The 72,089-nt window shown below is 42.4% G+C and overlaps 1 protein-coding gene across 1 annotated transcript; it reads right to left on the bottom strand.

Moving 5' to 3' along the window:
* Nucleotides 1-27,087: 27,087 nt before the first annotated feature.
* Lpl (lipoprotein lipase) lies at nt 27,088-52,435 on the bottom strand. Its single transcript, XM_034520043.2, has 10 exons — nt 52,205-52,435; nt 45,201-45,361; nt 40,810-40,989; nt 38,594-38,705; nt 37,419-37,652; nt 36,474-36,716; nt 33,803-33,923; nt 32,230-32,412; nt 31,049-31,150; nt 27,088-29,108 (listed from the first exon to the last, which is right to left on the bottom strand). Coding segments are annotated over exons 1-10 (1,425 nt in total). The 5' UTR covers nt 52,293-52,435; the 3' UTR covers nt 27,088-29,107.
* Between the last annotated feature and the right edge of the window lie 19,654 nt (nt 52,436-72,089).

The following is a 72,089-nucleotide window of genomic DNA, read 5'->3' as shown; positions in this document are numbered from 1 at the left end:
TATCTCCTTCTCCTTGCAACTATCAAGAGTTTCAGCTTTGCTGTCATGTTGTTTTTATTTCAAACTTTAACACAAACATCCACAAGCTTTCTTCTGAGTTTATAAATTCTTTTATCAGTGCAGCTCAGAATCAAAAGGAAATCTGTTTCTCTGATAACATCAGTCCTCACAGAGTTTGTTTGCTGACACCAGAGCATCACTTCATGTCTTCATGGTTGCTTGGTTACTCCCAAACGGCTGTCTTCACCAATACCGGACTAACACAAATGTAGATCTGTCAGTCAATACTCGGATTTAAATCCTAATTCTTTCTCATGAAATGTATCCAGGAAAAATGAATAAAACTCCAAGAAGTGATGGAGACTTCGGGCTTAAATATGATTTTCAAGGGATCAAGGAAAAAAGAAGGAGAAAGAGAAACAAAGAAAAAGAAGAGTTCAGCAAAGGCCAGCTACAAGGAGAAGCCCAGGGAAGTGTCCCAGATAAGGGAAAAGTTTGTTTACAGAGGCAGATTCAAATCCCTGTCTTTGTTTTGATGGAAGCTTCTGGTTACTCATGGTTTATGCTTCTATTACAAAGGAGTAACTTCTGTTTTCAGAGCTACTTCTGTATCTTTGATTTCTCAAATCAGTCAGCTCAAAAGAATCTTTATACCAAAGAAGCACATTTGGAATTAGCATAGTCTGTCTCTTGGAGAAGTTGAGCTCAGAGTTGGGAGCTAATGTTTTTCTTTAATGCTTGTCTTTGTTGGGGACTCACTTACCTACCCCTCCCACTACCAAATAGGCATAAAACTTATTTAAAGCTGGAAATACCTAACTTAAAATACAGAAAGATATGAGCATGGTGGCATACTATGCACATCACACACACACACACACACACACACACACACACACACACACACACACTGTGCTCAAATGACAGGATGACAGAGGTTGTCACTGTTACAGTGTTGAGTGTCTTGCTATGCAGTACTGCTTGTCCTGGAACTCACTATGTAAACAAGACTGGCCTCAAACTCACAGAGATCCTACTGTCTCTGCACCCTGAGTGCTGGGCTTAAAGGCAGACAGCACCGTGTCCAGCCCTTTCTCTTTTCAAAGAAAGATTTATTTATTTATGACTTAATGTTTATGAGTATTTTGTTGGCGTGTATGTATGTGTACTGTGTGTATGCCTAGTGTCCACAGAAGACAGAGGAGAACATTAAGATCTCCCAAGATTAGAGTTATGGGCAGTTATAAGCCACCATATGGGTGCTGGGAACTGGTCTCAGGTCCTCTGCAAGAGCAGCAAGTGCTGGTAACTGCTGAGCTATCTCTCCGGCCCTTGGGTACCCTTTCTACACCCAGAGATGAGTCATTTATCAGTCTGGGCTGTGTGGACAGTGCTAGTCAAAGGGTGATGTTTGTATTTCCATGCAAGTACAGGGTTATCCTCCATTATAAAAATGGAGTAAAAATGTACTAGTAAAATGGGGTTTCCAGGACAAGACTCACAAGTTGAGTCTGAAAAACAACTGTTTTACACAATATGAGATAACTTAGATTAGGAAGAAGCCTCTCTAAAGTTGTGTCTTTTGAAAAGACTCATGGTCCCCAGCTGGTAGATGAAATCATTGAGAGGGCTCTGACAAGCCAAAGTGCATTTGGAAGATTTGAGAAGAGTAACGGAATAGATCAGGGACATGACCTCTTCAATAAGAGTGAGGATAGGGAACTCGCAGGAGGTCTACAGGTTACTGACTATAATTAATTGAAACCCTACAATAGATTTAAATCTATGTGCTCATAATTATCCTAAAACATGGCTAAAAAATTAATCATTTACCCTTAGAGCCCCAAAGAATTATTATTATTCTATAATCTCTGATGAATCAATGGAGCTATACAGTGGTCACCAAGGATTGGTGACGTGACAGGTAAAGGTATCTCCTGACATCCTCGTGAGAGTATATGACAGCACCCATACAGTGCTGATGCTCAAAGCATATAACCTTAATCTGGGCAAACTTCCAGATGTATTCATATTCACCTGAAATACAGGACTCAAAGGAAACAGTTAAATACTACCAGTATGCAGGGATTCCATTGACCTTGCTGAGACCATCTTGAGATGTAGCTACTATGGTTGTTCTTAAGTAGCCCTGGTGAATTTGGCTCAGTCTTCTAGAATAATATTAAGTAAGCAAAAATATTTGAGTTATGCTCCTCTGGTCCCAGACACTGCAGAAGCCGTCGCTTACCGTGCAGACATGGCCAAGTCCAAGAACCACACCACACCACACCACACCACACCACACCACACCACACCACACCACACCACACCACACAGAATCAGTCCCGCAAATGGCACAGAAACGGCATCAAAAAACCCCGGTCACAAACATACGAATCGCTTAAGGGGGTTGACCCCAAGTTCCTGATGAACATGCCCTTTGCCAAGAAGCACAATAAGAGAGGCCAGAAGAAGATGCAGGCCGACAATGCAAAGGCAGTGAGTGCACGCGCAGAAGCCATCAAGGCCCTTGTGAAGCCTCGGGCCATCAAGCCCAAGATGCCAAAGGGCCCCAGCTGCAAACTCAGCCACCTGCCTTTCATCGCTCACCTCAGGCTTTGGAAGCCGATTCGAAGCTACATGGCCAAGGATCGTAGGCTCTGCCAACCAAAGCCCAAAGTTCAAACCAAGGCAGAGGCCAAAGCTCCAGCTAAGGCCCAGGCTTCAGCTCCAGCCCAGGCTCCTAAAGGTGCCCAGGCCCCTGTGAAGGCCCCATAGAAAAGGCTCCTGCCAACTGCTGTGACACACCTACCCACACACTATTTGCAGATGACCAGTGTCCTATGCTGTTTTTACAAATAAAGTCGAGGCAAGATCTGTTTAAAAAATTGAGTTATGTGTGGATCCTTGGACCAGATCCTGTAATCTATGCAATGAGTATGTCTGAGACCCATGATATGAGATTCAGGTAAAGTACATACACTCTGGCTTGGATAAAGTCCCTTTTGTTCTAATATTGTATGAGTCCTCTTTCCTGGACAGTAGTGGCAGTCTACTGGTTTTGCTGCAGCCCTGAATCATGCGTATGTCAGTAAGTCCCTAAAACATCCAACTGTAAAGCCCTTAATCATACTTACATCAGTATGTCCCCAACACATCCAACTGTAAAGAAGCAGCATTATCTATATTTGTATATAATATGATCTATGTAGACCACCAAAAATGCTTTTTCTATAGAATGTACAGATAGCACCAAATGCTATCTGTAGGGTTTAAGAACTGTGGGGTTTAAGAACAATACCCAGAAGTCCACATACTTTCAATGAACAAAGAAAATTTGAAATTTAAAATAAGGTAATTTATAGTACCAACAAAAGTATACCGTAGCATTTAAGTCTACACATTCTCTTGTAATTATTGCTTTTACCACTGAGATTGTTTTTTTCCATAACTAATGCAATTAACATCCACTTCTTTCAAATAAAACTGTGTTGAAAATCCTTTTTTTTTTTTAGATTTATGACTTTACAACTAAGCAGGGCTGGTAGCTCACAGAAACTGATGCAACAAACACAGACCCTGTATGGATCTGTGCTAGGTCCTCTGCACATACATTTAGGATTGTGTCTCTTGGTTTTCTTGTGGGACTTCTAGCAGTGGGAATGGCAGGGTTGTCTCTGACTCTTTGGACTGTGCTTGGGACCCTTTTCTTCCTACTGGGTTGCTTCACCCAACTTTGATATGTGGGTTTATGCCTAGGCTTACTGTAACTTGTTATGTCATATTTGGTTGATATCCCTGGGAGGCCTGCGTTTTTTTTAAAAAATGGGAACAGAGGAGGAGTGAATCTGGAGGAAAGGGGTGGAGAGGGGATAGACTAGGAGGAGTGAAGGAAGAAAAATCAATTCAGAATGTATGAGGGAAGAATTAAAAATTATGATTTTAAGCATTTTAAATTCTCTCTCTCTCTCTCTCTCTCTCTCTCTCTCTGTGTGTGTGTGTGTGTGTGTGTGTGTATGTGTGTGTGTATACAAGTACAGGTGGAGTTGGAGTTACAGATGGTTGGGAGGCACCCAACATGGGTGCTGAGAACTAAATTCAGGTCTGTGGAAGAAGCGAGCATTGGCACCCTTACTCATTGAGCCACCTCTCCAGGCCCTTGACTTTTTTTTTTTAATGGTTTCATTTGCCATTTGCAGTTACTTCTTGGAGGTACTGTTGAAATCACTTGTCCACGAGAAAAAGTTATTTTCTCACTGTTGCGTTTTCAGAGGTCTTATTTTTGCTGCTGTTTTCTTACAGCATAGGATTTTTATAGGTTTGTGATTTTAGTTGGGTAAATCTGGCAAAAATATAAAACCTGTATCCTAATGTCATGGTTTGAACATGCTTGGCCCAAGGAATGGCACTATTAGGAGGTGTGGCCTTCTTGGAATTCTTGGACTAGGTGTGTCACTGTGGGTGTGGGCTTTAAGATCCTCATCGTAGCTGCCCGTTAGCCAGTCTTCTCTTAGTGGCCTTCAGATGAAGATGTAGAACTCTCAGCTCCTCCTGCACCATGCCTGCCTAGATGCTGCCATGCTCCTGCCTTGAGGATAATGGATTGAACCTCTGAATCTATAAGGCAGTCCCAGTACAATGTTGTCCTTATGAGTTGCCTTGGTCATGGTGTTTGTTCACAGGAATAACACCCTAATGAAGACATCTGAGAACTACAAAATGACATTAGAAATTAAAGACCTGTAAGAGATGATCACCTCACAGACCATCAGATTCAGTGTTGCATAAGTGCTAATTCCTTCTATTAGGATCTATAGGTACAAGGCAATCACAATCAAAACACATAGAAATATGAAGAATAAAGAATAGCCAAAACATTTTTTAGTAAAATAATAAACAACTGGTAGTTACTGAGAGTCTGTAATTCATTATGAGGAATATTCCCAGAAAGTGTCTGTCTCCCCTCAGTCTTTAGTGTTTGACTATGCAGGGCATACAGGCAAATGCCTCTGAGATAGTTCAGGGAGGTGAAGAATAAGATGGTGTGTGCTTGTGTTTGGGAGAAACAGGACTCTGTGAGGCCTGAAGCCCGAGGGAGATGTGCTGCACAGCTGGCTTTCCAGGCTTAGAATGAGCCTGATTCACTGGAGAAGCCAAGAAGCCAGGGCATTTAAAGTAAACAGGAGAAACGAACCTGTGATGGAAGGGGGATTTCACATTTAGGACCCAGGTTTAAGCTATCCAAGTAACTGGGTGAGCTAGCTTTTGTACAATGTGCACAATATATAGAGTGACCAAGGAGGAGGAGGAAGAAGAAGAGGATGAGGAAGAAAAGAAGGAAGAGGAGGAGAAACAAGGAGAGAGATGTGGAAAGAATGTGAGGAAGGAGGAGGGGCATTGTTTTCAAGATACTGAATAAATTTAGCTCATGTACTCTCACAAACACACTTTTCTGTCTAGCAGGAGAATGCCATCACATCCAGCAGGTCACCTCCAAGTTCTTTCTAGTCCCCTCTGGAGACAGCAGAGCTTGTAAATGAACACCTCCATCAACTTTACCATAGCTATAGGCTAGACCACTATTAGAGAGGAAATATTACTGTCTTTTTGTATACAATTCAGCAGACTGTAATTCTTGAGGGCAACAAGTGCTTTAATCTCTTTCCCTTCTCTTTAGGATAGCCTCTGCCAGGCTAAATCGGCTGCTTTCCAAGTGTAGAGACATAAACAGGGTTGACTGCTTCCAAGAAAACCAAGCCCAGTTCTAAGCATGCCAGGATTATCTTGCCAGAGGAAGTCAGACACAAGTGGGCAGACACATTTGGAGTGGCCACATATTTGTCTTCAGGGATACTGAGATGCACATGCTAATTGGGACTGGATATAAGGTGGTGCACATGTGTGCACATGCATGCGAAGGCCAGAAAAGACACCATTCTATGTCTTTTCTTAATCACTCTCTACCTTATATTTTGAGACAGTCTCACTATCTGAAGCTCACAGACAGGAGACCAGCAAGACCTAAGAATCTTCCTGTCTCCACCTCCTCAATGCTGGCACATGGCACCGTGCTCAGCTTTTTATGTGTCATGGGAAATGAACTCAAGTCTTTATGCTTGAAAGGAGACAAGATCTGCCTCTTCCAGCCCTGACAGGGAATGTTCTAAGAAGAACAAAGTCATCCCAAGCGGGCTTGTTGCAACCTTATCACTTTGTTTTCTTCCCTCTCTCCTTCCTTTGCTCTCTGTCCCTCCCTCCCTCCGTCCCTCCCTCCCTCCCTCCCTCCGTCCCTCCCTCCCTCCCTCCCTCCCTCCCTCCCTCCCTCCCTCCCTCCCTCCCTCCCTCCCTTTCTTCCTTTCTGGAATTAGGGTCTTGCTGTATAGGTCTGAACTGGAACTCTTCAAACTCTCTAGAGCCAAACTCATTAGGCATTTGTTACCACACCCACCCTTAAGACTGGATTTAGGGAAAGATCACTTGTTGTTGGCATGTTAATACAGTTTAGGAAGTAAAATATTTATATGTATGTATGTCAAGATGTCTAGAAATTCAAGAAATGACTTTCAAGGTAAAGTCTGCCTTGCCCCTGTGACTGGACATCAGTTGATTTCACCACTCGTCAAGGTCTGTGCATTGTTTCTACACATTCTCTGGAGCAAACCTTGCCTTTCACTAATTTGTATGTAAGTAGAACTAGAAAATCATACTGTTTTGCTTTATCTCTTGGGTTGGTGTATTCTCTTTATTTTGGGGTTTTTGCTAGGCTTCTCTAGAAGACTCTATTTTTTGAAAATGTATCCATTTATTTCCCCTCAAACTTATTTAATTATTTTAACCTATCTTATGTGCATGTGTGTGCGCTAATGTTCATGTGTGCAGGTATACGTGTGCCATTGTGCACGTGGAGATCACAGGACAGTACCCAGTGTTGGTCCTTGCCTTCCACCTGGCTTGAGACAGGGTCTCCTGGTTCTGTCCTTTTCTCCAGTGTGTACAGAAGCACATCTCCAGAGTCTCCAGTATCCAACTCCCATCTCCCTGCAGAAGTGCTGGGATTACAGATTCAAGTTACCACTTCAGGTGGTCCTCATGTGTACCACAATGCCTTACCCGCTGAGCCAACTCCTGAGCCCTCATTTCTGGTCTTGACATTTTTGTTTGTTACTGCTAGATCCCAGAGCTTCTTCTGACTGCCTTTACTGCTTATTTAACTATGTATTTTCAGAACAATCTCTCCATGTGACCAGTAACTTCATTCTTCTCAGCTTTGTTAAGGCTCTTTTGGTGGGCCCCTTTCTTCTCCCTCTTTCCCAAGGTAAGTAATCCACCGAGATCTCAGCTTTGCTGGCTCCCTCTCATTGTCCATCTGTTATCTTATTTAATTAAGAGGCTGCTGACCTCTCTGCTGAACTCCTGTGCTCCTATGTGCAGATGTCCTTCCACCCCCTCATGTTCTGTTTGTTGAGTCTAAGTCCATCATCATGTACAAAACTGAGTTTCCTCCAGTATTTTTTAGTTAGTTTTGGGGGTGAGGGTTGGGGATTTCCTGTTGGTCAACTTGAAACACATTTGTCAATGTTTCCTTTGTCCCTGACCTTGCTCAATCATTCATTATCCCTTCATGACTTACTGCTAATTTATCTCCCTCAATCATTGATTTCCTTCCTGAATTAATGTAGAATCACTGTTCTACTCTCAGTCTTAATCCTGTCTTCATTTAAGACTGTTTCTATATACTCCTAGGGACATATCCTAAGCATAATTTCATTTTTTTCATGTATTCTTTGACAATCTTGCACAGAGATATGTAGTGTGCTAGTGATGTTTGCCCACTACTCTCTCTCTCGCACATCCCTGCTCCCAGTGAGCCTCTTCTCCCAACAATTCCCCTTTGTATTTTCACATCTTCTTTCTACAGAGGTCCTTCAGGTAGCTTTGTTGCTTGTTTCCTTGGTTGGTTTTGAGTCAGGGTCTGGGTATGTTGCCTAGAATCAAGATCCATCTTCATCAACTTCCTTCTACTTTGTGAATGTATCACACTCAGCTCTTAAGTCTAAAATTTAAAAAGATTCCTTAACGTCTACCAAATATGAGTCTAATTTTTGAAGTTTCCCCAGTGTCTACCAAATAAGTTCAAACTTCTTATCAGGGCTTTGGGTTTAATTTCATTCACTGAGCAAATGTTTACAAAGCACTTGTTATTTGGCAGGTAAGGCAGGATAGAAAGAAGGGAAATTTAGAGGGACTAGAAAGGGAAAAGCAATCCTTTTGTTTTTAATTTAACTTTTTACTGATTCTTTGTGAACTTCACGTCATGCACCCCATACCACTCATCTCCCATCCCTTCATACCATCATCTGCCCTTGCAACCTACCCGCCCCCTTGGTGTGTTTATAAAAAGATAAAGAGATATAGAATAGTTCTATGGGGGTGTGGTGAGGTATGGGAGAAGGGGATGTCTCAGCTGAGGCATCCCTTCCCCCTGAGGATAGTATAGAATAGAGTTTATTCAGGGCATGGGGAAAGAAGTTAAGAGGGTAGTAGAGGCAGAGAGAGAAAAGAGAAGTAGAGGCTGGCCATGAGCATGTGGAGAGAGGGGGAAGGGAATGGGAAGCAAGAAGGCAAGAGATCAAGAGAGCAAGAGAACAAGAGAAGGAGGAGGGACAAGGAGCCCATTTTATAGTGGGTCAGACCTACCTGGCTGTTGCCAGGTAACTGTGGGGGTGGAGTTTAGACAAAAGGTAACACCCTTGATATTTGCTGCTTCTCTTGGCCATGTGCTCATAGTTCATTTCTTCCCGTGGTGGCTTCCTCCTCCTTTTTGTTCTTCCTTTTCCCCCTGCTCTCTCCTCCTCCAACCAGAACACTCCAAACTCACCTACCTCTAATCTCTTCAGTATTGGCTGTAGCCAATTTTACTTAATCAATAGTTGTAAATCAAGGAACAAGGTTTGTCCAACAAAAGCTTGTAAACAGAAGTCACTCAAAGGCCTAGACCTTCCAGTATAGAATCAGCTTATCCTGAATCTAGGACCAGCACTACTTACTGTACTTCCTAGGCAAGGTGTGGGGCCTACTCTCCCCAATTCTTGCAGCTGGTAAGGGGTGGGGCCAGCTCTGTACCACCTCCAGACTTCAACATGGCCCCAGGCTGAAGCCTAGACCAGGATGTCTGCTGCTGGCAATAGACAACCACTGCTGCAGGGTCACAGACCCAGACATGCCCCTTGGAGGCAGCACAGGCCAGGACCTCACTATGGCTTTAGGTGGTGTAGCTGGCTACTTACATCAGGCTGTTTCTCACTCTTCTCAAGTTTCCAGTTTTGCCTCTCTTCATTGTACCCACATCCTTCTGCTTCTCTTTCTTTTCATCTCTTCACCACTTATTTGCTCATCTTCGTGGTACCCAGTGCTCCTGGGTGTCTGGCATCATCTCAGAAGTGGTTTTAGGAGTGCTATGCCCCTCCCATGCTATGCCACATGGCACTGGACAGGTGCCATCTCTGGTGTATCTGTCTGCCTAGGCCTGGTGGCATCCGACTGGGGAGTGGGGCATTGTCTCAGGCTTGCTGTACCCACCCACACTTTGTGAGGCTAGTCAGTCAAGAAAAGCAATTCTTACCACAAAGTCTGATAGAAGTTTCTCAGCAGGTTAGAATCAAGAATTCCAGTACAATTAACATTTGTTTTGAAGACTACCTGCCTAGAAACATTGCCTAGCCACAATAGAAGATACACCTAGTCCTACTGCAACTTGATGGGCCTGGGGCAGGTTTTTTTGAGCCTTTTCTGAGGAGAGGGGAAAGATGGGATTGGAGTTGGAGGGGTTGACAGGTTGGGAAGGATGAGGGGTAGGGAATGAGGGGATGTATATGTAGACGTGAATCCATGGCTCACTTGTAATTCTGTCCTTTGGGAGGTGGAGACAATAGCCCCCTAACGTGATTATCTCCTTGCTGAGGTTGTAAAATGCCCATTTAAGCACCTGAAATTGTCTTTGGTAAAAATTGGAGATGCAGTGTTCCCCCGAGCAAGTGATCCAAGAATAGAAACAATTTCAGATATGCAGAACTGGGGTTGGGAAGAGTGCTTCTGAGAACCATTCTAAGGACTTTGTAGACATCTATGAAGCTGGATTTTATAATATGTGCAGGGTTTCATGGCCATGGTGAGTATTTATGGATATCCTTATTGTATGGTCTTAATGTATGTTCCACCCAATTTGCTACCAGATATTAAATTTGTAATAGCATTTCTCAGAAAAGAAAGTTCTTTGCTCTGCTAAAGTCCAACTTGTCTTCTAACCTTCTATTATTATAGATATTAATTATGACATAATCCCTACCACTTCTTCAACAACTGCACTAGGCAGTTTACTAGGGAATTTCATCACCTCTCTCAGATTCTTGTAGCAGTTTTATGAGACAATTTGAAATACATTTGTTTAAACACCTCAGTCTTTTGAGATACTGGCAGCCTTAAAATACGGCTTTTGCTAATTTTTTTTTTTATTTCTCTGCTTGATGTTCTGCCCACCTGCTTCTGTTTGCCATAACCATAAGCAGCATTAGAGCTGGCTTGATGTCTACACCAGCGCCAGCCCGGGACCCACGAAATATTGGCGTGGCTGCTGCCTCCACCGGTCAGCCCCGTGGACTCCATGGTTCTAGGCATGGCCCCTGGGCCAACTTTGCCACCCTCATAGTGTTTGGCTCAACACAGACAATAGCCACCATCCTTGCAGTACCCATAGATAGAAGACTCTTAATGTCCTGTCTAGAGAAGCTAAATGATAACAGAGGCATTGCCTGTGCTGCTCAGGGCACTAGCCTGTCCAAGGCAACAAACATTTCTTAAACTTCTAAGGTATCTAGATCTGTACTGGGTTATGTGCTAACAGGAAGGCAGAAGGAATAAGACATAGTATTGACCCTCCAAGTCTCTCAACACAGTAAAGCAGAAGTAGACAACTCAGCACAACCTAAGTCAGATGGTATCTTAGTCAGGGTTTCTATTCCTGCACAAAACATCATGACCAAGAAGCAAGTTAGGGAGGAAAGGGTTTATTCAGCTTACACTTCCACATTGCTATCATCAACAAAGGAAGTCAGGACTGGAACTCACACAGGGCAGGAACCTGGAGGCAGGAGCTGATGCAGAGGCCATGGAAGAGTACTTACTGTTTTGTAGCAGGAGATATTAGAAAAAAAGGAGCATCCGGTTAGCTCCTGTCCTGGCTGCCATGTTCCTGCTCTAAGTTCCCGCACTAAAGGCGATACCCAGCCTGGGACCCATGAAATATTGGCATGGCTGCTGCCTCTACCGGTCAGCCCCGTGGACTCCATGATTCTAGGCATGGCCCCTGGGCCAACTCTGCCACCCTTATAGTGTTTGGCTCAACCCCACATGATAACTGCCATCCTTGCAGTACCTGGTAGACAGAAGACTCTTAATGATTAAGATTAACCAAATAGATTTATATATCAACAAATACTCAATACACAAGATGCCCACACAATTAGAATTGTTATCCTGATTATCTAACCTTTTGATATGAATAACTACCTGAGACTGCTAGAGACACATGTCTGCAGCCATCTCACTTTTCCGCCTCTCTCCTCCTGTCTCCTCCTCTCTTCTCCTTTCTTCTCTTCACTCTCCTTCCGTTCTTTTCCTCCTCCCAACTCCTAGCTCTGCCTCCCTCTTCCCTGTCCAATGACAGGGCAGGAAATTTCTGCCACAGTTTAATGGCTTATACTTTATGTCTGTAGGTGTATGTCTCACCAAATAGCACAACATTCTAAAGCAGCAACCCAAACCAGCAACTACTTATCACACCATCCTGTGTGGACCAGGCATCCAGGCAGGATACTGGGGCAGATACCAAGTGAAAGACTTTTTAGTGTCAGTGATGTGTTCAAGAGTAGCAGTCAGGGAAGTAGCTGGAGACAGCCTAGGTCTCTGGAATCTAGCATGTCCTTCTGTACTTAATTCTCTTAATGTAAGATGTAATTTCCAGAAATTAGGAAATTTGTTTTTAGGATGCACTTTTAAAACTTCCTGCTATTCTGGTTTATTATCTGTTATTCTAGTGGCTTGTAAATTGTTTTTGTCTGTGTAGGCAAACGTTTTATTTATTTGTTTTAGAATCTGACAAATGCTGTGGCTCAACTCCCAAGAAAGATGGTTTTGTGCCAAAGTGTTAAATATAACTTACAGCGCAATGCATCCAGGGACAAAGGCCTCCTAGGAAGGCATTGTAGACCCCAGGGGAGGGTCAGGTTGTGTTAGTAATCGTCTAACAGTTTCTCCTACTGTAATTCTGCCCTTAATCTTGATCCACACCTCTCACTTATTTTACCAAGTAATGTGAAGTGAAGTAGTGAAGACTTAGGTAGGTCAGAGTTCTACTTGTTTTACAAATGACATAAGAATTCTTCTTTCTCCAAACTAGACAACAGTTGAACGAATTTTTCTCCTTAATTTTTAATAAAATATTTTTATTAATTTGTTTGACATTTCAAACATGTGCATAATATACTTTGATCGTGTTAATCACCCATTTCTTCCCCAAACTCTTTTCTAGATTCACTCTCAATCCCAACCTCAGGTCCTCTTTTCTTTTTTTTAACTACCCGGAGAGTTCAGTTTGTGCTGGGCATATTTGCACTGGTGTGGGGCAATCCACTAGAGTCTAGTCCACCTATGAGAGCCTACATCCTTAAAGAAAACCAACTTCCAGTCAACTCCAGCTAAAGGATGAACCCTCTCCCTCCAGGGTTGTTTTTTAGCTTTTTCATTATTCACAATGTAAGGCATTAGTCCCACCCAGCTGTCTTGAAGTCTAATGCGCTAGCAATGCTTCCTATCACGTTCTTAACTCTAGGTAATCCACAGAACAATAAACCAGTCTTTGATTTATAGTGCCTGCTGGTATCTGTAGTGTAAATTTTCCCACCAATGTAATTGGAAAGTACCAACATGATGTCATTGATTAGACGTGGAGTTGCCAAGAGCTGTGGCAAATCCTGCTTTTATGAAGTGTTTATAAACGATAGACAGAGCCTTATGTGGCCATTGATAATCACAAAACCCAACAGGCAAGGATTGAGAAGCTTTGTGTATTTTATTACTTTTATTTAAAACATGGTTTATTTAATTATATATTCATATGGTTATTTATTTATCTATCTATTTTAATTTTTCGAGACAGGGTTTCTCTGTGTAGCTCTGCCTGTCCTGGAACTCACTCTGTAGACCAGGCTGGCCTCGAACTCAAGAGCTCCACCTGTCTCTGCCTCCAGAGTGCTGGGATTAAAAGTGTGCACTGCCATGCTCAGCTTATATGATTTTTCCCCTAAGATGTATATATTTTTATTTTATGCGCATGACTATTTTGTCTGCATGGATCTGTGCACCATGTGCATACCTGGTGCCCACATCAGATTCCCTGGAACCCCAGTTACAGGTGGTTATGAGACGCACGAATGTGCTGGAACCCAGCCTAGGTCCTCTGCAACAATTCTCAGTGCTCTTAATCACAGAGCCACATCTCCAGCCCCAGGGTTAAGTTTTAATTAACATCTAACTGTAGAAACTCGATAATAACAACCCCTTTTGAAACAGGTATACACTGGCTCCAGAGCACAGTGATAAGGAACACTAATCTGTCTAATATTGTCTCGTTACCCACAATGCTTTTGATATGCTGGGTTTTCCCAGGTCCCAGAAGCCTAGTCAGTCCTCCAAAAGGAACGATAGGTGACCTTCAGAACAAATCAATTCTGTCCTCACTTCCCTTAGGTAGTCTGTTTCCTGTTTAAAGGTAACCAAGAATGTGTGCACTTACAGAGTCCCCCACATATATACATATATATATATATATGCCATAGATACATATATATGGCATCTCTCTATGTATATCATTATACATTATACAAATGTATTATATAATTGTATTATACAGTCTACAAAATACAAATATATATATGTATATGTATATATATATAATACAAATTTTAACAATGTTCATTTGGGAAAAAAGAGAAATAATGGATGTATGCAAAATGGAAAGAAATCAGTTTTTAATAAAATAGTTCAAATTTTGTCTTTTTTATTTGTTTGTTTTCAGAATAAAAGTCCTTACATGGCCTGCAAAATCTGCCTTTAGGCTGCACTCTCCTGCAACACCAGAATCACTCTCCAGGGACTGTATTTAAAGAAAAAGTGGGCTTTCAGTTGTAATTAAATGTCTTCTGATAGAAGGATTCTCCTGGATTAACCAGGGTGCCTGTGGTCATATTTTCTTTTAAAAGGAAAGGAAGAGAGGTGAGACAGAGACACAGAGAAAAACAGAGACAGAGAGACAGAAGGAAAGAGAGAGAGAGAGAGAGAGAGAGAGAGAGAGAGAGAGAGAGAGAGAGAGAGAATAAGCAATAAGATTAGAGCCACCACAAGGAGCAAGGCCCTGCGAGCACTTTGGTCACAGCCTATCTGCAGTGGCTCTGTGCTTCTGATCCCAGGATCCTAACAGGTTTGTGCTGCTTTAAGTCAGGGCTGTGGAGCCATTTGTTAGAGCAGCACTAGAGACAAATACATCTGCTATGAACATTCACTGTAGGTATCGTACATACCCATTTCCGTTCATCTTACATAGATAATACAGGAGAGCTGAAATCTGGGCCCTAGAAATGTGCAGGTTTAACTTCAGAACAACTGGCAACGCTCTTTTCCAATGTGGCCGAAACTTTCTTGTTCCCACCCACGCTAGGAGCGGCTGCTAGTTGCCGTGCACCTTTGCCGGAATTTCATTCTTGTTTTTCTTAACTACTTAGTACGGCGATGTTTAGCATCTTTTACACATTTATCAGTAATACACTAGATGAGAAGCATTTAAGTATTTTGCTTTCTTTCATTTTTTCTCATCCACGCCACCCCTTTCTGTGTTAAATATCAGTCTGCTTTACCACTCTTCTGAAGTTCCCCACTCTGGATTTTCACAGGAATAGAATCAAATCAGGTCCAGCATTTATGTCACAATTTGCTCTCCCCTTGTGGACGTTTGAACTGTTCTACCTTTTCTGAGTTGTGAATAAGAGTGTGATAAATGTCTGTGTCAGTGATTTATCTTCATTTGCCTAGGTTTAAGTAGAGGAGGGCTGCCGGGCATATGTTAAGTCCATGTTAAGTTGCTTAGCAACTGTCTAACTGTTTACAAGTGGCTTGAGGCTTTACCTTCCCACTGAATATTCCCTCTGAATATTTTATATTTGTATTGATGTCATTTATTATTACTGAGTTATGTCCTAGTTACAGTCACTTGCTGTGGTGAACACCATGACCAAAAGCAGGTTGTGTTTATTTGTCTCATCTCAGGTTACAGAGATGAAGAGAGAGAAGCCAAGGCAGGAACTCAAACAAGGTAGGAACCTGGATGCAGGAGCTGACAGAGAGACGTTGGAGGAATACACCTTACTGGCTTGCTTCCCATAAATTGTTCAGTCTGCTTTCTTATAGAACCCAGGACCACCAACCAAGAGATGGCCTCACCCACAATGGGCTATGCCCTCCACCATAAATCATTAAGAAAATGACTTATATGTCTGTCTGTTCAGTCTTATGGTGCATTTTCTCAGTTACGTTTCTTCCTTTCAGATGACTATAGTTTGTGTCAAGTTGACATAAAATCAGCGAGTACATGCTGTGATAGTTCTTTATACACTCTAGATATAGTTTCCTTATTGGGTAAATATTTTGTTGTATGAGTTTGGTTTCCACTTTTAAGATAATTATTGAAGCAGAAAAGGTTTTATTTTCCATAGAATTCAATTGATCTGTATTTTTGTTGGTGTTATTTTTTGTGTGTGTTTAGTTAATATTTAAGAATTGTTAGACAAAACTAAAGTCATGGAGATTTATCCACCTGTTTTTTATGAGTTTCAGTTTTAATATTCTAAGTTAGTTTTATATACGATATAAGGAGAGGCTCATTCTTCTTAAGCAGAAATATACGTATGCTGTGTTTGCCGTGTCTATATGGTGTGTGTGTGTGTGTGTGTGTGTGTGTGTGTGTGTATCTGTGTCTCAGTACATGCACTTGAGTGTGAGTGCCTACACAAAGTAGAGGCATCAGATAATGAAGTTAGAGTTGCAGTTGCTTCTGGGCCTTTTGATGTGGGTGCCGGGAGGCAAACTCAGGTCCTCTGCAACTGTGAGATACTCTCTTAGCCCCTAAGCCATTTCTCTAGCCCCCACCTGCCTCATTCTTTATTCTTTTGCTTGAGGCTATCCAGTTGTCCCAACTTCAGGAGATTAAACTGCTGGAAGCCAGGCAGGTGACTTTTAAAGACCACCCCTGAAGGAGTAGAAAGGCTGTTGTATCTTTAAAGTGACTTTTGTTTCAGAGAAGAGAAACTTAGAAGACCACTACTAAAACTGCGGAGTCATCCTGCCCCTCCCATTGAAGGTGACCTAAAGTGAACTTTGTTTTGTGTTGCTCTATGCTCTTCATCCTGAGGGATTCATCTTTTTTTTTTTTTTTAAATGAACCTGTGATGTATGAAAAGATCTGACCTCAAATTGAGCATGTTCAGGACTATGCCTGCCTCCACACAAGTTGATGTGTTTCCCAAATAAAAGCCCTGTGCTTTCTTCGTCCGGGAGATGCTGCTTTGGGAACCATCACTGCTGCTGGCTTTATTTGCTGCGTCTGCGCCTTTCTTCAATTTTATGTTTATATTGTCAGTTTCATTCTCGACACTGGGTGAGCCGGTTTCATTATGTTACAGAAGACTAGTGTTCCTTCCACTGGATGGTTTGTGATTCTTACAGAAAATCTGTTGCCCATGTATATGTGGATCTGTTATTGGCTCTTAAATCTATTGCATTGATCTGTATTTTCATCCTGCCGTCCACACCACACTCTCTAGATTACCATTGCCTTGTAGTAAATTCTAAAATCAGGAAGTGTGAGCTTGCTTACTTTGTTCCTTTTCAAGATCATTTTGGTGTTTCAGGACCTTTAAATTTTCATATGAATTTTAGAATCTGCTTGTGAATATCTACTAAGAAGATAGCTGGGATCTCAAGAAAATTTTCATGACATCTGAACATGATATTTAATAAATATTTCCATTTTAATGCCTCTTAACTTTTCTGATTTATAAAGCTGAAGTTTTTTCATTATATATATATATATATTTTTTAAAGAATTATTTATTTATTTTATTTATATGAGTACACTGTAGCTCTCTTCAGACACACCAGAAGAGGGCATCGGATCCCATTACAGATGGTTGTGAGCCACCATGTGGTTGCTGGGAATTGAACTCAGGACCTTTGGAAGAGCACATGTGCTCTTAACCGCTGAGCCATCTCTCCAGCCCCTCATTATATATTATTAAGCCTTTTAAATTTTCTTTGAATAATGTCTTAGTAGTCTCAATATTCAATCATTGCTTTTTCATTGCTGTGATCAAATACTTGACAAGAAGTCTTCTTAAGGGGAGAGGGTATATTCTTCCCATGGTATGACACGCCCCTCTGTACCTAATATTTTGGAAAATTTTAGCATGGATGAATATTTGGTTGAATAAATAATTTTTCTCCTCCAATTTTTTTATGGCTAGAAAATAACACCAGGTGAAGGGCATATATTCTTTTCACAGATTTGCCACTACAAACAAAATGGTAATGACAAGAACATACTATCCTTTTGCAGATGTATTTATCCAAGATAAATTCCAATGAGCGGGGAAAATGTACATGCAACCATCATAGGAGTTGTAGCAATATACATTTCCACCCAAAATAAAGGACATTCTTGTTTCTTTGTAGAGTTGCTAGCATTTTTGAGATCATTCTAATCTGAATCAGGAAGAAGTAGCATTTTAGTATGGTAAATTCTACCTACCTCTTACTATGTGTGCCAATGATGATCTATCTATATGCTAAGGTCCATTTTGTATTTGCTGTTCTGTTTCTGTTTTGTGTGTGTGTGTGTGTGTGTGTGTGTGTGTGTGTGTGTGTGTGTGTGTGTGGTGTGTGTGTCTGTGTGTCTGTGATTTTCTTCTTTTTTATGCTGTTGGTTTTTATATATCAGTTGTGGGGGTCTATTGTTTCTTTCATTCTTTTTGATGTGAGTAAAGATGTATAATGCGCATATTGTTTTCATTGGTACTTCTGGTAAGATTTTAAAGAACATGACTTACAAAACCCTTGAAGAAATGCTATGGGTCTTTTGTTTTATCAATTCCTTTGACAAGTCTGCTTGTGGAAGAATACGCTCAGGTGTTGAGCTTGATAGATGAGCTGTCTAACTTATTAATCTAATTTATGCATTTAAGGACTCATGCTAATCCTTCTCACAGAAAGTGCCATCTAACAGGAACGTTGCTTCTGTCCTTGTGATAAAAGATTCCATCTAAACTCTCACATCATATTTTCAAGTGTGGCTGGAACATCATGGACAGAGGAACCCGGTGGTCCAATCTGTTCTATGTGGTATTACAATGCACGCCTGGACTTGTAATCATTTCTGAGATAATTGGTTTCACAACTCAGATGAAATGTTCTATGTGTCTGAACGAATATTTATCATTGGCATGTTAGTCATCCTGAAGACATCTAAGAGCTTTTATTCGGATACCAAAGTGCTAAGTCTACAGTGTTATGTAAACTCTGCAAGGGGCCTTCATTTGACCTGTAGGATCTCTATCCTCAGTGTTTGACACTGCCTTTCATGATGTTGAAATGCATAGAGGTTGAAAAAATTATATTAAAAATACTAAGCTATTAAAATAACACAACATAAAGACCCCTCTTCTTCTTCTTCTCTTCTTCTTCTTCTTCTTCTTCTTCTTCTTCTTCTTCTTCTTCTTCTTCTTCTTCTTCTTCTTCTTCTTCTTCTTCTTCTTCTTCTTCTTTGTCTTCTTTTTTTCTCCCCTTCCTCCTCGTCCTCCTCTTCCTCCTCCTCTTCCTCCTCCTTTTTCTCTTCCTCTTTTTCTCCTTCTTCTTCTTCCTCCCCTTCCTCCTTCTCTCTCTCCATTTTTAAAAATTCTTTTCTCATATATTATATTCTGTCTACAGTTTCCCCTCTCTCCCCTCCCTATGGCTTCTTTACCCTCTTCCTCCCTTTCCCCAGGTTCTCCCTCTTCCTCCCTTCCCCCAGGTTCTCCCCCTTCCTCTTTCCTCCAGATCCACTCCCTTTTCTCCACCCTCCTCTCAGGAAAAGGCAAGCCTCTCAGGGACATCAACCAAACACTTTATAACAAGCTACAATAAGACCAGGCACATAGCATCACATCAAGGCTGGACAATGCAACCCAGTAAGAGGAAAAGGGTCCCACAAGTAGGCGAAAAAGTCAGGGACAACTCCTACTCTCACTGTTAGGATTTCCACAAGAACATCAAGCTACTCAGATTAACATTTATGTAGAGAACCTAGGTCAGACCGTATAGGTTTCCTGATTTCTCCAGTTCCCATGAGTCTTGGTCAGTTGATTGCGTGGTTGTATTCTTGTGGTGTATCCCTGACCCTTCTGGCTCCTCCAATCCTTCCTCCCCCTTCCTCCACAGTAATTGCTGTCTTCTGCCAAATGTTTGGCTGTGGTTCTCTGCATCTGTTCCCATCAGTTTCTGGATGAAGTCTCTCTGGTCTCTTTAATGATGATTCTGCTCAGCTCTGGTTCCAGCAAGCTCTGCAAGCAGGACAAATTGTAGGTGGAAGGTTTTGTGGCTGGGTTGGTGTCCTAATCCCTTCTTTCCGACTTCTGCTTTCCATAGTTTTATTTTTTTAACCCCAGATCTACTCACCCACCTTTTCCAAATAGACTTTCTGAGGGGAGGCACAATATCTCAGTTCCTGTTTTTCCCTTCCTTTTTAGCACACATAGGAGAAAAATGCTTCCTAATGCTAATAATATTCACGGTTGTTACATTCTTGAGAAATTCACTCAAATGAATTAACCAATGTATTTTAAGAACATCTTCAATGTTTTGTTTCCAGGAAGAATGTGTACAAGGGTTGGTTTCAATTGCTCCAACCATGTGTAGAACATAGTGAAATGAACAATTTATTTCTGTGTATTAAACACAAGTTCAAAAAGTACTCACCATGATAGTCATTATTCTTTTATTTATTTGTTCATTGAAAGATAGTAGTGACAATATAAATACATTTATTTTGTACTCTTTGAGACTCTTTAAAATGTTTTACTTATTTGTGTTTGTGTGTGTACATGAACATGTGTACACCACAGAACACTGTGGAAGTCAGAGGACAACATATGGGAGTCAGTTGTTTCCTATGAGGGCCCTAGGATGGAGTTCAGTTTGTCTGGACTGGCAGCAAGTGCCTTTACTCCTTGAGCCATGTTGCTGGCTCAAGTGTTCTTTTTTTTTCTTTTGAAAAAAAAAAAAAAAAAGGCAAATGGGTGACAGAGTCACTGCTATCAAATCAACTTGCTGCTTATCTGAGAACAGCAGATGGGCAAACATCCATCTCTTGAAACACAGTGGTGGCAGCAACACCAGCATGAAATAGCAGCACAGTTTAATTCTTCTAGTTTTCTGGAAACTTTAACACTTTAAGTCTTTCATTAGTAATTTGCATGAGGCCTTGGTCAATAATTTAGTATAGTTTCAGCATGTGTAACATTTTTGAATGAATTAACCAAAGACACCACTCTGAGCAGATGAGTTGCCAAAAGGCATTTTCTTCTGAGCATACAAAGCACTTGAAGATCTGTGCTAAGCCAGCTCTCCTGTCTACATCCCTGTGGCTGTACAAAGCTGCAAGAGGCACCATGACCCTAACACCTTACAACTGCCTGGAATAGAGGATACCTGGTAAATATCTGTCTGTTTGAACTGGTCCTCTCTTTACTTCCTTCATCCCTTAAGTTGCCAGTATCCCTCATCATAGACTACTACCAATGGGTTGCCCATTTCTGGAAATGTCAAGGATTATTGACTGATCCTTTATTTAAGCCACTGAATTTTATAAATGCTAGTTAGAGATGAAGTGGCCTAGTGGTTCAAGTCTTGTCATGAAGCTGTGAGCATCAGTGTTTGGATTCTCTACCACCCATGTAGAAGTCAGCTAGGTTTGGTGGAAGCAAGAGTCCTTTCCTCAATAAATAGAAGACACCTCAATAAATATTGTAGAAGACACCTGATGTCAGCTTTGGGCCTATACACACACACACACACACACACACACACACACACACACACACACACACACACTCAAGCAAACTTTCACCCTCATACATACAAAGATGCATATATACATACATATTCACATGCATATATATGCAAAAGAATAAAATCTGTTCTGTTAACCATTTTTCTGTTATGTGACAAAGTACTCTAGAAAATCAACTTCAAGGGGTTTCCTGGTTTGGGCTCCTGGTTGAGAGGTTTCAGTCTGCACTCTTGACTGCTGTTTCAAGGCCTGAGGTGAGGCAGAGTATCATGGAAGGAGGCATGAAATGAAACAGAGCTGTTCACCTCATAGCTTTGGGAAGGTGAAGCAAAATCTTGTTTATAACAAAAATCTCTTCCCCTAAACACATTAAGTCATGACTCTATAAGTTAAATAACTCATTCATGAGACCACAGCACCTCTCAAAGCCCTCACTCTTAGTATATCTGCACTGTGGACCAAACTGACTATATCTGAGCTTTGGGAAAGAGTTAAGATCCAAACCATAACAACCATGATGGAAAAATAGTGGACCACTGTGCCCTGTACCATGGCTAACAAATCTCCCTCTGGTTCTCAGAGTTTGCTTCCTAGGGTATGGGCTGCAAGACCACATCAGACACAAACATACTTCTGTCTGCTCTGGGATCTTTTTCTCTAGAAGAAAAGTTTGTTAACAATAGATTTTTTTTTTTTTTATAGACAATCTCCCTATAGCCCAAATACATTAAAAATGCCTTAAAGCTGACTAAGGATCTAACTGAGGCGACAAAAGTCAGCAGAGAAGGCTACATGGACAAACTGGAGTTCCCTGGCAGCTGTGGAACTATTACATTAGAATGACTAGCTTGAGTGGTGTAAGACAGTCAAAGGAGAGAGAACACGAAACTAGGAGTTAGGAACAGCATGTTGTAGGGCGTGTGGAAGATCTTGTGTAAAAGTAGGTTAGAAGGTAAGATCGCAGGAGGAAACCAGGGGAAGAGATTCCAAGGCTGGAATATTTATATATCATCAGTATATATTCCAACTCTCTGTTGTGTGATGTATCCCATCAAAGTCTAGTTTTTTAAAAAAAATTAAAGGCAGGATCTCAAGTACATATCCTCAAACTTGCTATGCAACTGAGGATGACCCTGACCTTCTGGTCATCCTTGCTCTATCTCCTGGGTACTAGGACAATATAGATATGTGCCTGGTGTATGCAGCACTAGGGATCAAATCCAGGACCCAATACATTCTAGGCAACAACTCTACCAACTGAGCTACATCTTCAGCCAGATGAGGTGATTTATTATCTCTGTAAGTTTTTTGGACTTAGGCAGTTCTCATTTGGTGTCCTGCCTGTAGTGGCATCCAGATGCCAGCTGGAACTGTAGGCTTCTGAACGCCCACCTGAATAGAGGTCCAAGTTGGCTCAGACTAATAGATGAAGCCAGCTATTGGCTAGCTCGATGAGGCTCTTTCCCAGAGTGCCAACATCTCTTCTTTCCGTGTAACGTGCACTGTCTACATCTGAGAGATGAGGTCCAAAGGCATTTCCCCAAGAATGACATTTGAAGATGCAAAATGAAGAAGCTACAGAGCTAGTGATGGGCTGGCCCCAGGCTGAGTCATGTTTGTCATATTCTATTAGTGGAAACACCATTAGCACCCACACGGAATTGGAGGGGTGGGAAGATAGAATCCAAGACTTTTAATAGTGTTGGCAAGAAAATACTACAAGCACATTAGGAATGGATGATTCTATAAAGGCCATCTCTTGGAAATAAAATCTGTCACAGCATGGGTAATTAAAGATTATCCATGGATGTGTGTGTGTGAGTACATGTCATAAGAGTGTAGGTTCCTGTAGAGATCAGAAGGGGGTATCAGATCTTCTGGAGCTGCAGTTGTGAGATACCCAACATGGATACTAGGAACCAAACTTGAGACCTCTGAAAGGACAAGACGCAGTCTAAACCATCAGGCTATCTCTTTAGCCCCAAAGCATAGATCTTTAAACTAGTATGAATTATGACAGGAGAGAGAACGAGCAAGTTGCTAAGTGATATTAGAGAGAAAATAGGTCTGTCAAAATCTGAGGCACAGAAAAATAGGAGGAAATAAGTATGTATTAGTTTGCTTCCTGCTGCTGTAACAGACAATCATGACTAAGTGCAACTTGGGGAAGAAAGGGTTTACTTACCTTACATATCCAGTTACAGCCCATCATTGAGAGAATCCAGGGCAGGCATTGCACGCAGAAGCTGATGCAGAAACCATGGACTAATGCTGCTTCTGACTTGCTCTCCATGGCTTGCTCAGCCTGCTTTTTTATACAACCTTACCCGCCTCACGGTAGCACAGCACACAGCACACAGTACCACGGCACAAAATGGGGCACAATTTTGAAAAGAGTATCGTTAATATTTCAAACCATCAGAATTTGAAGAGGCGCAATCTTTGAAAATCACTTGAAGTGTGAACAAACTTTCCATAGCTGCCCAGCAGACCACTCTACAGGAACTTTATCATTTAAATAACATCAGAGACGCCTCCATGCAGTTTTGTGAGAAGATGCTACACCACCATGATCTCATCAGACATGTTTGTAGCTATCACAGTCCCAGAACAAAGATGCTGTCTCTCTGCATGGCAATTAACTCACACGCCCACTTCACCCTTGGCTTGCAAGTCTACACCTACAAGTTGACCTGATTCCTTGTGTTTTGCTTGAAGTTTGGTAATTGTTCCTGAAGGGCAAAGTCAGTGTTACTAGGAATCTTGGGAACAGTAATGCAGCAGCAAATCCTCAGACTGTAAATTGAACCTTATACTGAGATTGCATTTAAGTAGGGCTCCTCTATGGCCACCTAGGACCACAAACCAGTATCAACCGCATTTCCCTTCTAAATTAAAAACAAAGTGTGTGTGTGTATGTGTGTGTATGTGTGTGTGTGTGTTCATGTAGTATGTGTTGCTGTCTGTGAGTTCAAGTATACCCCTGCTGCTGTATGATATGGAGGATAGAAGACAACTTTGGATGCTGGTCCTCACCTTCATCCTTCAGGCTAGGTGGCTTGAGAGTTTCTAGGTATTCCACTTCCCACATTGCTTTAAGAGTGCTGGATTGGGTACCCAAACAGGTCCTTACGCATGCACCAGAGACACTTTATTGAGCCCCTCATGGAGAGCATTTCTAGCAGCCTTCAAGGCGCCAGTTATTTGCATGTCTGTGCCTAAAACCAACTTGAGTGTATAAACCTGTTCTGGCCACACCTTTGTTTTCTTGCCCATCTCTTTGCTAATTTTGACTTGTTCCAAAAAGCAAACGTTATACCTGGGAGGGTATTAACACCTGGGAGGTGTTCCGTGACTGAGTGGCTCTGTCTATAGGTCTATACATAACCTTTATTCATAAGCCTGTGGGGCTTCCCACTCAGCTTTATTGTAACATAATCTCTGATAAGAAGACTGAAAACATCAAGTGTAGGATTTCTCCTCCCCCACAGGAACTCCGCTATGGGAAAGCATTTACAATGCCAAGTTCAAGTATTCCTGATGGGAATTAGTATCCTAAGACAGCCACATGAAGTTTGTAGAATGACAACGAGGACAAGCAGACACAGTCACTGCGTTTTTAACACCCAGCCTACAGGTTCAGAGCTGGTGAGATAGATAGGCAGCTTAAGGCTCTCATGAAGTGTGGGACAGGAATAACTTACTGGTTACAACTCTGAACTCCAAAAAGATCTAATGAACAAAATAAATTCCTTGTCCAAAATATTAGCGACTTAGTAGTTTCTAAATGTCTTAAGAGTTCAGTAGACATTTTATAAGACCACATTCAAATTAGTTTAAGGCAAGAAGGAATCAAAATATGCAATAGGACTGGTGGTGCAGCTCGTGGTAAAGTATGTACTTAGCAATGTTCAAGACCTCAGGGAAGGTCTGTACATGGTGACACTTATTTGTAATCTCAATTCAAAGGAAAGACAGGAGGAACACGAATTTGAGGACAGATGGACTAGTCTAGTCTACTCCAAAACAAAAATTAAAAAAAAAATTAAAATAAAAACGGGACATTGTGGAAGGGCAGATATTTTTCTAGCCTCATGTACAAGACCTCAGGTTTGATCCACCACAACAAGGCAGGAAGTATACAAAAAGGAAGAAAAAGAAAAATAATAGACAGTCAGCACACTTTTAAGGTGTGTGGTAGAAGGTATAGCTACGGAATCAAACAGTAAAGGCTATGGATCCTAGGAAGACAACTGGACTAGAAATTGGTGGGGGACTCAGGCTTCTCCATCAGGCTTGGCGAGGGGCACAAGCTGTGGTTTGTCTGGACACACAGTGGGCATCCTGTGGAGTTCTGTGCAAACATGTACATCTCAAAGGAAACTCATCTGCAGTGCAGTGAGCTTGAAGGTGATCTCTTTCTGCTGCTTCCTTTCCTGTGCCACATCCTCCAGGCTTCTAGGGAAAGAGTTCAACTGTCTTCTTCTAGAATGTCCCTATTGCTGAGTCATCTAGGCCAAGTAACATAGTTTATTTATCACACACAGTATGATGACTGGAGAGGCATTCAGTAAGCTTGGCTAGGACTTGGGACACAGTGCCAGCTGGCTTTTTCTAGCTCTTCAGCTAGACCTTTGTACACCCCAGGAAGATGCCACCTTACCTCTTTAGCCCTTGTGCTGAAGGACATTCGACTACATGTCCTCAATGCTAGAAAAAAAAAAAGACCACCCAACAGCTTGCAGTTGTGCTACTGGAAGGGCAGGAGGACGTGGGCCAACTAATAGTCGTGCAATTCACAAACCACAAGAATTTCATGAGAGTTTGTGTGCGGAACCAATTTTCTGTATGGCAATGCCCTAACTCAGTTGGCTATTCTTAGCTGCATATCTCATTTAGTGGAAGAATGTCTTCATAAACAATCCTATCCTGTGGGAACGTGTAGTATTCATAGGTAAAAGTAGCAACATATGGGCAATCTGTTGTGTAGCAATTCCCTTTGAAATGGGACATTCCATCCTGGAGGAAAGCTAGACAGGGCTCAGGAAGCTCTAAAGAGAGGCTTCTTCAGGTTCAGAAAGTACAACTGTCAAGTACACCCTGAACCTTAGCAGAGTTGCAAGACCCCTTGCTCCCCAATGTTAATATATGTAGTAAGGACTGAGAAGGAAACAGACTCTCCCACCTGGTGAGCTGCCACCAAGTCACTCAGAGAGTTCCAGGGCTGCAGCTTTGATGAGTCCTCTGGTGCCACATGGTCCTCTCTAGAGTTTTACTTATGTAATTCTTTCCATATGAGTGCTTCAAGACAGAGTCAACATGAAAGAGGGACCCCAGTGGAAGGTGAAGTCCTCAATGACCTGATTTTAGAATAAGATGCCATAACTTATTCAGTATGTTCTTGGTCACATAGATCTGTGAGGGAAAGACTACACATACTTGCTTGGTATTAATACCAAGCAAGGGTCAGCAGTCATTGAAGCAACTCTGGAAACTGATTCCTGCCCTGTCCCCGTTGTTCTGTGTATCTAAATATATGCTTAGTCTCCAGATGGGGCCATCTAGAGTAGTGTGAGGATAAAAGATGGGAAATGTGGTGAACTTGTTGGTACCCAGAGTATAGCACTAGCTTATGGGGTGGGGGGTGGGGGGTGTGGGGTGGCATATGCACTATCACAGAGCACAGGAGTTGAGATTACATTGGTTTGTTTGGTTTTCTTAGATGATCAGGCATGCATCTAATGGGAAAGTTACATTACTTCTGTGTTTTAGCCAGTGCAGTGGTTGCTCAGTCAAAATTTGCTGTCTGAATCTGGCTTAAAAATAAATCTAATTTCCCTAGACTTTAGAAGGGCTAAATGATACAAAATGATGACTTAGTATCATGATAAAATGTTCTCAATTTTATTGAAAGCAGATTCCATTTCTTCACACAGGCGAGTTTCTTTTCTTCTCTCAAAAGCCTATTTCGTTGTACTGTTTCATCAGAGTGAGTTGGCTCAGTGAGACAATCACGAATGGAGACGGACACAAAGTTAGCACCACAAATCTACACTGCGGATAGCCGCAACAGCCTTTCCAGGGTTTACAAGCTTTCTTACACACCCACACATTATTTACAGCCAATAAATAAAATTTAAAGCCAAAGCATCATTGAGATATGTGAGCATGTATGTGTATACTGCGATGAATTAACAATAATGGCGATGCCGGTGACAAATTGTACATCATTTTATTGTTAGAATCGACTCCAAGCCTGATGAAATCAGTCACTCTTGTCCTATATGACACAGACACAACTAACTTTCTCCTATCAAGGGCTAACATTCCGGCATATCTGGAACTACTTCTCTGTCATATTCCAGTATATCCCCTGACTCTTTCCTTTCCGAATCACACTGAATGACAACTATGCTTGCGGGCTTATGCATGTGGGGTGGTGTTCAGATACCCACACATTTCACAGTTTCTGTTCCCGGCAATAGCCTCTGAGATAGAACTTTTTTTTAAAATCATTTTATATTACTGTATAGTAAAAGCAATCTGAAAATATGAGATCTCATTCATAAATAATTGTTCATTATTGATTTTTTTTTACTTAAAACAGAGGCAATATGCCTGATACTTCCTATGGTTATTGCAGTTGAGGACTCCTCTCTGCACACAACAGTTTACAGGCATTGTTATGTACGTTTCCCAGTAATTTCAACTTTTACGTGGTTTAAAGAAAAAAATGGTCCTGCTCTAAAACTTGTACTTCGCACAGTGCAGAATTTCATCTTGATCTCATCTGAACTAGAAATTAATGTGATGTGTTAGAAGTGTGACAGAGGCAGGGCCGAGATGAGTCTCAAAGGAAATACGAACTATTGGGTATTGAATGTGTTCAAATTGATGAAAACGAGGAAGAAAAATCTGATAATAAAATTATGGTTATCAAGCACCTGGCATGCAGGAGGCTAAGGCAGGCTGGCTGAGAGTTCAAGGCGAGCCTCAAGTACATAGTTTAGTTCTAGGTCAGGCTTGGTTACAGAGAGGGACAAGTGGGACTTTTTCTCAAGAAGGCAAAAAGAGAAGTACAATCAACCTAGGCATTATTTTCTTTCAACTCAATTTATGTGTCACCTGAATTACAAGCTCATTTTTGACATCTATATGCAAAGAACAATGCTAAAATATATGACACATTTTTAAAAGATGGAGGGATTAAGCCATACAAATTCAAGTCTATTGAGAATTACTCCGTCTAGATTGTGTATCTCTGTTGACTTGTCCTTTGTCATGGTGGGACTAAGAGTCAGGACTTCATGAGCCATGTCTTCCACTGCTTTTGCCAAGTCACATGTCCCTGGTTACCTTTTTGTGTATGTGTGGGGGCGGGGCTATATTCCAATGATAAAAGAACTAGTTACAAAGGCCAGGAGTTTTGATGGCAAAAGAAATGGATCTGACTCATGTCACAAAAGACACTGTCTATATCAGACTTTGAGAAAACTTTGAAAAGGTCTCAATTTAAAACCTCAAAGTTCTAACGAAAATAAGAGGCTCTTACTAATTTTAGACCATGACCAAATGGGTCACATGAAAGAGTCTTACGTTGTTGGGAACAAAGGATTCCTTCTTAAGGGATACAAGACGGCATGCTTCTTGTCCTGCCTCCTGTCTTCTGATGTTGGAAGACCTGCTATCAGCCATTAGATTCCTCATCTTGTGTTAGCCACCTTTTAATATTTGAGACTGTCTTCTATTTAACTAACAAGATTGAGCTGGGATTAATACGCAGGAAAACCCACTTTCAAACACCCAAACAAGGGTATTTTTTTTTTATAAATAAAATTTACTTCGGTTTCTTCAGTCTTCAAAGAACTCAGATGCTTTCTTCTCTTGTTAGTTTATCCAGTGTCTGAGGGAAAACAGAAGAAAGGCTATTTAACCACCTGCTTTGTCTTTTACAAATCTGTTCCCACCCCAGCACTGTCATGAGGAAGCAGTGTCCAAGTGATATTCAGTACAGAGCTTGTGTGGTGCAGTAGCCTCCTGGGGCAGTAGACACTCTCAATGCACATATAGATAGGCTCCCATCTGAGCATCATCTTCAGAAGACCAGGTCATGTGATGACAAAAGTCACAAAGCTTTCCTATGCTCTAAACATAATGAAAAGCCTGCTTCATTCTTTTTTTGTGAGCCTTGTGAGAAGTTAACAGGGGACCTTAGACTGAGAATCTGTGAGTTGAAAACCCCTGAAGAGCATTGTCTGATTCATAATGACCTTCTAAATTTAGAGTGCAGTTCAAGAAATGGCTTCCTATGCATCTGTTGTTTAGAAATCCAATGATCAGACCACAGACACATCATTAGACCGTCTCAGTTTCTTAGAAACAGGATTTCCTGAGTACTTCATAAATAATTGTAAGTATTTCTTCAATTTTGGGGTTTATACTTAATAAAGAGGTCTTTATTTTTATATTCACATATCTACTTAGAGTTGCAAACAGGTGTGGGGGAAGGTAGATGTATATAAGCATGTTTGTGTGCATATCTAAATTTTTATCCTGGAGTCCCCTGTTTCAAAGAGGAGGTAAGTATGAAATTGGCTTGGACCTATGATTCGTAAGAGGCAAAATGCTTATAGCTTAGTGGAAATTTCTCCCGTCAGGTAAGAGTCATTTGCCACTTTAATACTGGTTAGCTATTCTCCATGGCAAGTCCCTCTTGGGCATTCACAGTGATGTTTGAGATGCATGTGGCATCTTACTTTTGTCCATTGCCATAATCCTGTGTTTGTGATGCAAAAACATACAAATGTCATGTATGTATAGTGACAAAGGTTATAAATAAAACTGTTAATCACATGTCAAATGTTACTGGTAAGGCCTTACTGGTTTTACTTTGCTTTTGTCTGGTTTTCCTCATCTCTCCATGGTGAGCACATATACATTATATTTAAGTAGTTATTTTAAATGAGGTACTCATAAGAGGTCTTTAATATTTTTTTTCTGAGGAGGCTAACTTTATCTGGTACTTCTGCTTATAATAATCTAGAAAACAGGCTAAAGCAAAAGCAAATGCTTTTCCTATTGCCCGGTGGCTCTGTGACTCTGTGACCAGCCTCTGTCATTGTTTCTGTACCACTGCTTTTGTGGTACTATCTAATCTCTCCCTTTAATAGGTATAACCTATTAGTACTTGGGGTCTGGCAGGGGAGAGAAGGGGAGGGATAAAAACAGCTCATTCCGAGAGAGCTCGGGAGAGGAGATGGGAGGTCACATGCTTGGTCTCTACTTAGCATTGACGTGCTGGAAAGATTCTGCTGCCAGCTGCCATGGGGATTAGCCCCAGAGGTCACGTAGGACGAGCCAGCAGCTGTTTTGAGATAGGAGAACAGTTTTCTGTACTCTTACTCCATTTTGTCCCCATATTTGGGGTTTTGACACAGTTTAGGTCTCCCTTGTGGTCCTATGTCCTGGAATCTGTGGCTATTGGAGAAAAGAGGTGACCATGTGGCTACAGCTGATATGAGACGCTGGGCTGAACCCACAGCCACAGTGGTCCCTGCTCTTCAGATAGCATCTATGTAGCTAACAGACTTGCAGTAGTGGGGAAGGCAGAAGTGAGGACTTGTGTGTAATTCAAGAAATAAAAGTTAACTTGTGTGACTGGGATGAAGGTCAGCACAGTGCAAAAGGAAAAGCAGCATTAAAGGGTTAAAAAAGGAAAAAAAGCAAGTGAGCATAAGAAAGAAGGGTTACGAGAGACGCCCTAAGAGAGTGACCACAAGGGCAGCAGGGTAAAGAGCTGGGCATCAAGAAGATGCTTTGAGAGCTGTGGTTCAAGGTGCTTACCAGCCAGACCTCTTCAGAGACTTGTCATGGCATTTCACAAACACTGCAGGGTCCTTTCCCTTCTGCAGATGAGACACTTTCTCCCTAGCACAGAAGATGACCCTGTGGAAGAAAGTAGATGTGAGCATGCCACGCGGGACAATAAAAACAACTGTTCAAAATGGTCAAGGCCAGTTACATCCTATGTAATCCCATGAGTTAACTATGGTGTGTGGTGATAGTCCCAATAGTTAAGGGTGCCATTCGGATCACATCTCACTCAGGACGTCTGACCAATAGCGGAGTCACAGAACCACCTCTTAGTATTGCTACAGGAGAATTAGGGAGTCAGCCTTCAACTGCTTTGGGAACAAAGGCTATGTAGAATTTTTCTATCCATAGCATTTCTTAAAAGTTTTTGTCTAAAAGTAAATTAATAATAACAACAATAATAACAACAACAATAATAATTAATTTCTAAATTCTACTTTAAAGAGTTGTTTCTATCAATGATATGGTCACAAAATCCCCAGACAAGCATGTAAACATTTCAATTCTATGGGGACTTTTTATGCAAATTATTTGTTCTATATTTTGTAACTATTTTGTGCTTGCAAGAAATAGTCTTAGCTGACTACATAGATTGTCTACTTCTGATCCCAGCTCTCACTAGAAACAATCATGACCAGTTCAGGGCTTCCATGTTCCTTACTTGAAATACAGAAATATTACAGGCTGAGCATCTCCAACTCCAAAAATCTTAATTCCCAGATGTTCCAAAATCTCAGTCTTTTTGAATACCGAAATGATGGCACATGTGGGAAGTTTCACACCAGGACCTGAGGTGATGGATGCTAGTCAAAATGCAGTCACCAAAAAGGTTCAATTTACCTTCAGACTGTGTGTATAAGAGGACTGTGAAATACATATCTCTTATATACCTCATTATATTTGTGCAACTATTCTAAGATTTACAAAAAAAATAAAAAGTCCAAACATTTCCATTCCCAAGTGTGCAAGCGTGATTGGTACTCAACAAGTTCCTCTGTGTGGCCGTGAAAGAATATTCCCGAATCATTTCTGGAATAATTGTCTAGGTCCCACAGGATTGAAAAGGAGAGTTCCTAACGTTCCACCTGGTCCCCGCTAGGCACTGACAGAAGCCCGCGTGAAACAGGCGGGAGAACATTCAGCTCCATTACTTTTTCTGAGTCTCTCCGGCTTTCACTCGGATCTTCTCGATGACGAAGCCGGGGCTGCTCCACCAGTCGGACCAGCGGAAGTAGGAGTCGCTCTTCCACCGCAACTTCATCATCAGCAATTCTCCGATGTCCACCTCCGTGTAAATCAAGAAGGAGTAGGTTTTATTTGTGGCGACCTCGGGCCTGAGAGAAAATTCCACAGAGTCGGTTATTTCTGCAAGGCTGCCTTTTCACCTCCCTAAACGTAAACAGTTTTACCGTTTGGATGATATTTTAAAAATGCAAAACGTGTTCAAGATGAATGTCAGCAACATTTGGCTGCTTTAAGATCTTGCAGCCCCTCTTCCTCCTAACACTATAAACGAGTACAGTTCTTAAGGGGAAAAGGCCAGTTTTCAATTCCTGCATTCCTTTTTAATTTATACATGTGTTCCCTTGACTATAAAGCAAATATTCAGTCCTCTTCTTCACCCTAGGTTCATCATGTTTACCTACTCTGCAAGAACTCTAATTTCTAGAATCTGTATTGACTGTTTTGACATGATGAACCATAACTCTCATGACCTCTGCCTCAATGTTAATTAACGCTCAGTTTTCGGTATACATCCTATGATGACGAGTATGCCACACTTAAATGTTTAAAAAAACATTCCATTGAGTACTTCCTCAAGAAACATTGTAAAAGAAACCTATTTCTTGTAACCATAGCGATGGAAAATTATTTCCTTGTTCTCTTCCTTGCATGGAAAGTTCTTGCAACCAGTGATACAACCAGGAGAGGTGTGTTTTGCTTGATAGTCCCTGTGCATATTTTAAAACATGTGTTCATTTAGGAATTATTGAAAGTTATTATGACATTTTCTCTAATCAAAACTGAGGAATACTTTGCCATGTGCATTTTACTTATGCTATTCTATCTATCTATCTATCTATCTATCTATCTATCTATCTATCTATCATCTATCTATCATCTATCTATCTATCTATCTATCTATCTATCTGTACATGTTAGTAAACTGACTTCCTGTTACAATTTTTTTTTTCTTGGTGATACTAGGACCACATCCAAATGATAGGTAAGTGCTCTACACCCCAGCCACATCCCCACTTCATAATGTTAACTCTTTTTGGGGAAACTTATCTACTTTATCATTGCTTCTTAAAAAAAAAAAAAAAAAGACCTGAAATGTTGGAGGAAAATACAAAGTATAGAGTAAACAAACATAAAATAGACCAGAAAGCAGCGTTTTCTCATACAAAATGGCGCAAGATCTCCATTTTTGAATTCTAATTTCTTTTTTTTTCTTCTTTTGGTATTTTGAAACAGGGTCTCTTTACATAGACCAGGCTGGCCTTGAACTCACGGAGATCTACCTGTCTATGCCTCCTAAGTGTTGGGGTTTTAAGGCTTTCATCTACCATACCCGGCTAAATTCTAATTTCTTTAAACTAGAATTTCTTTTCACAGGGAGGTCAGGAGTAGTGTGCACCTCTGTTTCCCAGATCAAGGGCTCTGGCAAGGAGCAAGGCTGTGACCTAGCCACAATTTGGAGACAGGCCCAGAGATACTCACAGGGTGAAGGGAATGTTCTCACTCTCCGCCACTGTGCCGTACAGAGAAATCTCGAAGGCCTGGTTGTGCTGTTTGTCATTCTCAGTCCCAGAAAAGTGAATCTTGACTTGGTAATGGAATACTGTAGGGGAGGACATTGGAACAGGGCATGTCAGCTTTCATGCAAGCATTATAGTTCAAACGATCAAGCAGTTCAGACTCATAGAACATGTCTTCTGAGCACCCCAATAAGAAGTGCACATGTTGCATCATCTGAATGGCTTGAAAACAGTTTCTGTTGAAAGTAGTGCAGCCCTTCTGTGCTTTTCAGTGTGGCTGTAGTGCACAAGAGAAACCCAACTTGTATCAGAGTTGCCAACCTGGAAGAGACTACCAAACACACCCCAGAAAGCTCTCTATGACCTTCACTTACCTTGGCCACCTGATATTTCTACATCTGTGCCAAACATATTTGGTAATTGCTACTGTGTTACTGTTACTGTGTGTGTGACCTTGTTTCTTTCCATTTCCTGGGTACATTGTGCCACCCCCATCCCTTCTCATTCTGTTCCTCTACCATCCACACAGTGAGGCGTGTGGCACATGCAATACAGTGAATTACTGTGAACCACCAGAAAAGCCCTGAGGTCTGTCTTACAAAGCCAGGTCCCAAATTGCCCTGACTGAGGAAATCCACTAGGAAGCAGGAACCTGAACGTCTGTATCTCTTCCCTGTTCTTCCCCATTTATCCGCCAAAACCCTGAGTGTGAACACAGTAACTGTGACCACGATGGGGATCATTCTGATGCTTATCTTCTGTAACCCAAGATTCCTATGCATATTTTTATTATACTGCTATCTAATAAATTCAATTTCTCTTACGCCGAGATCCAGCATCTTTAGCGCTAATGGCAAAGAGTGTGTCAAAACTGGATTTGGATATTTATTTTCCTAAAAACCATTTCAGCATATTTTGTTGTGGTTTCTTGTGATAACTTCTATTAAGTTTAGCTATTTGTTTTAAGGGATGTTGTGCGTCCATGCGTGTGTTCGATCCCTGCTGGCCTCAAACACTCAGCGTAGTTGAAGATGACCTTGAACTCCTGATCTTCCTGCCGATCCCTCCCAAGAGCTATGCAGCACAGTCATGCACAGCTATGCCAACCTCATAGCTCATTTTATAATGAAAAGCAAAAACAGAAAACAAACAAACAAACACACAAACAAAACCAACCAAATCCCACGATTATTCAAATGTAAAGATAAATCATCTGTCTCTTAAGGCAGTGCTATAGGTCACTGCAGGAGAGGCTGGTGTTAGGAATTGTCTTTGTGTCTCTAGGAAGTCCAGACAGAAGCCTAGGTGACCCTGTGTAAGCTTCCCCCTGTTTTTAGAGTATGATCTTTTCCGTACCACACACCTGGTTCTAGAGTTAGAGAAAATGAGAGTTCTCTCACAGCCTTCAAGCTTTCTTTGAATACCATATGCTCCAATATCTGGGCCACCTGGCATATCTATAGACAGACATATTTTATCTGGGGAAGCTACTGAATACGTGCCCTTCCTTCAGACTTCAACTAGGACTCTGCCAAAAGGCAATTTGTCCAAAATCAGTCTCTGACAACAGATGTATCTTACAATACATCCTTCTTTCTTCAGATATGTCTTTTGGTCTTGCTCTAAGCAAGAGCCCGAGCTTTAAGTTCAATGTTGAAATGAGTTCATGGCCAGATGGACATATAACTTGGCATTTTTGCTTCCCTAATATGCTGGCCAGTTTTATGTCAACTTGACACAAGCTAAAGCCATCTTAGAGGAGGAGACCCAATTGAGAAAATGCTTCCAGAAGATCAGTCTGCAGGCAAGTCTGTGGAGTATTTTCTTAATTACTGATTGATGGGGCAAGGCCCAGCCCATTGTGGGTGGTGCCATCCCTGGGCTGGTGGTCCTGGGTTCTACAAGAAAGCAGGCCGAATAAGCCATAAAGTGTAAGCCATTAAAGAGTACGCCTCCAGGGCCTCTGCATCAGCTCCTGTCTCCAGGTTCCTGTCCTGCTTGAGTTCCAGCCCTAACTTCCTTTGATGATGAAGAGTGATGTGGAAGTGTGAGCAGAATAAACTCTTTGCTCACCAAGTTTCTTTGGTCATGGTGTTTCATCACAGCAATAGTAACCCCTGATTAAGACACCTGGAATATTTGAATATTGGTGGTTCTTGACTTCATGTAAAGCAAATTTTCGGAGTGACAAATGTTCTACGTTCCAGAGAGTAACTTAGCCTTTGTGGGATATGTGGTCCTTGTCTCAATTACTTGAGCCTGCCTTTGTGGCAGTGTTAGATAATATGGAAATGAATATGTCTGACCGTGTTCTAATAAAACTTTATTTACAAAAGCAAGTAATAAACTGAATTGGGTCAAAGGGCTAGCGTTTATAATCTCAAAGTGATGGTTTCAAATTAGCTGTCTCCCAGTAGTAATGGCGGGTCACTGGAGTCTTGCTGGGGTGGGAATCAAGAGCTAGATGAAGTGGACTGGTGGAAACACTTCTGTATTAACAGAGGCACAAGTGAGGCCTTAGTAACATCAGGACTTAGTAACATCACTTCATTACCTATTCTAATAGACAGACTTGGCCCATAACAGAGATGGCACTAACCAATTCCTCCTCCCTCCCACAGCTTCCGGCTTACCTTTGTAGGGCATCTGAGAGCGGGTCTTCAGGTACATCTTGCTGCTTCTCTTGGCTCTGACCTTGTTGATCTCATAGCCCACGTTGTTACAGCGATTCTTTCTGCAACTCAGGCAGAGCCCTTTCTCAAAGGCTTCCTTGGAGTTGCACCTGTAAGCCTTGCTGGGGTTTTCTTCATTCAGCAGAGAGTCAATGAAGAGATGAATGGAGCGCTCATGCGAACACTTCACTAGCTGGTCCACATCTGGGCAAAGAGACATGGGAAACTGCAGTTCTCCAGAAACTGCCTTGCACGAGGGTAGACGCGGTGCCAGGCTCTGCTTTAGGATGTGATCTTGGTGGCAGCTGCTCACCTCCCTCCTCAACTGTCAAGTTGACCATCAAAAGTTGACAAGAACTTTTGACCCTTGTCATTTCGTATTTATGAATGTTTATGAAAGCCATAATGGACAACACCTGAGAGGGAAGTTGATTCCTCCAGCTTAACACAAACTTCCCTTTATTGAAAATGTCTACCACTTCTAGGTGCTCTCATAAGCACAGTTCTAGAAACCACACCATAAAGGAGGTAATTGTTAAATTAGTAGTTGAGAGGTTAGAGGACAAACATGGTCCTTGCCTTCCACCTTGTCTGGCATAAAGTCTCTTCTTTGTAACCAGGCTAGCAGGCCTGCAAGCTTTTAGGGAATCTCTTATCTGCCTCCCCTCTCACAGTGTGACTGTTGGGGTTACAGACCAACATTGGTCCATCTGGCTTTTATGTGGGTCCTGTGATCTAAATTTAGGTCCTTACACATGCACTGCAAGTGCTTTACCCACAGAGCCATGTTCCCTCCCCACCAGTGTGTAATCTTAGACCACATACTGTAGAGATAGGAAACAGGATATAAGGTCATTGAGACAGAAGCCTCAAAACTCACATTTACCTGACTTGTGCTTTACTCACCTCCAAGTCCCTTCTCTGCAATCACACGAATGGCTTCTCCAATGTTGCATCCTGGCTGGAAAGTTCCTCCATTGGGATAAATGTCAACATGCCCTACGGGTTTCTGGATCCCAATACTTCTGCCAGGTGACCCCCTGGTAAATGTGTGCAAGACATCTACGAAATCTGCGTCATCAGGAGAAAGGCGACTGGGGGCTTCTGCGTACTCAAAGTTCGGCCCAGCTGGATCCAAGCCTTGGGAAAGAAAGGAGTCCCGTGTGTTCTTACAGTCTGCAGTAAGTTCAATCCCTGCATCAGCACCTGCTCTTCTGAGTGTAACTGGAAGTCTTTAAATTCCTATCAGCTCACTGTCTTCACAGTTGGATCTTTCAGTGACTAAGAGCCAAAAAAGTAGGCACAGCTCTTCTAAAATGGAATCCCACTCACTCTCTCTCTTGCTCTCTCTCATTTTCTCTCACCCTCCGAGGCTAGCCTCTAAATCTGGATTCTTCTATGTAAAATTCCACAGTGCTGTGATTACAGATGTATATCAATGAAGCCTACATATTTGAGTTTCCCAGACCCTCCATCTTTCTCCAGATGCTCCTGTTACTAGATGGCTGTAAACACACATCGTAGCTGCCAATGGCTTTGAACTTGCTGCCTTCACATTCCAAGTATTAGTGTTACAAACATGCACCATCAGCCCTAATGTGCACCTCTTCAGCTGGCCAGTCTACAGAGATTTTCCACCTAACGGCCTGATGTCTTCCTGTAGGTTATTTCTGAATCTGAGAAGACCTTTAATCACTGATCAATTCCTTTCTCCCTCTCTCTACACCAACCCATTTATAGCCACTTCCAAGATGACTGTCTTATTCCAAAGCTCTCTCGAATCAGTCCTTGTCAGTCTCCCTGGTGCTATGTGAGAGGGAGACATCTATGGAACAGAGGAAGGTGAGAAAGAACTCTCAGAGGAACGTTTAGGTCTCTGTTCTTGGTGCTCTTGCCTGCTCCTGTGCCACAGCCAGGAGGTAGAGAGCCAGAGCTCAGACAAGAGATGATGAATAGTGGGCACAGCCCCCAACACCATGCACATGGGTATCTAGCAGACACAGCTCAGATTCTCTTTCAGAATGATGGTCACATGGCTCCTTGTGATAATGAGTAAAATAAAACAACAAAATGTCCCTTACCAGTAATTCTATTGACCTTCTTGTTGGTCAGACTTCCTGCCACCCCAGCAGCATGGGCTCCAAGGCTGTACCCTAAGAGGTGGACATTGTCCAAGGGGTAGTTAAACTCCTCCTGGGGGACAATAAATGAAAAACATCTTGGTGTATGGTCAAACATCAACACTAAAAGTAGTAAAAATGAAAGTAAATGTCAGTTTTTAAAAATTGGCCCTACTGTAAATGAATTTTAGCGATTTCTTGTTATAGCTAAAAGAGACAAATACTCTCTGGTGTTGAGATGTTTTTTCTTTAACTACAGCTCAAAACTAGAAATTTTTCCAAACATCTAAATCTGCAATATATATGCAATATATGTATTATTTATAGTATGTAAATATATACTACATAGTAGATGCATATATATATATATATATATATATATATATATATATATATATATAACTTAAGTGTATATATAAACCTTTGTGCTTTATCTGCTTGTCCAAATATCCTGTATCCTGTTATTTCTTGAAGTTAGCCAAGCCATGACTAAAGCAGACAGAAGGAAATGGGAAGAGATCACAGGTACACATGGCTAAACTTTCTGCATCAACAGGTGTGGTGGTTTGAACAAGAATGGCCTCCACAGGCTCATGTATTTAAAAGCTTGGTCTTCAGTAGGTGGAACTGTTTGGGAAGCATTAGGAGGTGTGGCCTTGTTGGAGGAGGTGTGTCTGGGGGTAGGTTTTGAGGTTTCAAAAGCCCACACCATTCCTAGATTCTCTAATGGCCTGGTGGCTGTACCTGGAGATGTGAGTACCATACTTGCCTACTGCCATGCTCCCTGCCATGATGGTCAAGTAGTCTAACTCTCTGAAACCCTAAACCCAAAATTAAATGCTGTGTTTTCTAAGTTGGCTTGGACATGATGTTTTATCAAATAAATAGAAAACTAACTAAGACTACATGTAAGAAGCCTAGGGTCCAGGGAAGTGATCTGGTTCTTCCAAGTTCATTTGTGTGACTAACAAAAAAGCCAAGAAAAGAACTTTTGTTTTTTGATGGTTAATCCAATAAACATAGCATAGCTTTTTGCATCCGATTCCCTGGTTGAAATAACTTGGTCCTATGAGAGTTCTAGCTTACATTGTAATAAGAATGACTAGATTATACAGCCAATAAATCATCCTGCCCTGCCACATTCTTTGATATTTCAGTGACTAAATCTCTAGTTATTTAGCTCAAAACAAACAAACAAACAAAAACTGTAAAACAAAAAGAAAACAAACAAAGCTTCAAAGTTAACTCCAAGAGTGTGGTCCTCAAGAGAAGTAAGTGGGTAAAAATCTGTAGGCAAAGTCAATTCTGGTCCCTTACTTATTTCATGTCCTATACGTCTCCCTAACTCTTTTTCTGCCTTAGTTCTTCTCTGCCCCAAACCAGGAGGGTGACTTTATGGATCTAAACTACTCTAAGAGCCAAACAACACGTTAACTATTTTGTTAGAGACTGATATTCTAACAAGGGTCAAACAGGATACAAACACACGTGCCAGCCAGCTGAAGGGAAAAGAGATGGCTGAACATGTCATTTTCCCTTTGTCCTACAAAGCAGGGCTTTTGTTTATGCTACCCACTTGGTTTTTAGTCCCAGCAGATCTGTTCACTAAAATGTCAAAGGACAGGGCAGGGCAGGATGATTTGTTGGCTGTATAATTTTGTCATTCTTATCTGTGGTGGTTTGAATACACTTGGCCCAGGAAGTGGCACTATTAGGAGGTGTGGCCTTGTTGGAGGAGGTGTGGCCTTGTTGGAGGAAGTGTGTCAATGTGGGGGTGGGCAAAGAGAGTTTCCTTCTAGCTGCCTGAGGATGCCAATCTCCTTTTGACTGCCTTAGGATCAAGATGTAGAACTCCTGGCTTTAGCATCCTGTCTGCCTCCATGCTGTCAAGTTTTCTGCCATAATAATGGACTGAATCTCAGAAACTGTAAGCCAGCCCCAACTAAATGTTGTCCTCTGTAAGAGTTGCCTTGGTCATGGTGTCTCTTCATAGCAATGAAACCCAAACTAAGACATAGCCACAATGTAAAAACACTCTTGTGAAAATTTGAAATGATTCAGAAAACACTTTAGGTCTTAGAGAGAAGGCAATAAGATAAAAACAAAAATCAACCATGTGTCTAGCTCTAACCAAGAGTTTTATCCTACACCCAGAAGGCTCCTTCTTCCAGTCTTACCTCCATCCAGTTGATGAACCTGGCCACATCGTTTCCCACCAGTTTGGTGTAGCCGGCTGACACAGGGTAATGTTGCTGGGCCCGATACAACCAGTCTACTACAATGACATTGGAGTCCGGTTCTCTCTTGTACAGGGCAGCCACAAGTTTGGGCACCCAACTCTCATACATTCCTGTCACCTGAAAAGGACGATACAGGATTTCTTCTGACTATAATTCATTATAAATATGTCAAGCATCTATGTGAAATGAAAAATACAAACTTGCATGGAAGCCCATTGGCTCAGGCTGAACACTCAGGCCTCAAGGGGAGCTCTGATTCTTTCCTACCCCCTTCCCCTTCCAGGACAAGTGTGAGTGCTCGCCAGAAAAGTGCTCGCCTCAGGGACAGCTGACTGGAGAGTATCTTGCTTTAAAAAGTTATGTTTTATCAATTAGTAAGACTTCAACAAGTTTACACTATTAAAAAAAAAAGACCAGAGTCAATGCATTAAACATTTATAGCCAAATTATACATTTTCAGGAAAGAAATGTTGTTTAATTACTTTTAATTAAGTTAGGAAATGTTTCCCATAAGAGTCAATTTACAGGCCAGGCCTTCTGGACATGTCTATAATTGTGGCAACTCTGGAGAGTAATGGAAGAGTTAAGTTCATGACCTGCCTCAGTTACAGCCTTGGGGATCTCAGGGAGAGGTCTCAAAAACAAAAGTGGAAAGAGGGCCAGGGCCGTTGTACAGCGGCGAAGTGCTTGGCTTACATGTGCAGAAGCAGCCCAAGGCTGAACATTCAAAACTGCATAATAAGAAAAAGGAAGATATTTTTAAGAGATGCAAATGCACTACTTATAAAAAAAATGGCTTGCACAATGCAAACCATTTGTTAAGGATGTTAGGCTCAGGTCACATTGCAGTCACCGTAAAGGATTGTTTGTTGAACTTAGAACACTTTGGCAAATGTGTTTAAAGCAGCTTTTAATGGAGACCTACAAAAACCAACAGAGCAAAGGGACCCTTGGACGCTCAAATCTACTGACTCCATCTGGAGTTTTACACTTAAATGATGAGTTCTTTTAGACTCCTGTTTTTATTGTTTCTATGTTTATTAGACTAAAACACCCAAACATGAACTTCACTTCACTCCCTGCACTAGACAAACTATACAACTTTTCACCTAGTTTCTGTGCCCTGTGTTGGGGCAAGGCCAGCCCCAAGAGATATGGATTGTAGTTCCACCTCTCCTGTTAATCAGTTCTGTAAACTAACTTCAGCCTTCCTGGGACACCTGTAACAGAAAGCTGGCTCAGAATAGCTCAAAGCTTCTGCTTACATTTGCACTTGTGACCAGTCTGGTTCCTGATCTCCTTGTGGGTCAGCTCTGCAACTATTTTAAGCATGAAGGGAAAGCAAAGAAGAACCAATACAAAGCTGAAGTCAGCCCACCAAAAGGCCAGTTAAGCCTCTTTGGATATATCTCAGCCAGGATACTTCAAGTTGGAGTTGAGAGCGTGTCTGATGGAACAAACTGAACACATGTAGACGCTCCATTCTGGACTGCTGGTCCTAATCCCCTCCCTTCCCGACCGCTTCACTGACTACCTTCTGCAGCTTCTGTAGAAGATCAATTTCTTTAGAACATAATGCTAACTGCACTGACTCTTTCCCAGCCCCCAGTGAAAACCAGTAAGTGCATGCAAAGCTCCACTGGGAGTGGGCAGCTCTCCTGACATGACAGAAGAGTGTCCTGACTTCCCTGAGTCTGTGCCCTTGAGTGACCTGGAAGCTTATCTCTGATAAGCTGTTTGTTCTCCGTTCTGTTGTACCTTTTACTATATCAGTGTTTCCAAGTTAGGCATTCTGGAAAAGGGCAGGTGACCAACTTACCTGCACTGTTGGGGACTTGGACTAACTCAGTAGCACCTCGTCTAACCCTTCCTTTTTTTGATTCAACATAAAATATAAACAGAAGAAACAAAAGGAGTTGAGGGAGCTGTGCACTGTCCTCTACTCAGAAAAGGTCTTGTTTTCTAGATTTCTCTTCTTACAAGCCTGCGTCAGACAAGCCTCAGAACCAGAGCCCACTCTGCTGCCTGTAGCAGGTGTTTTGACTGAACCCAGCCCTCGTTTGCTCAGATAAGCCAGGATCAGGCAAGCCTGTGCGACAGAGAAACACAGCCAGTGTGACCAGCAACCTCCCCTGAGGCTAGCACTCAAAACACCAGTATGTGATTCGGCCTGCGGAGCACAGGTGTGTTCTGTGATGCCGTAGCCCAGGGGCAGCATCTGGCACTGTGTCTACACACTGTGTCAGTCATGCTATCTTAATAAGAGAAGGAAAGTCTGCCAGCCCCGCTGCAACTTTCTACAGCACCAACTTCTTTGAGATGCATCAGAGTTGAGTTTTTTGTTTTTGTTTTTGTTTTTTGATTTATTTTTTTTATTTATTTGAGCACACCATAGCTGTCTTCAGACACACACCAGAAGAGGGCATCAGATCTCATTACAGATGGTTGTGAGCCACCATGTGGTTGCTGGGAATTGAACTCAGGACCTCTGGGCCAGCTCTCCAGCCCCAGAGTTGAGTTTTGCAGTTGCTTGCCATGCATGAGCGAGCTTAAACTTCTTGGGAAGTATTAAGAGCCATATTATGTACATCCAAACTGTCTCCAAACACCTCAAATATAAAGATATTTAATATATAAATTAGAGTTTATACTACAGACTTAGATTTCCCCCCCCCCCCATGAGACTTGGGCAAAGTCACACGGGAAAGTGGGATTCGAACCGAGAGAGAGAGAGAGAGAGAGAGAGAGAGAGAGAGAGAGAGAGAGAGAGAGAGAGCGCGAGCGAAGGGCGCGGGGTGGCTTCTCTGGAGGCCAGCACCTAAGCCGCTGCGCCACCGCTCGTTCACTGAGACTTAGACTTTAATCTTATGCTGTATACCATACTTGGTTCAGTCTAGTAGATGATATTTTGTTTTTGTTTTTGTAGTAGATCTGTATGGATCCTGCTATTGACATATACATAGAAATTATAAGTGATTACAGTAACAAAAACAGAACTTTATCTAGTTCAGTGTGTGGGACGAGATATCTGTTTTGGATGTATACTGCCTTACCTAATTCTTCTCACTGGAATTCAGTATATTGCTATGTATCAGTAAATAGCATTCAGAAGCTGCATCTAAATAGGAAGGCGATGCATCTTTAACCACCTATCCTATATACATTATTTTAAATATATAATACAACCTGCTTACTAGGAACTGAAAATTATAAAAGTACGTTGAAATATTCATATAAAGGACGATGGAAAGCAACCACTTGGCATGTTTGGGAGGGGCTATTTATGAACATTTTAAATAAGCAGCTTTAACCACAGCTTGTACTTTTGCTCCTCCCCTTTTTATGTGTGTGCGTGTGTCTGGGTGGGTACATTTGGGACAGCCTGAGGTATTGCTCCTCAGGAGCTGTCCACCTTGCTTTCTGAGATGGGAACCTGGATCAGAAATTTACCAAGCAGCTCGGCTGGCTTACCAGTGAGTTCCACAGTTCTCTCTGTCTGTGTCTCCCTGGGATTATAAGGCTATGCCTCTGTGCCCTGCTTTTATTTATTTATTTATTTATTTATTTTTATTATTTTTTTTTATTTTTTTAAGTGCTGGAGTAGAACTCAGGTCCTGTGCTTTCAAGACAAAGCACTTTAATAGCTGGAACTAACTCCTTAAGAATGTTCTCCAGCCTTCTTCCATGACAGTTCTCTGATAGACTCCCTTAAGTTTGTAAGTGGGGCAAATTGGAAGCAGAGGGGCCTTAGTGAAGTCTAGATGAAGCCCTTTGTTTTATACCCTAGGCCTAGAGATGACAAATGATTTGATGACATCGCAGGGCTGGAGAACAGCCCAGAGGCACCTGGATGCTTTTCTGCTCTGGCCTCCTTTCAATTCCACAGATGACCTTCAGGAAACAGCCTTTGGTGAATGTACAAATGCATGCATGAACGAACGAACAAATGAATGAATGAATGAATGAATGAATGAACGAATCTTTTCCTGGTTCTGGTGTAGCTCATCCTGTGTGTATGAGGATCATGCCAGGTTTCCACTGGCTTCCCGAAATGGTAACACATCTTTATCTAGTGTTGAGTGGAACATGCTTTTTTCACCTCTATACATGACCCAAGGGTAGCAGACAGGCACTGTGTTGAAACAAAGGTAGGCAGCAGCCAGGGAAGGATTCATGAACTTGGGACTGTTGGGGCTACCATGAATCAAGATTGCCTCTATCCAAGTTTAGAAGGAAGCTGTCAGAGAGCAGACAACTACAGACGGTAGGTTTCCAATAGCTGGAATCTACTGACCCTAACCCACGCTTGGCTCCAGAATCACTCTTACCGTCCATCCATGGATCACCACAAAGGTCTTGCTGCTGTGGTTGAAGTGGCAGTTAGCCACAGACTCTGCTACTCCAGGAATGAGATGACAAGTGTCCTCAGCTGTGTCTTCAGGGGTTCTTAGGGCAAATTTACTTTCGATGTCTGCAAAATCTCCTCTCGCTACAGGAAAGGAAATTGGAGGGATTATTTGGTTTTACTCAGGACTGACAGGTTTTAGATTCACATGCAGCCAATGCCAACAACACCCTTGATTTTTTCTAAAGCAGGTTTTCAAAAAGGAACATGGGTCTGTGCAAGCAATGAGGACCCAAGTCCAGAACACCAGAAGCCACACAAATGCCAGGTGGGTGTGGTGACCTGCCTGAAATCGAAGCCTCACAAGGCAGAGGTGGGATCTTCTGAGAGAACTGTAGTACCAGCCTATTGGTGAGCTTTGGGTTTGATTCTAAGACCCTGCCTCAAAGAATAAGGTGAAAGACTCATCAAGAAAGACAGCCTCCATCAGCTTCAGGCCTCCGTACGTGCATGTACACATGTGCACCTGCACACATGCAAACATCACACACTACCATACACATGAGCACATAATAATATTTTTAAAAGAAAAAAAAAAAGAAGAATGTGGGTTGCAAGAGAGTGCCTGATGTCCCACTGGTGGACGGAGATGACCTTAACTGTGGCTTAAGCAATCTGACTGCCAGCCCTTGCTCTTAGTCCCTGTCCTGTTAGAGAGCATGTGGGTGTGCACTTCATTCACACAAGTGAACTATTATGTAGAAATTCCTTAATTTCATCATGTCTCAAGTGACTTGGCCAACATGGGAAAGACAGGGCAGACTAGCACCCAGGACTTCTGGTTCAAATTCAAAATTTATGCTCCTGGAGAACACTGCACATAACTCTTATGTGGCATGGCTCCTGTCATGTTTTGAGTTACTCCGCTTTCTTTAAATATATGATTATTATATTCATCTAAGGTTTTCCTATAGAACACGATCAGACTCATTTGAAGGAAGGACCACCCCCCAACCCTCATTATCAGAATTTTAAAAGAAGGAAAGTTGGGAAACATTTACTATCCTAACTGCAACATGTCCTGTCTCAAGCCCTTTTGAGAGAGTGGAAGGTTCAAAAGATACCATGATGTGTGTGAGCCACAGTCAATACATTCTCTAGGTGGCTCTGCTGTTCCTTTTGTCCTTAGAATATTTCACACAAAGTCAGACCTTTAAATCATAGCAAATTCGTAGCTAGGTGGTGGTGGCACATGCCTTTAATCCCAGCACTTGAAAGGAAGAGACAGGTAGGTTTCTGTGAGTTTGAGGCCAGCCTGGTCTACACAGTGAGGTTCATGACATCCAGGGCTACACGGACAAACCATGTCTCAAAAAACCAAAATAAATAAATAACAGTAAGTCTGGCTGTAGGAGGAGCTTGTTTCCCTTCTTCACACTAAATCTTGAACTGGATAAAGAGAGAGGGTAAACCTAGTTTGAAACTATTGACATATGTCTAAATGCTGATAAATCTTTATGATTATCTATACAAAGGAAAACATGGTAAGTTGCTAATATAATCAGATCCTTTCAGAAAACAGACCACAGGGGCAAGTACTTAATTCTTGGTCAAGTTATAGACACAGCCTATTTACTATAATATACATTATGTACTTAATGTATATTAATATACAAAATTGGAAGGTTTCTCCTTTAAAGTTTTCAGAAAGTGAACAATTGAGATAAGTAAAACACTTCTCATGTCTCAATATAAATATATTCCTTTTTTATAACTAAAAATTGAAACCTCTAATTTACTGACATTGAAAAAGTCAAGCCAAGAAAGACAATAAGAAGGATTTACTAAAAGTGAAATTGTCATTGGGCTCCTTGTGCAATTATCTGAGGACTGGCGCTGTTTCCTTCTTAAAGATTATGTGTAAATGCTTTGGCTAGTGTCCGAGGGATTCATTATAAGCAGTGATTCAATCACACACACACACACACACACACACACACACACACACACACGCAAATCTCTACTACCTAAAACACAAGAGATATTTCTTTTCTTTTTTTCTTTTTTTCTTTTTCTTTTTTTTTTTTTTTGGTTTTTGAGACGGTTTCTCTGTGTAGTCCTGGCTGTCCTGGAACTCACTCTGTAGACCAGGCTGGCCTTGAACTCAGAAATCCGCCTGCCTCTGCCTCCCAAGTGCTGGGATTAAAGGCGTGCGCCACCACTGCCCGGCTAATAGATATTTCTTAATAATTATGTTTGCTAGAAATAAATGAGTTTCACAATAGTTGCTAAATACTCTAAATGCATTTATCCAACTCATAGACTATGCTAAACTCCTGGTTTTTAAAGTTCTTAATGATGCACGGAATTTACCCTGCCACCAAGAGTATGTGCAGCCCCTATCTTATTTGATGAGTCAGCCATTCTTCTCCTTCTAAACCAGAAAACACTGTTAACCTTACTAGCTGGCAAGAAAGAATATTATGTGCCATTAACCTAATTAATCTGATTCTGCCCAACAAGTTATTTTATTTTTAGAAAGTGTTTTACAAAATATGAAAGTAAATTAGCCTCATTGGATTCTACCTTTCTGCACCTCTAATAGTTCATCTTCTTTTCTTTTTTTTTAAAGGTTTATTTATTAATTATATGTAATACACTACAGCTGTCTCCAGACATCCCAGAAGAGGGCATCAGATCTCATTACAGACGGTTGTGAGCCACCATATGGTTGCTGGGATTTGAACTCAGGACCTCCGGAAGAGCAGTCAGTGCTCTTAACCGCTGAGCCATTTCACCAGCCCCTTCATCGTCTTTTCTAACAGTCTGCACACACACACACAGACACAGACACAGACACACACACACACACACACACACACACACACACAGAGACACACACACAGACACAGACACACACACACACACAGACACACACACACAGACACACACACACACACACACACACACACACAGACACACAGAAACACACACACATACACACCCTCTCTGACTCATGTGTGGAGATTGGACTCAGTTCTCTCCTGCCACCCTGTGGGATCTGGGGATAAAACTCAGGTTGTCTGGCTGTCATACAGCCTTAATCTGCTAAGCCATCTAGCCAGCCTGATTATCAGTGTTCTTCAACCAGAGGCAAGGGAACGTCCCAGAAGAAAAGCTCCCTTCCTGCCCATTTTTGCATTGCTGTGTCAGAAGATTACCTTCAACAGCTCCAGAAATGCCACTCTCTTGTGGCCTCCTTTACCAGAGAATTTGGCAAGTTAGTGGCCCTGCTGACTTTGAAATGGCCACAGATATTCTCTGAAATTATTAAGGCTGACATTGTATGTTTTCAAGAAAAAAACAAAAAACAAAAAACAAAAAACTCCAGTTTAACGTGGAGATCCATATCCAGGGCTCAGGTTGGATGCTATACAACTAGCATGTCTACTGGACCCACTCCTGGATGAGAAAAGAGACAAGAATTCCTCCACCATCCACCATCACAGAGATTTGCACACGGAAAGTTTCATTTTAGTTTTAATGGGAAATATTTGTGTGTGCGTGTGTGTGTGTGTGTGTGTGAAGTTTTCATATTAAAATGGTGCTATCTAATGAGCTAGGCAATTGTTTTAATTTTGTGTTAGCTCTGAAGTCACAGATCTTTCTGCTGCTTAGTCTATGCAGGAGGAATTTTTTCATATTGCTAGTTAGTGTTTGCTGCCCTTTAAGAATGTCTCAGTAGCCTAAAGATTTCCCAACTTCTGTGGTCCCTGAAGCAGCAACTGATAAGAGCTTGTGGAGACAGGTAAGAAGATGAACCCTAGGCATAAGTAGATTTCATCATCAAGGTGCACTCTGGGTTGACTGCTGGAATGTCAGGTGAGCTTGACTAATCTGAGGTGACTGTTGCTAAGGAAAGTAGGAAATGTATCAGTGACTCTGCATTCATCCAACTGTGCTGCCTTTCGCAATTTTCCTAGGAAAATAAGCCCATGTTGGAGAAAGGAAGGGGAGAGGACAAGAGGGAGGAAAGAAGGAAGAGAAGGAGGAGAGGAGTGAGGAGATGAGGAAGATGAAGGAATGAAGGAGAGAGGCAGAGGTATGTCCTTCAAAGGCTTCCATCTTGAATTTGACCCTGACAACTGTGACCACCCAGACTGGTCCTCATTACACACTGGGGTGATGTGTTTATGTAGGCCAATCAGAAGGTAATGTGTTCCCTTTACTGTGTAATCTTTATTCCTGTGTTTCCAAAAAAGACAGCTCAACTGTAGTGTATAACAAAGCAAAGAAATTTATCCTGATATGGGTAATAGTCACAAGGATGAAATTAGGCTTAGTCAAATCACCATAGAGAGGGAGGGGTTAGATAGAGGGGACTGTGCTGCTGCTGTCAGAAAAGTAGCAGCACTCAAGTAACAGGTGACACTGAAGACAAGGTGAACACCATCAATGAAGGAGCACCAGGTGTCTGAAGACTCAGAAGGACTCAGTCACCATCACAATACAGTTTTCTCTGAAGACACACACACACACACACACACACACACACACACACACACACACACACACGTCACAATGCAGTCTTGGTAATGGTAATGTGGAAACAGGCTTTGGTCAGAGGAAAAGAAAAAAGGACCCCTTGGGTTGTTTTCATCAACTTGACTGGACAATCTGACAGACTAGAAACAGTCAGCCGAGTCTAACAGTCTCCTCTACAACACAGCAGTAAAGGGAGACTGTGCTAAAAATACACTGTCAAAGGCACCGAACATCTCTCCACTGCGACTCTTCCCCCACTTGTCTCCCCACACCTTTCAGCGCCGCTATTAATCAATCACCCCCTTGTCGAGCTCTTTCCAACGTCATCTCCCAGTTATTTAACTCTGATATTAACCTGCACGTGAACACTGTGGCTGAAGAATGAGGCTTCCTGGGGCAGGAGCCTTATCCCTCTCTTAGCTTTCTGTTTTCCGGCCTGGGACCAGGAGAGGGTGCAGGGGCTCCAGGAAGAAGCCCAGGGCAATACCTCTCAAACTCACATACTGTTCGTGGAAAAAAAAATCAAGAGCGAACAAGGAAACTGGGAGCCCAGAGGGGAGCTGGGATCACTCCAAGCAGAGCCTTTCTCAGGCAGTCTTACCCCTAGGTGGATTCATTTGTGGGACAAAGGGCTAGGCCTTCTGTGGTAGAAGCAGCCCACTCTGTAAAGGGCGAGTAGAGAGAACAGAAAGATGATAAGAGGAAATGGTTTCACATCGGCTTGGGAATAATATTCCCCCAAATGTATTTTATTGATAGGAAAGTCAGGTGTTGGCTAAAATCCAAAATTATTATGTAATTACTTAGGTGTCCCTTTAAATTAAAGTATGGGGGTGGGGGTCCCAGGGCACTTTGAGTCTTGCCAACTTTCCTAATGTTAGAGCCCAGCAGCTAAACCCAGACGGGTGACACTAAGTAGCTGAGAACCTGGGGCCAGAGCTTCCAAAGGAACCTTTAGCAAAACCTAAAAATGTGGATGACATTTTCTATGGGAGTTTAGGGTAATAGTCGTGTTATACTGTGGTGTACTTTCTGAAATGTGAACTGAAAGCTTGCTCCTGTTTTCTTAACCAGAGTTGCAAACTCTGTAGAAAGACAACCTGCCACTGGAAAGGCAGAATCTACTATCCTCAAAATACCCAAGATTCTTATCTTTCGTGCAGTTCTGCCTGGATGGATTCTTTCCTTTGATAACTTAACAAGACGTTTACAACTATACGCAGAAAAAAAAGCGAGCTTTTAGCTGCAGCCGTAGACGCCACTAAGACTGGAATTAGGCTGCGGACGTGCCACCTTAGAGCAACTCTGGGGGACACCACCCTCATGGTGATTCCACCAGCAGCAACACAAGGAAACTCCAGCCTTCTTTTATGACTCGGTTCAGTCACATTTTGAGTCTGTGTTCTGTTAGCTCAATCAAGGTTCAAGTTACAAGGCTTCTCAACCGTGGGCAGGTCTCGACTTCAAGGCCATAAAACAACTTGATACTGTCCCTAGTCATCTTCTCTAGGCAGAGAGCAGGCAGAGCCCTGGAGGTGACCGTTTTGGGGACCTTAGTGGTGAAAGCGACCTCCCTTCGGCTCTAGAAAATCCCATGTGCTCTCTCAGCTAGCTGAGCCCCTTGCTTAGGGCGAGCCTCTCCTAGGACAGCAAGGATAGGACGCAATGCTGAACTGGCAATCTCCAAGCCACAGGCTCCAGTGTGCTGGTGGTTAAGCCTCTTTTTCTGCAGGGTAGGTTCTTTGCTGGGCTTTCTTGGGTTCTGAGCTAAGCTGAACGCATGGAACGCTTGCAGGACGCTGGTTCCCAGGACTCCGCGCCACGCGTTCCCCGGCACCACCGCGCACTCCCACTCTCACAGAAGCTCACAGCCCCGCGCCGAGAGCGACAGTGCCCCGGTGCAGTTGGAATGCACAGAACGCGTCCTCCCACCCGCACCCTCGATGGGGGCACACTCGGTTCACACTTCCCGCACCAGAGGGGTCTGACCCGCGGTCCCAGCAAAGTTAGGGTCACCTTGGCCCGCGTGCCTTGCATTCAGCACCCCCACTCCCTATAGGGAGGTTACCACCGGTCACTACAGCCTCCCTAGACCTCTGCGTCTCCCCACAGCCGCCAATCCCACGCGCCACACCCCCCACCCCCGCTGTTCCCTGCGATGGCTGGCGGCGGGAGAGAGCAGGGGACGGAGCGGGAACTCGGGAGAAAGAGAGAGAGAAAAAAAGCGGGAATCCGGAATCGCCGCAGCGTGATGGGAGGCAGAGTCTCTCCTTTCTCCTCCTGGATTCCACTCCAGCCACCCTTCCCGGGAATCTCTTGGGCTACTGCGCCTGGGAGTCCCAGTGCACGTCCTTTCCAACTTTCTCCCTCCCACCTTCAGATGGAGAAAAAGTGGCCCGGCCAGGGTCCGCAGGTGGAGGGGAGTTGGCGCGGAAAACGTACCGTCTGCTGCGGCCACCCCTCCACGGAAGGCGGTCAAAGTCTGGAGCCAAACTCCCAGGGCCACCAGGAGCAGGGCTTTGCTCTCCATCTCCGGGAGCGCCCTTCTGCTTTGCGGCTGGAACCGCGCGGTGCGGGCAGTCGGGCAGGCGCGGATCCGCGTTGCAAAGGGTTGAGCCGGAGGCGCCAGAGGACTGGAGCGCGGTGGAGCGCCGCAGGGCAAGTCAACCTTTAAAGGGGAGGGCAGAACTGCTACAAGGGGCAGAATTCCTCGGAGGAGGAGGAGGAATGGAGTCTGACACTGTTTCCACTGCACAGCTGTTTAAGTGACTGGAAATATGCAAATAAGCCTCATCACCTATTGGCTATAAAATCATAAGTTGGGGGGAGGACTCTAAATTCACTTCCAAATATTTGAGGAAATTGTAACGAGGCTCAACTGTGCCAGCGAGAAGAAGGGGAAAGGGCAGAGGGGAAAGCTTGCTTGTCGTTTGGGCTTCAGTTTGCCTACCCGGAGGAACCTGCTCCCTAGGGACCCCTGTAGAGGCAGGGAGGAGGAGTTTACGCTGATTTATGTTAAGTAGTCTATGCTCGGTTTTCTGAGGGGAAGGAGTTTTGCTCTTACACAGCGTGTGCCCAACACTCCGACCCCCCGCCCTTTTGATAAATCTTTGTTAAACTTGAGAGATCCTTTTAAACGTACCCTTTCCCACCCCCACCACCCCACTCACACACACAGGTCCCCACGCGCCAAAGGGACCTTAGGACACATATTGTTCAGTGCCTGGTGCCTGCACGGTCTGCTTTTTATAATTGGCAATATGGATCTCCTTCTGTGATAGAAGGAAAGACCCACGTGCTTTAACTAGTTTCTAATTTTTGCTTTATGTAAATTGTACTCGATCCTTTAATTTAGCAAGAAACTCAAGAATAATATCTATTTTCAGAGGCAGAAAGTCGTGGTCAAATATTGTAAGCTATCCTGGATTTTCAGCGGGAGAAGCCATGCCAGATGACCATTCCAACCCTACAGAGACAGTGCATAGGTTAGTGATGTTCCAGGGTGAGGGGATATGGGGCACCAGGAGTGTGGGAGCAGGGTGAGGAGCGTGATAGAAACATTCCAAATTCCATTATGGTTCACTGTACAACTGTGTAGATACATTAATATTAATTCATTCTGCAAGGGTGAATACTGAGCTTTTGCAAAGTGGATTAGCACATGTTTGTAGAAAAACAAGAAAAATAAATCACATCATATACTGTGCTCATCCACAAGTATCTTTTTAAATGAAGAGGGTATTGATTAGCTAGAGAAAACAATAAACATTAAATTCCCCACCTTAATGTGAGAAACCACCTCAAAAAAAATCAGTTCTCTTTACTGATACCAATATTTTTAATATAGTCATTTCTCTCCCCCCCACACACACGTAGGTTAAAGGGATCAAAGACTCTATAGTTTAATATAGGCCCACTTTTTAAATTTCTCACAACTATCAAGTAAAAGCCTAACATGCTGTTGTGTAGATGAATGCCGGCCTGATGTCTCGCCATCTCATCTTACATTGCAGTGCTTAAACAGTGCATCCTCCACATGGATTACTGGTTCCAACGCATGTGACAAATCTTGAAAGTTGGCAAGAGTGAAGCCCCACTGAACAACTTTGGGAATGGCAGAGATACTCCAGGGCACATAACTAGAGTGTAGCCTACCTCCAAGAGAAGCATACAGGAAGCTCTAATTTTAAAATGTGACAGTGGCATAAAAGACATAAAAACGGAAGTGCAGAAATACTTAGTGTTTTATCTAGAATAGCCACACAGCCTTGTTTCAAGCACAAAAGTCATTTGATCAGACTCCAAACCGACCTGCACTGCTACCTGTAACTTTCAGAGAACTTCAAGACTTCATGAGATTAATTAAGGGGCAAAAGGGCATCGGACACAATGCAATTTAAAAATGACTCACCAGTTAACCAATCATAGGAAGCACTCAGGAGTCGGGAGATATATCCATATCGATGGTTTGTTGTTGCTGCTGTTCTATGTGAGCCTGATCTATACTGACCTATATTGTCACTTTGCATGACCAGTAAGGTGCAGAGATTTCCAAGAAGAACTAACACGGAATTCAGACCTGCTGGCCACTCTCCAAGGGACAAGTGGTGGGCAGGTGGGTGTGGCAGCCACACTTGGTCATGATTGGTTGTGCTGGCCTTGGTCAGGTGTCCCAGTTCTCCCTGCAGATGCTCACATGAGCTCCAGGTCAGGATCCTGTGTGCTTTTGACAAGTCTGATGCCCAGACTTCCACAAGGTTATTTGGCCATGCATAGCTTGAGGCTTTGCTTATCCTAAAATCGACTTTTTCTTTGTAATAGACTAAAAAAGATGATATGTGTGAGTAAGCTGAGCATATTTAAATGTTAACAAAATAATACCCTTAGGGTAGGGCACTTTGGCATCTGCTATAGTTAAAAGTGATGTAAGTATAAAAACCAAACATGTATAGCTCATAAAACACGGAAGTTCCAGATGTTACGTGATAGGCTATTTCTCCACCACTGAAATGAGCCAGTTCAAGGCAGATTAGACTATATTAAAGGCAGATTTACTGGGGAGTTGCTCTTAGATGAGTTCACTGGCCCCAAGGATTGAGGCCAGGGGAGTTGCCATTGGGCAGAAAGAGAAAAAGGGAATGCGCCCAGAGAGAGAAGAGGGAGAGGGAGAGGAAGAATGAGAGGGGGAGAGGGGGAAGGGAGGGAGAGCACGCAAAACATCTGGATTATCTAGGGAAGAGCCTCTGGGGGAAGGGCAGCCCAGGCCCTGGACTGGGATGCTCAGGGTTGGGGGCAGGGTGTGTCAGGTAGAGACTGAGGGATGCTGGGAGAACCTGGAGGGCAGGTCTGTTTTGATATGTAAATATGCACCTCAGTCCGGTGTGTGTGTGGGGGGGGGGGGAGGGGGGAATTCCAAAACCAAACAGTAAGGAAACACTGTCTGTCCTTTTGACTGTCTAGCTGTCATAGTTTGATTGACTGCTTGCTATTTGTGCATTGGGCAATTTTCATCCTCTCCTCCTATTTTGGTGGTTTCAGGAGGAAAAGATAATGTGCTAATATTTAATATTTTAATTGCAAGCTAAAAAAGGGAAGCAGACTTATTTGTACATGCAGATTTTGGATCAGATCCTATTCTATGTTTTCTTGCTAAAACTAAAATATGATGGCACGTCTAAATAAGGCCAAAAGAGCATTCACTGTGCAAGGATGGAGCTGATAACTAGAAAGTACATTGGATATGAGAATAACATGCCTAACACAAATCTAAAAATACAGACTCATAGATGTAAAGGTACTTTAGGGATGGAAAGATGACTTAGCAAAGGCTAAGAGCACTGGCTGCTCTTCTGAAGAACCACGTAGTGGTTCACACTGTCTGAAACTGGAATTTCAGGGGATCTGAGGCCCCCTTCTGGCCTCCAACAGAAGCCAGAGTATGGAGCACTTGCATACCTGCAGGCAAAACCCCAAACACATTTAAAAAATGTCTTAGGTCCATTTTAACTAAGTCTAAATAAGAAAAAAAAATGAAGATGAAGGGCTTTTCTGCGATAACCTACCCATATCCCAGGATTAAGTCACAGTAGTGAGGGGCAAAGGGACACAGTGGAGAATGGCAGAGTCTGCTAGTGAGAACAGAGCTCTTTTGAGGTAGCCAGTGAGATCCACAATCCATGGCCTGTGGACTCCATCTTAACCGGCTGCTACACAGAGCTATGATGAAGAGTCCCGAAGAATGTAACTCAGACAGAAGACAGTTTCTTCTGGCAAAGCTGAGTGTTGTGACAGAAAGATGTCAGAGATACAAATGAATAGTGTACGTACCCAGTTTCCTACAACCCCCCACCACCCCACCCCACCCCACCGTGGTTGTGCTTGCCCAGAGAGTGCCATGTGCAGCGGACTATGGGATTGCTTCAGGCTGTGAGGTGATGGTGCAAAATTATCTGGATGCATCTTAAGGACTTTGCTTATCTTGAGTTATAGCCACACAATCTCCACTTCCTAAATCAATAAACAGCCAGCAATGAAAGCAAATATTTAAACATGAACACACTGATATGTAAGGAAGGATATCTACCCAATTTTGTCTGAGTAAAGTTAAGAGGAATAAAAGCCAATTTTCAAAAAGAACAAACTTCCCCCCAAAGCCTTTGTGTTGCAATGGAACTGTTAACCAAGGTTGTGTGGTAGGGAAAGCGGGCAGAGCATTCCAGATAGAGAGGATGCAGCCTTTCCTATGAGACAGCTCAGAAGAACTTAAAAAGGGTGTCTCGCCAGCGACACGATTCCTAGCTCATGTTCATTTATAAGCAGATTTCTCCCCTTTTCTAAAAATAAATAAACAAAAATATAAAACAAAAATAAAAATTTAAGTCGACATAGGAGGCCTAGTTAATAACACGATTACTCGAAGCCACAAAAACTTTCTACTGGGATGTCACAGGTAGAGATAACGTTAGATTCTACTGCAAAAACCAAACTTGGCGCCCCCTGCTGACTTTATGGTTAAACTACCAGTTCTGAAAAAAATGAGCTCTTCTGACTTGATTATTCTAGATTTTTAATTTAGCATATAAAGTAATGGATTTCATTACAGAGTTTTACTACAATTGGGCTGTTATAATCCCCACTGCTCTGCCCCATCTTCCCTGGCCCCTGGCCTCTTATTGGTCTCAATAACCTCTCAAACTGTGGCCTCTTCTGCTTTCTATGTCTTATGTATTCTATTATTGTCTCTTCTTCTCCCTCACCTCTTCTTTAAAGTCTCTTCCTCCCTTCTAATGAACTCCCTTCTAGATTAATGATACACACATGTACATGAGTATACACACACACACACACACACACACACACGTACTCACGCGTGTATATGCATACTTAAAGCTAGGTTCTGTATATGAAACAAAACGTGGTGTTTGTCTTTCTGAGTCTGGCTTATTTTGTTTTAACATAGTGATTTCCAGTTCCGTCCATTTTCTTGCAAGTGTCATGAGGTATTTTTTAAATCTATTATATATATATATTCACACCTATATATGTATGTGTATATGTGACATTTGAAATTTTTGCAGAAAATAAAGCAAAGCACACTATGTAGAATTCCCACTGAGGACTTCTTAGAAACAGGACTTCACCACCACCGCTCAAAGTGTAAAATGCGTGTGAAGGGCAAGGGGAACACATTTAAATGGTTACTTTGTTTTTCTTTTCTTTTCTTTTCTTTTTTTAAAGGTTTCACCCTATGACTGGAATTTCGGCATTATCACATCACAAATGCAATTGCTTGAAGTAACTTAAGCCTTTTACTAAATCTTCTAGAAAACAGGCAAAAGTCACCTCCAATACCTTAAAACACAAGCATCCCAAAGTTCAGATCTAGGGAGTCTTACAGTTTGTGTAGCTGTCATCATGCGCTGTTCTGTCAGCACGCTGTAACAGTGAGGACCCACGACTCTGTGGCATGGTCCAGCCTACTCTGGTGAATAAGACTGTTAGTGCATCTGTGGGGGTAAGTATACTGCAGTGTAGACTCCAGCAGTGACCGTCAGATTTCCTAATGGGAGATATGTTACCAACCTTGTGCATTTAGAAGACTTGAGGGTGCTCTTAAAATTCTTAAAAGAAGGCTGAGAAGTGTCTTAGTGGGTCAGGTGTTTGCTGTACAGGCCCGAGGGCTTGAGTTCAGATCTTCAGCAGCCATGTAAAAAGCTGGAGGAGGTGGTGCACACCTGTAACTCCGTGCTGCAGAGAAGGAGAAGAGACGAAGAGGACCTGGGAGCTTGCTGGTCAGCCATTCTAGATGAACCTGAATTCCAGATTCAGTGAATGACACTGTCTCAAAGAAATAATAAGGTAGAGAGCAAAAGAGAAAAATGAATCTTTGATCTGCATGTGCCATTTGTTCTGCAGGCATGGGCAAGTGCCCCTGTACACACGCACATGCACATGCACGCACATGCATACGCACATGTGCACAGACCTTAATTTATATATAATCATTAGTGTTAAATGAACATAATAAACTGAAATATATGACCATAATAATTCAGCATTTGGTTTAACAAAACTTGTTCCTCTCTATAACTTTTTACAGCATATGGGTGATGTTTTTTATGGGTAAGAGGAATCCGGCTTTCTTACAATTGGAGGAAGAGTCAAGATTGAAAATCCTCATCATTGGGGGTTTTTAAAGAGCTGTGGGGATGGCAAGTAGATCTCACTAAAATACTAGTGTAAGGGGTCCAAGTCCATTAAGCATTTTCCTCTTTGCTTAATATAGACATTGAGTCGTTATTTGCAAAGACACATCAGTCAAACTGGGTGAGTTCAAAGCAAGGATGATTTGGATAACTGCAGCCCACTTTCTGTCAGATGTTTACGTCATGTTCACATATCCAATGGCAAAGGGAATCCTTTACGGCTCTGCCCCGTATCACTCATTTGGGGAAAGACTGTGTCAGGCTCTGCAACAATGAATGCAGATTGTCATCGAACGGGAGGCCCATGTTTCACAGTTAGTCTTTCTTTATCATCGCAAGACATTGTATATCCTGCTAATAATGTTCAATATTAAGAGGCTATAAATGATGATGCAATACTCTCTTGCGTATCTCAGTAAACAATAAACTTGCCAACTATATACCCAGAGTGAAAAATGGATAAATCAGTAGCCATGCGGAGGAAGGATACGTCCTGTGTCACCGAATCTATTAACCAGTTCCAAACACAAATGGCTACTCAGATAATAATAGTAAAAAGCATCCTCTAATGTCCAGTGGCAAGCTGCAAGCATGAGGAGACTCAGAAAGCTGCAAGCATGAGGAGACTCAGAAAGCTGCAAGCATGAGGAGACTCAGAAAGCTGCAAGCATGAGGAGACTCAGAAAGCTGCAAGCATGAGGAGACTCAGAAAGCTGCAAGCATGAGGAGACTCTGTAGGTCGTCTCTCAGAAGCCTTGAGACCTTCTACCTGTTGAAGTGTGTGAATGTCAAATTACCGTGCTGGTCGCCACCATCACAGTATGTCACAGCCTACAGTTCCTAGACACGAAGCTCCAGTATTGTTAACCGGTTAACCGAGCGTTTCTGTTCCCTCTGTTAGTCCATAAGTAATTAGAAGGGAGATGCGCCTGGCACGGATACTCATAGCACTGAAGAGCATACAGAGCATTGGAACTTCCTAGTCAGTATTGGAGTAGGTGTGTCCCTGAGTGAAGTGTGACCAGAGGCCAACTCATTTGGTTTAAGGTTTTTGCTCACTTCAATTCTCTTTCTTCTAACTTACTTTTTTAATTTTAAAAACAATATTTTGTTGGGGTGGTGGGTGTAGCTCAGTTGCTAGAATGTTTGTCCAGCTTGGGTTGTATCCCCAGCCACACATAAACGAGTATTGTGCCATACACCTATAATTCCAGCATTCCGGAGGTAGAAGCAGGAGTATCAGGAGTTCAAGGTCAGTCTCAGCTACTTAATGAGTTCGAAATCAGGCTGGGCTGCATGACAGTTTGTCTCAACTAAAAGAAAATAGGTTTTGTTTGTTTGTTTGCTTTTTTTTTTTTTTTTTTTTTACTAAAACTAGAATTCCAAGCAATACAAAAACATGCAGGACCAAATGAAAGTCTTTCTTTGACATGAGACTTCCAGTCTCATTAACTCCCCTTTGTTCCCTTGCATATATGCAAATATAAGCATATATATGTATATATGTAAATGTGTGTGCATAAGCATCTAATATAACATATATAAATTACTTTCTACAGAAATGTTAGCATGTCATAAGCCCTGCAATGTTTCTTACTTAATAATACATCTCCGAGATCAACTCACCGCACACGCTCCGTGTTCTCCCCCTTTACATTCTCATCAGGCTGCCTTGTATGACTGTGCCATCATTTATTTAACCACACACACACTAATAGTCCTTCAGGCCTTTTGGTAATTTAAGCCCCGCCTGAAGGAACAGAGAAAACGGTTCTTAAATTTTTGAACCAAAATATGAATGTTTATCATTTGATAAGTGAAGCCAGGAGACAATACAAATTCACATTGCCACCTACAGTGCAGGAGGCTCCAAGTGCAGTTATCCTAGCCATTACTGCGTGCTACTGAAGTACTGGATATCTTCTAGCAAGCCTTTTGATTTTATATGACATCAATAATAACAAGCCAACCCTTGTGCACAGCTATTGTGTGCCAAATATTGTTCTGAAAGCATTACGTATAGGAAACGAACAAAGACGCAGAGCAGCTTTACACACGAAGATTGGGTTCACACGTGGCTCAGCTGTTTAAGGTGTATAATTACACGGCCGTGGAAATATCTTAGTGGCCTGCAGGTAACCAGGCCTCGGATCGCTAGAAAACACATACATTCAGGTGGGCATAATGACTGCCTGTAAGTCCAGGGCTGGGGGGTGGAGATAGAAGCTCCTTGGAGCAAGGTGGCTAACTAGATTACCCTGTATTTGTGAATTCTGGGTCCAACCAATGAATCACCAGGTGGAGACTGACTAAAGACTATTCCCAGTGTCAACTTTGAGCCCCCATAAGCAAGCACTCAGTGCATCCACACAAGTGAATATGTATAGCAGAGACAGGTTCCCGCCTCATATACACATGAAAACATGTTAAACTAAATAATTATGGAGCTAGGTATGGTGGGACACATTTGTAATTTCAACTACTCAGGGTTTCGAGATCAGCCTAGAAAACTTAGCAAGACTGTGTTTTAGAACATATTGATGGTTAAATGGCGTCTAGTGTGTTCACAGAGGCCTGTGTGATGGATACTTTTATGTTAACTTGACATGAGCTACAGTCATTGGTGAGGAGGGAGAAAATAACTGTAAGATCAGGCAATAAGCAGTCATACAGGGCATTTTCTTAATCAGTGATTGATGTGGGAAGGCCCAGCCAATTGTGGGTGGTTTTATTCCTGGGCAGGTGATCCTGGTTTCTAGAACAAGCCATGGAGAACAAGCTGGTAAGCAGAACTTGTCCACCACTTCTGAATCCACTCTTGCCCCCAGGTTCCTGCCCTGTTGTGAATTTCTATACTGACTTCCATTGGTGATAAACAGCAATGCGGAATTGTGAACTGAATAAACCCTTTCCTCCCCAACTTTTTTTTTTTTTGATCATGGTGTTTCATCACAGAAATAGTAACCCTAAGACAATGTACAATTGTCCTCAGCCTTAGAATGAATTTAGTCATCTCAAAGGAAGCTCCATATCCAAAAGCTGTTAACCACCTACTACTCTTGTACCCAGAATCCTTAGCCAACTCTGCCTATAGATTTGCCTGTGTTAGTCAACTGATGAACATAGGATTGTATATATGTGGGTTTTGTAGCTGACTTCTTTTACTTAGCCAAATACTTTTAAGGTCCACTCACATTAAAACATACATCAGTCCCTCATTCCTATGGCAGTCTCTTCTTCTTGTTGTTAAGATTTGTTTAGTTTACGCATACATGAGTACACTGTAGCTGTCTTCAGACATTCAGACACACCAGAAGAGGATCTCATTACAGATGGTTGTGAGCCACCATGTGGTTGCTGGGAATTGAACTCAGGACCTCTAGAAGAGCAATCAGTGCTCTTAACCATAAATCCATCTCTCCAGCCCCCAGTCTATTCTTATAACACTCCATTATTGTAAAAAAAAAAAAAAAAAGCTACTTTCCATTGACTCATTTATAAGTTAAGGGGCATCTGAGATATTTGGACTATATACATAACTCTGCTTCTCATATGCAGTGTGAGGAATATAGATGCGGCTCGCTTGTTTGTATAGCAGGAAGGAGTCACGAGGCCACAGAGTAAGTAAATTTATGTTTAAGCATTTGAAGGCTGCAAGGTCTTTCCCCACAGAACTTACTAAAGATTCTGCTGAGAGTGTGTTATCATGAGTTCTGCAACAATAATAATCATTTCATGTCCGTCTACTTCATAACACTGCAGCCACCCACGGCCTCTGCTACTAGGCCACACCTACTCCGACAGGGCCACACCTTCTAATAGTGCCACTCAAGGCACGACTCATCCAGGTTCCATGTATTTATCACAAGGATAGAACTGGGAGGAAGGGAGCTGACTTCTTTCACCCAGCAAATGATTTATTCAAAGTTAAGCATTTAAGAGATGAAAATAGGAATATGGTACAAGGTAGTTGTGGTGGTTTGAATATGCTTAGCTCATGGGAAGTGGCACTATTAGGAGGTGTGGTCTTGTTGGAGTAGGTGTGGCCTTGTTGGAGAAAGCATGTCACTGTGTATGTGGGGGGGTGAGCTTTGAGGGCTCCTAGTGCCCAGCTCCACCAGTGCAGAAGACACCCTCCTTTCCCTTTCTGGGGAAGCCAATCTCCAGATGCCTTTGAATCAGGATGCAGAGCTCGCAGCTTCTTCTTCAGCACCAGTCTGCCTGGATGCTGCCATGCTTGCTGCCATGATGATAATGGACCGAACCTCTGAGACTGTAAGCCAGCCCCAGTTAAATGTTTACTTTTATAAGAGTTGCCTTGGTCATGATGTCTCTTCCCAGCAATGAAACCCTAACTAAAACATTAGTTGATTCACTTTTACAACAATTTTATGCTGTAGTTTCCTTGGCAAGATGGTTAAAATAAAAGGGCAGAATTAAAACAAAACAAAACAAAAAACCAAAGATAAACAAACCTTGTACTCACTGTTGAAGTCTGTGTAAACAGGTAGAAACCATCAGGTCCGAATGTTATAGGTATGTGTGATTATACTGTAGTGCCTTTTAACATCTAAAAGGTTTTTATTGGCATATGTTAACTATACATATACTAGGTTTAATTATGTGTGATGGTTTGTATATGCTCTGCCCAGGGAGTGGCACTATTAGAAGGTGTGGCCCTGTTGTAGTAGGTATGGCCTTGTTGGAGTAGGTGTGTCACTGTGGGTATGGGCTTTAAGACCCTCATCCTAGCTGCCTGGAGTCAGTCTTCCACTAGCAGCCTACAGATGAAGATGTAGAACTCTTAGCTCCTCCTGCACCATGCCTGCCTGGATGCTGCCATGTTCCTGCCTTGACGATAATGGACTGAACCTCTGAACCTGTAAGCCAGCTCCAATTAAATGTTGTCCTTATAAGAGTAGCTTTGGTCATGGTGTCTGTTTACAGCAGTAAAACCCTAACTAAGACATTATGACATTTTCACACATGTATATACAGCATCTGATATACTTCAACAGACATCACATGCCATTCTTAGAATTGTTTTAGTGCAACATTATTAATAATTATCCTTTTAAAGTGTTTAATGAATTTTTGTTACCTTGGCAAAGCCAAGTCATCATTTTGTCAAAAATTATTTCTATATTCTACAAGACCAACTCCTCAGACTGTCCACTCATATAGTGAAATATTTTAATGATGATGTAATGCATTGCCTATAATCGGCCTCCACATCTCCACACCAGCCTCATGCTCAGAGTTTAACTTTGCCTGCGGTCACCCAGGTGGCTCTTCAGAATCATTCCGGAAGACTCTGCTTTCTGATTCTGCATGTCCGTTACCACATCTCCTTTCAGAACACAGAGATGCTTGTGTCCAAACTTATACACAGCCGCCCCAAGCCTGCCACACTGTCTCCTAGACCTATTATTTGGATCACTTCATGCTACAGAAGTTCAGCCCAGTTGCCTGATTACTCAATATTAATGCAAGAGGGGCAGAATCTGCCAGGACCTTCAGCACACATGATTAAGGGTTTTCTCTAGAGGCCCGGAACCTAATTTGTTGGTTTAACTGCCCAGGAGAAAATAGCCTTGAGAACATAGTCCTGTTAGAATGAGGGAACCTTTTCCATTTCAGACTTGGCCTCCAGAAGCTTCCAGGAGAAAAGAAAAAGTTCAAAGGAAAAGATATCTGGTTAGAAGTCCATGAGGAATCCTGAGAGCAAGAGCCAAGGTCCAAATCGAAGGAAGACTATGGAAGTTGGAGTTTTGGGCCCTGGCTCCATAGATCATGTTGACATCGTTAGCTGCAGATATTCTAGGATAGAATGTTCCCTCAGCACTCTGCGCTCTTATCTGTAATGTGCTGGAGCTAGCTCATGTTGGCTAGTGAAAGTTGGCTGTTAACTTCATGGTCATTTTGCAAGCCAAGTTAACAGTATTAGTAGCCACTGAGGGAGTATTTACACCATGCAAATCAACACGCATCGCAAACAAAGACTTTTGGCCCCTGTAAGGAGTTGGCTAACTAAATATTTACTATTAAAACCACTTACTGTTACTTAGAAAAACACACACATAAACTTGTAGTTCTCAATCATAATGACTTGCTTACCCAAGTGACATTTGGGTCCAGACACAATTAATTGTCAAAACTGATGGAAGAGGTGTATTGTGGTCTGAATGCTAAATGTCCCCATAGGCCCAAGTGTTTGAACACTGGACCCTGAGCCAGTGGTGCAGTGTTGAAAGATTATAGAATCTTTAGGAAGGGGAATCCTCACTGGAGGAAGTGGGCCAACATCTATAGTGTTTCTTCTGCTGTGAAGAAACACTATGATCACTCCAACTCTTGTAAAGGAAAACATCTAATGGGAACTGGCTTACATTGTCATTATCGTGGGAAGCATGGCAGCATGCAGGAAGACATGGTAATAGAAAAGTAGCCGAGAGTTCTACATCCAAATCAGAAGGGATTGGGAAGAGAGAGTGACACTGGACCTGGCTTAAGCATCTGAAACCCAAAGCCTACCTTCAGTGACACACTTCCTCCAACAAGAACACAGCTATTCCAATGAGGCCACAGCTCCTAATAGTGGCACTTCCTGTGAGCATGTTTGGGCCTTTTTCATTCAAATCATGCAAGCATTGTGGGGCAGGCCTTAGAGGTGCTATAGTCTGACCCCACTTCCTAGCTGCTTTTTACTTCCTGGCTGTTTTAGCAGTGCAACCGACTACCTCACATTCTTGCCATAATGGACCTGTCCCCCGAAACTACCAATTAAAATAAATAGTTTCTCCTTAAGCTGCTTCTTCTCAGTCATCTGGCCACACCATAGAGAAGAGTAGTTACTACATGGTGCTACGGAGATCTCCTGGGTATGGAGAAGATGCCACTAAACATTGCAATGGCATAATCAACAAAGAATAATAATTCTCCAGCCTTGCGTATCACTGAGCTGAGTCTGAGAAAGTTGGGGTGAATATGAACAAAGTGAGCTTCTTGATGGACCCTGTCTGTTCAGGTTAAAATAAATCCCTGGGGGGGGGGGGGGCTGGATAAGATATATTCTGTTTCTCCTTCCCTTGAAAAGCCTCAAAGGACTACTTTGCAACCATTGCTAAAGTTTATGCCATTGACATTCCACCTGCCAGGTCCTTCATATCTCAACTTTTGGTCATTCATTAGCATCCAGATTTGCAGCCCTGTCCAGCTCTCTGTGCCATGTTTTGTATGTGGAAAGCCCCGTCTCTCTGCTGTAATGGCACTGTTGTCAGTAACCAGCTCTCACTCACCTAATCTGCATGCATTTAAAAATTCCCTCTCTCTGTTTCTACATTTCTATCTTCTTTTTCTCCCTCTCCCTCCCCTGCTCTTCTCTCCCTCCCCTGCTCTCCCTCCCCTGCTCTCCCTCTCCTCTCCCTCCCCTGCTCTCCCTCTCCCTCCCATGCTCTCTCTCTCCCTCTCCCTCCCCTGCTCTCTCTCTTCCTCCCCTGCTCTCCCTCTCCCTCTACCCCACCTCTGTGTGCCATGTGTCTACAGGTACCACAGACTTTAGAAGAAGGTGTCATATCCCCTGGAGCTTGAGTTATAGGCAATTGTGAGCCACCTCATATGAGTGCTAGGAACTAAATTTGGGTCCTTAGTACAGTTACACAGTGTGTAACTGCATCTCAATACCTGCGACATAGCTCTCCTAGGCAACCGTTAATCTGCTCTCTGTCCATGTAGATTTGTTTATTCTGAACGTTATGTATGAATGGAATCTTACATATATGTTCGTTTGTGATCAACTCCTTTCAGTTAGCATGTTTCAAGATTCCATCTGCTGAATTCTTCTTCCTTCTTTTTTTTGCTAAATAATATTCCATTATAAGGATATGTTACCTTTTAACTGGTCATTTATCAGCTGATGAACAGGTAGATCTCCACCCCAGTCCTTTTTAGCTCCTGTGAATTAATACTACTGATGTTCTGGTAGACATATTTGTATTGATTTGGTGGGTTTTTCCTTAGTGTAAAAGGCAAGCCTAAATTGAACCACTTGAGAAATCTCAGACTCTTTTTCCAAAGTGACTATATCATGTGACACTTCCTCCATCCCTATTTGAGAGTTTTGATTTCACCATATCCTCACCAACACTTATTATTACCCGTCCTTTTTATTATATATAGGTTTCGCAAGCAGTGAAAAAACAAAATCTCATTATAGTTTTGGTTTGCATTTACTTGAAAACTGACATTACATTGCATCAGCATTATCTGTTAGAAATATGGCTTTCTGGGGACACCAAGATGGCTCAGTGGGAAAGAGCACATACTGCTCAAATCTAACAGCCTGAGTTCACTCCCTAAAACCTACAGTGGAAGGGGAGACCCAACTTTCTTATATTTTTGGTTGTGAGCTGAGCCACCTCTCTAGTCTGAGGACCAACTCTCAAAAGTTCCTTTACCTCCATAAGTAAGCCACGGCAAACATGCATATACATACACATGTATACATACACACACACACATGCACACACACATGCATATACACAAAATAAATAAAATAAAAACATATATTCCTTGATCATTGAGATACTTTGATGCCTCTATTGAAAATCATCTGATCTGGGGCTGGAGAGATGGCCCAGTGTTTAAGATCACTGTCTGATCTTCCAGAGTTCCTGAGTTCAATTCCCAGCAACCACATAATGGCTCACAACCACCTATACTGGGATCTGTTGCTCTCTTCTGGCACGGAGATGTACATTCAGGGTACTCAAATACGTAAAATAAGTCTTTAAAAAAAAGTTCAAAAAAATCCACTGACCTGATGTTTTGAGTCTCTTCCTTCTCTGTTTTCATTCCTTCGGTTTTTTCCTTCTTTCGTATCTGAATGCTATTTACTTATTTGTTATGTAATACTTAAGCATACGTTTTTATTGAATATATAGCTTAGGAAAGTAGAAAGATTGCATAGATCTCTCCCCACTCGGACATGACAATTAACAGCAGCTATCTGTTTCCTTCTGGTTTTTCGGCTGTTTATGTGCACCTAGAATAAATACCTTTACACCCGGGACTTTAAATCCTGATAGCTCCGTGTGAGCCAACTTACCTCGCTACACACTGTTTTCTGCCAAAAATGTGTTTTCCTTTTTTTAAAAAATGTATATTTTCTTTCTTTTACGTCTTATTTATTTATTTTTATCTGTGATGTGTGTGCGTGCGTATGTGTCTGTCTGTGTGTGTGTGTGTGTGTGTGTGTGTGTATTCATGGATGTCACAGTTAAAGTCAGGGGAGTTTGTGAGCGCCTGTTCTCTCCTTCCACTACACAGGTCCTAGGGATTGATCATGTCATCAGGCTTGGTGGCAGGTGCCTTTTACGTGCTGAGCCGTCTCGCCTTCCAGCTCTTTTCCTCTCTTGCTTCCCTTCCCTCCTGCTTCCATGACTTCTTCCTCACTTAGGTTTGCATTGCTTGCTTAAGTATGGGTAGGAGGCCATTCGATGGAGCATGGCCAACTCACCAGTGGTTATGCCACACCACAGAAGAAAATGCTGTTCTATATCCACTACCTGCTAACCGTCCCTCAGGAAGCGCGGGTCCCAGGGGCACCTTCTCCACTGGGTGGAGTGTGGAATGGCCCAGTCTTGTGCAGATCTCCTGCAGGTGTGCATAGCTGCTGTGTGTGCGTGACTGGAAAGGCCTAGCTGACTTCAGGCAGGAGGGTTTTGTAGCACTGTTCAGATCCTCTGACTTCTGCACTTTTTTTTAATTCCTCAATGCTCCCCTGCCTTGACCTCAGAGATGGTGATCCCCAGAGGGTTTTGTGTTGGAGACTTGCACTTCCTTGATGTAGTGCAAGCTTTGAGAATATAGTAAAATGTGGTCAGATCACTAGCAGGACTGTCCTCAACAGAGATTAATGCACTTAACCTCATGGCAGCATGTCTTTGTCAACATAAGCTCCCTTCATTGTGATGTTTTCTGCTATAAGGACTTTCACAAAGGACTGAAGGATAAAGATAGCTGATCTTGGCCTTCACTTTCTAATACTATGGGGTAAATAAAACTCCTCTTCTCTTTTGTTGTAGCTTCAGGCAATGAACTCAACCAGCAAACTTACATCAAGATTGAGTTCTTTGCTCTAACCATTCCTCAAATGTGGATGCAGCTTTTTAATTAGGGAATGAGCAGACATGGGAAGCATTTGAGAGTTGCACATTAAACACCTGCACAGGAATCTTACATGAGCTTCTAATGGGGGCTTAAAGAACAAGACTAGGAATCGAAATTGAACAGAAAAAAATCACCATATAGCGTGATTTTTTGTAAATATTTCTAAACAAATATTTATTTTAAACAAAGCAAAATAAAATATACCTAAATTTTGCGTATGATCATGAAAGATGAACCCTAAGGTGCCGCAATGCTAGTAGAAGCTCTCAGATGGCTGCTTGGTTACTTGTGACTGTGCTCAGTAGGCTGTGGGACCAAGTGTCACAAAGCAGAGGGAAACTTAAAAAGAGCACGGAAAAAAAAAATTGAAAATTCACAGCCTATCCAGGAAAAGGGCAAAGCAAACAGATGCAGAGAGAAGTGAGTCTGGTCAGCAATTGTTTGCGGAAGAGATTACGCCAGAGAAAGAAATCCATGTCCCGAACACGAGACAAATGGCAATGAAAGATGCCCAGATGTCACCTCAGGAGTTTGTGAGGCACCCTCATCTATAATAGACAACGTTTCAGGGGCTGTCCTGCATGCTGTCCATGGACTCCCTGCCTGGGTCCACTGGGATTCTGCTCCCTCTTGTCCAGCAAGGCACTGCAAGGCTGCTCCGGGGTGGCCAACGTTACTGCTCCAAAGGGCGTTATCCGTACGCTTGGCATCTGTGCATGCTGACTCTGCACGCAAGAGTTACAGGGTCATAGTGACTCACACGGAGATTTCAAAAGAGAGCCTCCTGGGCTTGGAAGAAGTCTGCTTCAGGGGCGGAGTGGCTCTTTGCAGGGATGTCAACTGAAGCCACTACAGTGCCAGGGTTACTTATGAGTATCCAGGAAGGAGCCACCAGCTGTATATAAATAATGTCAGTCTGGGAAAGCCACAGGGTAGCGAGAAGGCCATCACACAGACACGGTGAGAGGTGATGGTGTGGGTCTTCCTGAGGCTGGCAAGCCACTCTTAACCCTAGTCTACACCATCAGATGGTGGGGGTGAGCAACGTGGTTTTTGCTGTTGGGCTGCAGTCTGGATTTATAGTGATTACTGTTCTCTTTTTTGAAAAAGGAATGTTTGTCCTACCTTTGGCTCACCTTTGATTTATAGAACCAAAATAAATGAATAAATAATTTTTTTTAAAAAAGGGAGGGGAGAAAGAAAACAACAGAAAAGACAAAAGTTGACTCATACCCAGAAATATTTATTCCTTTTATGCCATAGCCCAGGTTATCCTAAAACTCACCACTATGTGGCCCAGATTGGCCTCAAATTTACAGCAATCCTCTTACCTCAGCGTCCCAAGTGCTGGAACTACTGTGTGAGTCCCACATCTTGCTTCAAATTTTGTTTTTGATTTTACAGTCTCACAGGTCAAAAGAGTTTGCCTTGGGTTCCAAATGTTGAATCTTCTTCATTCAGTCACGGCTTTGGGGATGGGAATGAATGTCTCTTGTATATGACACAGAAGTGGACATTGGACTAGTGGGAAACTGGGGATGCTGGTCTTAGAATAGACATGTTGTCTCAGAGCCCTGGAAAGTTCCTGGAAGAGCAAGTTGCTCTAAAAAGACTTAGCCTAACAACAGACCCTCACCTTCCCACCCTCTGCCTTCTATGGAGCACTTGTCATTCATTCAAACCTACTATTTAGTCTGTTTCTTTACTGGCAGATGTTGCGGCCCAAGCTGCCCCACACTTGGGGGCCAAAATGTCTCAAACTGTTCTATCAATGTTGGAACCCACACTGCCTTGGGGGCTAAACTGTTAGAGCCCGCACTGCCCCAAGCTGCTCAGGTCTGCGGGTCGGGGTTCAGCAAGAGAGAGAGTGAGGACTGACATGAAGAATGGAGACCAGACAGAGTGTGATTCAATCTCGCTTATTCTTTAGTCTCTCTTCTTCTTTCCAAGTCCCAAGTCTTGAGTTCCTAGTCCCTAGTTCCTAGACCCTAGTGCCTCCAAGTTCTTTCTCCTTTTCAAGCTCCCTTCCAAGTGCCCAATACTTAATACCTAATTCCAAGTTCTTCCTCCAAGTGCCAAGTGCCTAATACCTAATAATTCTTCCGAGTTCTCTAGTCCAAGTGTCTTCTTCCTCAATGCCTAATTTCTACTCCAAGTTGTACTGAACTCTTCTGTCTGCCTCTTGCCTTTTATGTCTCACTTCTAAGCCACGCCTTTAAGTCACGCCCTTAGGCCTTGTATCTAACTCTGATCTCTAAGTCACGTCCTTAAGTCACACACCTTTAAATCTCACACACCCAAGGGAAAATCCTTGGTATCTAAAAGAAGATGTTATCAGAGTGTGCTCAGCTGTTGTAGGCTAATGTAATCAAGTCTCTTTTCAGGGTATATGGCTCAAGATGGCTACAAGGATGATAGCTGCCTTCTGTTGGCTCCCCACAGGCAGAGTTTTTTGTTTTGTTCCTTTCTCTAATCATTCTTTGAATAGGTATGTCATGGTTCAGTCCTTTTATTTCTCTAATAAGAAATCATTTTATTTTCCCCCCTTCTCTTCTCCCTCTTTCTCTTCCTCCCCCCCCCCACCCCGCTTGCTCCAGGCCCGCTCACTCCAGCCCAAAGTACACTGTAGCTGTCTTCAGACACCCATATGAGGGCATCAGATCTCATTATGGATGGTTGTGAGCCACCATGTGCTTGCTGGGATTTGAACTCATGACTTCCTGAAGAGCAGTCGGTGCTCTTAACCACTGAGCCATCTCACCAGTCCAAGATATTTTATTATAGAAATGACACCAGCTTTTGGGTTAGTTTTGTTTTTTTAATTCTGACATCACTAAATGTGCTACGTGTTTTAGCAGGCTTTGTTGTTTTTGCTGCTGCTGCTGATGACAGTGTGTTACTGTTGCCTACACATTTGATCAAGCCATCTATAAATGAAGATAAATGTACTTCTTCCTGTTTACTAAGAGCCGGTATTTTTCTTATCTTATTGCTAAAGGCTAGTCTTTCTAGTACTGTGTTGGACAGAAATAGTGCGAGTGGATGTTTTTGCCTTGTACTGAGAGCCAAACTGTCCAAATCGCTTTAGTTAACGTTAGCTGTGGACTCTGTGTGTACAGATTGTGTTCTGGTGAGGGGGTTCCTCCTATACTTACTTTGTTTGGAGATCTTTTATCTTGAGTGATGTTGCATTTTGCCAGGTTGTATCCATACCTACTGAGAAGAGCATTCATTGTGCTAAGGTGTCCTGTTTGTGGATTTGTACATGTTGAAACCCTAACATCCTGATAACCAGTCCCAGTTAGCCACGATGTATGATACTTTTAATGTGCAGCTGGGTTCCAGTTTCAGTATTTTCTTGATTGCTGCATCTGTATTCACTAGTAATACTGACCATTGATTGGATTTCTTCTGGTGCCATCCAAACATCTCTACTACACAATGAGTGCATA

Source organism: Arvicanthis niloticus, chromosome 16 (genome assembly GCF_011762505.2).
Source record: "Arvicanthis niloticus isolate mArvNil1 chromosome 16, mArvNil1.pat.X, whole genome shotgun sequence".
In the NCBI taxonomy this organism is placed as follows: domain Eukaryota; kingdom Metazoa; phylum Chordata; class Mammalia; order Rodentia; family Muridae; genus Arvicanthis; species Arvicanthis niloticus.
The sequence above is the reverse complement of the archived record's forward strand: the minus strand, read 5'-3'. Positions and strand labels throughout refer to the sequence as shown.

Excerpts from the sequence above, each read along its gene's own strand:
- Lpl (XM_034520043.2), bottom strand. The coding sequence starts at position 52,292 with ATGGAGAGCAAAGCCCTGCTCCTGGTGGCCCTGGGAGTTTGGCTCCAG. Across the intron at positions 36,717-37,418 it reads TGCAGAGAAGGGACTTGGAG|ATGTGGACCAGCTAGTGAAG; the intron begins GTGAGTAAAGCA and ends CTCTTTGCCCAG. Across the intron at positions 33,924-36,473 it reads CTCTCAGATGCCCTACAAAG|TATTCCATTACCAAGTCAAG; the intron begins GTAAGCCGGAAG and ends CCTCCCCTACAG.